The following is a 60,254-nucleotide window of genomic DNA, read 5'->3' on the forward strand; positions in this document are numbered from 1 at the left end:
TCAGAAAATTGGTACATTTGTATACAGAGTGTGTTTCGTTGCAAAAGTGACACGTCTCGCTCAGAGCACCATGATGAGCCTTTGTACTCGGTCTCTGATGTAATGGAGGCTTCGACTTGATTGCAATAGTTGTAGGCGGAGCTGCTGCTAAGGCTCTGGCCCGTTGTTCAAGAAATGTAACGAGATCCTCGAAAGTTGGTCTTTCGGTCCCCCTCAGGGAAAGTTCCCATTGTCGGCGAGATTCTGAATCCAGTTTTTCCTTTACAAGATGAAGTAGTATGGAGTCCCAATGTTGTACTGGTGAAGAAATCATGAAATGGAAGCCAATCGACGTAACCACCGCTGAATGATGGAAGTTCCAGCTTAGGTAAACGTACATCACTAGCTGGTCTGACTTGTCTCACTGGAATGTTTGCTGCTCTTTCATTTGATTCAGTGACGAGTAGGATTGTCAGATCTTCGAGTCGAGTGACTAGAGGGTTGTATTCATCTTCGTGATCCGCGAAGTCGTCGTCGTCGGGATCGATATTTGCAACTACGGCATCGTGAACCTCATCCAAGTCTTTCGATAGTTTTTCCACCTTGTCTACATACAGCTTCAAGGCGACGTCAGATAGATTCGTTGCTGTTTGACCCACCGCATTTTCAATCCTGGTGATCTGTCCCTTGATAGCTGCTCTTCTTCTCACCAGAACATCCATGATGACTTATGTTGATTCGTTTACGATCGGGATATGATCGATGGTTTAAACGGTTTCCAACGGAGAATCCACGCTAAATTTTCACTGTCTCTCACGGAAAGATAGCCGATTCGATGATTAGTTGAGGAACATAATCAAGTTGACGAATGTATCCGGCTCGACGGACCAAAAAATGTCGTGAACAGCGAAATAAAAGACGCGAACTTTTCCGACATAAAAACCGGTAAACCTTTTTCCTCTTATTTCAAAACAGAACTGGCCGTTAATTTATTTTTACACGCGCAAAAAATAACACCTTTTTTAACAGCAACCAAAAACTCACTTTCACGCGCGCGTGCGCTATATAAACATTTGAAAACGAATATAGGTACCTGTACTATACAAAATTACGATGTGTACAACCGAACACTTAGGGTATAGGAAGTTTCGCATCTCTATAACTGCCAGGATCTCTGGTAATAGTAAGCGTAGGGAGCTGACGGTAAGCTCGCGTGGCGTAAATAAGGCAATAAAAGTCGTTTGCGACTTGGGGCCTGTGGTGGTGCCTAAGGTATTAGTCTAGTTAATTATTAAAAAAAATAGATGCCCAAAAACTATTTCTTGTGCAATTTCAACCAAGTTGTTGTATTGTAAAAAAAATGGGAACTGACAATTGTAAAGGTAAGGGCGGCAAAATGTGAACAGCCTACTTTTGGGAAATGTGTAAATCCGCCACTGGGTACAAGTAGGCACGTGCCTACGTTGAAAATATTTGTGCCTACTTCGGGGGTCTCAAAATTTGGGAAAAAGGGCCTCCGATTTTTTAAGAAAATATAATTTTATAATGTTTGTTTTCTGAAATTCTGATATTTTTCATCGCTTCTCTCAAAAAGTTTGTATTCCAGAATTGTGGGCTTAAAATTCCAAAAAAAAAATCGCGGGTTTCTCGGAAACATTTGACTTTCAATAGACACCGGTTAAAACTTTAGATTGTAGCAGAGAGATGTTGGGGGAGAAAAGACTGCACTTAAGGTGCAGAAACCATTTGTCGTTGCGGCAAGAATTTTAACGAGCGAAATTGACTTCCTTGAATCCTCGGACTTCTATCGTAGTTTTTCACAAGTCTTTATTTCGATTTTTTCACGAGAGGGAAACATTTATCTATTTCAAGTGTCTCACTCAGTAGTTAGTGTAATTTTTCAAAAGCCTTTTTAAAGGCTATTAGTATTTACAGTGGCATAGACAAGGGGACGGTTTGCGTGTCACCCCCCCCCCCTTGTGTGTAACTTTGGTTTTACTAAAATTCCACCCCTTCTCGACCCCTTAGGTATTTTACATTGTTTAAGGATTTAGCCTAGCTGATTATTATTATTATTGGCTACGCCACTGAGTATTTACTATTTTCAGCCTTTTTCAAGGCTATTAGTAGATACTTTTTTAAACAGCCTTTTTCAAGGCTATTAGTAGATACTTTATTAAACAGCCTTTTTCAAGGCTATTAGTAGATACTTTTTTAAACAGCCTTTTTCAAGGCTATTAGTAGATACTTTTTTAAACAGCCTTTTTCAAGGCTATTAGTAGATACTTTTTTAAACAGCCTTTTTCAAGGCTATTAGTAGATACTTTTTTAAACACCCTTTTCCAAACTCAAAGCTATTAGCTGATTTTAAAAATTAATTTGGCTTTTTATCAAACACGAGTATGGGTATTTGAAGTGATTCCAATGAACACCAGAAAGTTAATATTGTGGGCTTGTTATATCTCTGGGGAGAGCTACTGAATTTTTTTAATTTATACTTAGGTTTCCGGACTGAAACAAAAGCCTAAGTTCTATTGCTAGATTTTTTTTCCTTAACTATTTTAATAGTTCCCGATCGCGTCTAAGTGATGATTTATCAAAATTTCTATCTTACAAGAAAAACACTGTTAATGACTATGAAAATTGATTTTATTGACTAGCAATTTTGACCATTAGGGTCTTTCCAAGAGAAAGGTTTATACAGTTCTGCCCTTCCTCGCTCTCTGGGGTTTCGAAGAAAACTCCGCGTCACAATGAAAAAGAGGGGGTCGATGGCCAATATCCGTTGCAGGTGTGCAAAACGATATTGCGGTGAAAATTTTGGTGACGCACTTGGAGTTTTCTGGGTTTTATCCAGAGAGCGTGGAAGGTTTTCAAATACAATAAAATAAAATAAAAATACAATAATACATATATACAAGGGTTTTTACAAATGTTGGGAGTATTATTAAGGGTTACAATTGTTTAGAATTATTAGTTTTAATGTTTCATATTTTAATTTTAAGGTTCAATTTATATTTAAGATTAAGTTTAAATTTGGTTTAATTAATGAGTGCGATTTTAATATTTAACAGGGCTAAAAGAGAGAAGATAGCTTAGTTCGTAATCAGAAAGGCCTGCGCAATGGAACGTTTTCTGCAATCGTCGGTCAAAATAAAGAACGTCAATTCCGAAGTTGATACCGAAATCATGAAAGTTCCAAATAGCGTTGAAGTTATACCAAACGTCAGTCTGGCTACGTAAATCGATGAAACTACTGGCGAGATTTCGGAAATACCCAAAAGCAACTTTGAGGCACAAAGCCTAGGCTCAACGCCGAGGGGTTGGACATTTGCCTCTTTTGTGTACGGGATTTTGGATTTTTTAAAAAACCGGGATTTTTTATTGGGGATTTGTCATACAAAGTCTATGGGACCGAGATTCTTGGATTTTGGATTTATTGATCTTTTTCCAAATTTTGTACGTGATTTGGTCAAATGTCCGAGCCTCACTCAAAGCCTCGTCTATAATTTAACTATTAGATCGTTGAACATTTTAGATATTAGTTTTGATAAAGATTGTTTGCACGTTCAACCTACGCTCACTTCCTTTCCCAAAATTTTGATTGGTGGTAAAAATCGAGGCTTTATTTCCGTTTGGTACGCCAAGTACTCAATGTTTGAGTACTCTGTAGCGAAAGATAAAGTTTATTGTTCTGTTGCAATCATTTTATCAGCTGTAGAAATGCAGCTTTTATTGATGGATGTATGGATTGGAAAAATATGGCAAAAAAATTCTAAGAACATTTTACAGTCCTACAAAAAGCACTTTTTTGAATCGAAATCTCACGCCACAATAGCGTCTCAGGTTAATGACTACCATAAACCGGACGTTATTCGAAATAGAGAGGTTAGCTACTCCCGTGGAAATTGTTTTATTACGCGCCCAACAAGATCTCGCGCTTCGGGGACGTAGGTCAGACGACAAAAATGAAAATAGAGGGAATTTCGTTGAAATTTTAGAACTATTGAAAAGGAAATGTCCTGATTTAAAGACCAAGTGCGAGAGTATGCCAAATATATGCATTTATTTAATTTATTTATTTATGAAAGACAATGGTACTATTCAAAACGAACTAATTAAAATTAGTGCTAGTTTAGCTAGGAAAACCATTGCTTTTACTCCGTTATTGCCGATGAAACTCGTGACAATGCAGGTGTAGAGAGAGATTTTTAGGGTACACAGATTGGCATAAGTTTGATTTAGCTATTATAAACCTTCTAATGCAAAGCGGTTTATTAATTGGAAATTGCATAGCACAAACGTACGATGGGACTAGAGTTAGAAAAGAAGCATTTTAATGCCTCAAAGCTGCGAGACAAGATGGCGGAGCAAAAAGAAGGGAAATCATTATCTTAGAAATAGGTTAAATTCTGTTGTTCTAGCATTAGAAAATTTGGTTGTGAAAGGTAAACTTGAGGAAGCAGCTGAATGCCGAGTATATATTTCGCAATTACAGAATTTTAACAACTTGATTTTGGTTGTTGTATTAGATGAAGTTTTAGGTGTTTCGAATTCACTGTCGGAATACTTACAAAGTTCGAAAGTTGTTTATACGGAAGTCGTTGCCATTTACTCAGCTACTGTTACTGTAACTCACAAGGAGACTACCCGAGGTGGTTATCACCGATTTTGTTGAAAGTCGGCGGTTAGGTAGACCTTATGGTAGTATGAAAATTGCCAAAGGGAAAAGTTGCAATGGGCTTTAGTTTTCCCATGGCAACCGAAAATGTTTTTGATCTCTCAAAACCAAAAAAAATCTCCGGTTAAAAAAGCATGGGATTTTCTCGGTTTCACAGGGTACTTACTTCCTTACTTAAAAATTAAATTTTCAAAACTTACCCAAAAAGATGAATTTGACCTATTTTGGGTAAAATTGATCAATTTTGGTTAAATTTCAAAAAAATTTGGGTAACCGAGAAAATCCCATTCTTTTTTAAATGGAGAGGTCAAAAACCTTTTCGGTTGCCAAATAGAACGAAACCGGTCTACCGTTGGAATTTCTGGCTATTTTATTTATTTTTAATTTAGTTTATTACTCGAAGATCTATTTGATCCGAGTTTCGCGTTTTTTTGCTCGAAGACCTATTGGTACGAGTTATTAGTAAGTTTTTTTTAATTTCTTCAAATTTGTTTAGGATTTAGCTATATTATCCCTTTTAATTATGGACTAATCTACTTTTTCGCGTATTTTATCATCCTTCTCACAGTCCATAGGTGGTTTCTACTAACTTAACTTATCGTATATACTATTCTCCACCACACTCCCCCCTTTTCGGCTTTCCGTTGCTATATGCAACGCGTTTTGAAATTTTTAATGTTTAGGCTTAGTTTCTCCTTTAGATTTGACAGTCGCCAGCCAGATTTCCCGCACGGTACTGATGAGTTCCAAATAGAACGAAACCGGTCTACCGTTGGAATTTCTGGCTATTTTATTTATTTTTAATTTAGTTTATTACTCGAAGATCTATTTGATCCGAGTTTCGCGTTTTTTTGCTCGAAGACCTATTGGTACGAGTTATTAGTAAGTTTTTTTTTTAATTTCTTCAAATTTGTTTAGGATTTAGCTATATTATCCCTTTTAATTATGGACTAATCTACTTTTTCGCGTATTTTATCATAGGAAAACTAAAGCCCATTGCAACTTTTCCCTTTGGTTTAAACAAAATCGGTGATAACCACCTCGGGTAGTCTCCTTGTCAGTGCTCGAAATGGACTTATTCACGAACCGGAACGTGTTTCCCTTCAAAGCTTCCGATTATTCTGAAAAACGGGTGCTAAGCAATAAAACATAATCTTTACAAACCGGAACGATATGAGGAAAAGCTTTAACGTTCCGATCCATTTCGAGCACTGCTGTAACTATACCTTAGAGGAAATTAGGAACTCTGAACGATTTGACTCAATTTGGGAAGAAGTTGGCGGAATCCGCTTTTATCCCGGTACCGGATCGCAACGGCGAACCTTTAGCTTTAAAGGTAATAGAACCTCCAACGCGTTCTTTATGGAAGACCCCATCAATTTCCTTTATTCTCTTCACAATCAGCGATTATCAGCGCCGCAGGTGTGAAAAGCCATGGGAGGCAGCGGACAATATTGGAACCTCGGAGGGCGACAGAAATACCAGAGGTTATATTCCCTTTAAGAAAACGAAAAATAATCCCCAACAAAAAGCTAAGACATAGTGTGATCACATGCACGACGGGAAGTAGAGAAACGGAAGCAAATACCCTAAATAATCAGTTATTATCCATCTTTTACCAATTCATCGATAAATTTCTATCGGTCATGAAGACTCGACTACTGGAAAACGGTAGGTTATTGAAGAATGTAATTGCTTCTGATATTCCCTTTAGCAAAAACGACGTCCTAGCCCATTGCCAAACAAACAGCCGGTTTAACTTTGACCTAGATTCCTTAAAGGGTCAAATTAAAGTAACTAGAAATTTGATTAAATCTAAAAATTTAAACAGCTCAATAGAGTGCTTTAATTATTTGATGACGATAGACAATTGAGTTCCGGACCTAGCCAAGTACTATAAAGTGGTTTTGCGCATTTCCGTGGCCAATACCATTTCAGAAATGAGAACTTTCAGTTTACTCAAAAGAATTGAAACTCGTCTACGATCAACAATGGGAGAATCTAGACTTTCTAGTTTGGCCACATTGTCCATTAAAGGGAATATAACCTGCAAAGCAATCTTTATGGAAGACCCCTTGAATTTTTCAAATTACCCTGTACAGTGGCGCCAAACATTTTTAAAGCCAAAGGCAAGAGCGGCCAGAGCTGCAAACGTTGGTGTTCCACACCAAATATCTGAGGTTATATTCCCTTTAACCGTGATATATCGAATTATTTGAAAGCTAACCCAATGTTAGTGGTTGATGAATTTGGAAAACAGCCAAATCGAAGAGTGTCCTTCTTGGTTTAGATTTAAAACTTCTAAGTTCTCTGGATGTTTAGGTCATTTATTTATTTTTAAAGTATAATTACTTTAAACGGTCGGTCGTAAGAACTCGCGAACTCTTATTTTAAATTAAAAATATATGGGGAGGGGGGCTCAAAATCCAATAGTGCCTACCCGGAAAAAATCAAAACTTGCTCTTTTGAGTACAATAAAAAACAAGTTGGCAAGCCAAAATATACCTCTCCTCGGAAGTATGGTCCCTAGTGGTATTAATTTCTCGACACGACCCCCAAAGATATCTCCGCAATTCAGAGTTATTTACGAAAAACGTATTCTCGGTTCAAACCCTGCCCGGTATAAAATTTTAATTTTAATTTAAATAATTGAGACGAAACAATCGAGTTTAATTTATTCAGAATATTATAAATTAAGTAGTTACAACAGCGAGTTAGATTCACTAAAACAATGCACAATTGAATTTAACCCTTTTTACAGTACATGTTTATCAGTTGAATATAATACTAAGCAAATTTTAATGAAAGAAACATCTACAGATGGTATTTGTATTTTTCTCGCTTACGAAATACTTGCCGCATCTTTAACGCTCATTTTATTTCAACTTCCAGTTGACGTTGTGACACATACCGCATGAAAAAGACCAATGCCGTCCAATTTCCAATATCATATAATGACTCGCACACCCAAGAAATCATTGACTGCGTTAGAAATCGTAGATATCCAAATATCCACACCAAATATATTTACAAGAAGCAAAAACCTTACCATCAACAAAGCACAGAGAGCCACTTGGCTAACCGCCAGCTCTTAAAGCAATTAACGTTAAATTATCTTCTTTGAATTAACACAACTATATATAGGTCGTTAAGAATACCCGTAAATAAATAACAAAAAAAACTAACAAAGTGGACCACCCACAGGGTCTACCCTTTAACCCTCTAATCTCGGCTGACTGCGCTAAAACAAGATTTAACCTTTAAAAAAAACCAGATTAGGCCTTCATAAATTCATTAATAAAAAAAGACTTTATTACCTATTATGCTTACGATGCCTGTCTTAATTTCAGTGAATCTAAGCAGCTATCGGTGGTTCTGTGGTAGAGCACTCGACTGCCAAGCCGAATGGTCTGGGTTCGAAACCTGGGTGGCGCATTTGTTTTTAATCAATAGAGAAACGCTAAATTAGAATTTCTTCGATGCAATAATTTCAATTTCAATTCTATTTCAATTAAACCAAAATTTCGTACTCTATTAAATACGCTTCCGATAAAGCTGAAGGTCTAATTTTCAATAAGGCGTAACAAGTGTCGGTGGTTCTGTGGTAGAACGTCCGACTGTCAATCAGGAGGTCTCGGGTTCAAATCCCGCCCGATGCGATCGCAAGTTGATACTAAGACGAATACCGTGTACAACTGGTGGAAACCCTGCCATTGGACGTTGAGAGGTAGCATTACACTCAGCACTCGGTCCGTCCCAAAGTCATTAAGAAGAAGTTGGAGAGAAAACGCCCATTTAAACACAACAGACTTAACATGCACAACCATCAGAACACAAACACAACAAATTCAACACTCACAACCTACGCATAAACATTACAAAAACGTAATACACCAAACCGTCACGACGGTGAGCGAAAAAACACCATCCAAACCAAACCGCAAATGATTCAGTTAACGCTCACCGTCACACGGTGGTTTTGCCAACCCTTTGAGAAACTGCGTACGCAGTGATTACACTTTGCACCGAAAATGCGAACGCGTTCGCAGGCCTGACAGACCCACAGTCCCACAGACCTACAGACCCACAGACAGACACGGTGGTTGTATAACCCCTCCTAGGGGACTTTGTCCCCTCGGAGAGGTAAAAACCTTAAATTTTGTAAAGGCCAATTTTTATTTCCAGAACAACTTCAATAAATTAAGTTATTGGTAGGTATGAAATACATTTTCAGAATGGTTATTTTCCGTTATCAGTTTCCTAGGCCTTCGAAAAACCAGCTGTCGGCCGGCGGGCAGCGACACTTATTTTTAGTGTTTTACATTGTTTTCCCACTCTGGTTGTATTTATCCGCGTAAAAACTCGCGAAAGGAGAGAGAGAAGAGGCGGGAAAATTCTTTAAAAGTGCCGTCTCTCAAAAATGTCAATGATGCCCAGTACCCCTATTTACTCCTGGTATTATTCAACAGAAAAAATGTCTTACACCGGGAAATTTCGTTCCTATATGTCTAAAAAGCTTACTTACAAAGTTAAAGGTGCTTATAATTTCGCAAATGACATTGCTACAAATCTGGAATTCAAACAACATTCTAATCGCCTTTTTCATATCAAAACCCCTCAGACATCTAAAAATATTATCAATACAATTTTAAGTGCAATTTTTGTGTGCAAAAGTAGCTATAACGAAATAGAGAGACATTATTTATAGGCTGTAGCAACGTCACTTGAGTAATGAAACGTTTTGTTCCTAATCACTTCAATGATTATTAGGACACCCTCGTATCATTAAATCCTGATTAGAGTAGATTAAAATAAAATCTGTAGCTTTGGCTGTACAAAGATTAAAAATGATTAAATCATGATTAAATTTTTAACTCAATGGGACTTACCATATTTTCAATAATTCTGATAGGACTTACCATCTATACTATAGAGACTTGGCACTCCGTAGCTTTGGCCATAGCCGCCATTGTGGTATCATTTTTCTCCCCACGATAACAACTATTGAAAAAAAACTGTGACGTAGTACTGCCAAGTCCCTATATTCCTAAGTGTCTTCTGTCTGTCTGTCTTGCGTCTGTTTCTCTATAGACGTCCGAGCCGTTCAACCTAGGACCTCCAAATTTCTCACAGCTATTCTTATGGCGCAAAGGCAGCGAGTCGCGCTATTTTCATCGCTTTCCAATTTGGGTTAAGTTAATTAATTAAATAATGTCAAAAAGTGAGTCGAAATCTATGCATTTTTGCCCCTGGAAAGGTTCCGTGAATAGTGCAACCTACATACACCTATACAACCAATATTTTTCTGCCTCAGTCAATTTCGCGTCATTGTCACTTGGAGAATGGAGACCGAAGGGGGGGGGGGGTGTTTATGACTCAGTATTCACGAGATTTTAATTCAAGCGCGTCTGTTTCTCTATAGACGTCCAAGCCGTTCAACCTAAGACCGCCAAATTTCTCACAGCTTTTCTTATGGCACTAACGCAGCGAGTCAGTCTTCACGGGATTTTAGTTCTAGCTGGGGCCCGGTCGAAACAGCCTTCACGTGATTTTAGTTCTAGCTGGGGCCCGGTCGAAACAGCCTTCACGGGATTTTAGTTCTAGCTGAGGCCCGGTCGAAACAGCCTTCACGTGATTTTAATTCTAGCTGGGGCCCGGCCGAAACAGTCTTCACGTGATTTTAATTCTAGCTGGGGCCCGGCTGAAACAGTCTTCACGGGATTTTAGTTCTAGCTGGGGTCCGGTCGAAACAGCCTTCACGGGATTTTAGTTCCAGCTGGGGCCCGGCCGAAACAGTCTTCACGTGATTTTAATTCTAGCTGGGGCCCGGCTGAAACAGTCTTCACGGGATTTTAATTCTAGCTGGGGCCCGGTTGAAACAGTCTTCACGGGATTTTAGTTCTAGCTGGGGCCCGGTCGAAACAGCCTTCACGGGATTTTAGTTCTAGCTGGGGCCCGGCCGAAACAGTCTTCACGTGATTTTAATTCTAGCTGGGGCCCGGCTGAAACAGTCTTCACGGGATTTTAGTTCTAGCTGGGGCCCGGCCGAAACAGTCTTCACGTGATTTTAATTCTAGCTGGGGCCCGGCTGAAACAGTCTTCACGTGATTTTAATTCTAGCTGGGGCCTGGCTGAAACAGTCTTCACGGGATTTTAGTTCTAGCTGGGGCCCGGCCGAAACAGTCTTCACGTGATTTTAATTCTAGCTGGGGCCCAGCTGAAACAGTCTTCACGGGATTTTAATTCTAGCTGGGGCCCGGCTGAAACAGTCTTCACGGGATTTTAGTTCTAGCTGGGGCCCGGTCGAAACAGCCTTCACGGGATTTTAGTTCTAGCTGGGGCCCGGCTGAAACAGTCTTCACGGGATTTTAGTTCTAGCTGGGGCCCGGCTGAAACAGTCTTCACGGGATTTTAGTTCTAGCTGGGGCCCGGTCGAAACAGCCTTCACGGGATTTTAGTTCTAGCTGGGGCCCGGCCGAAACAGTCTTCACGTGATTTTAATTCTAGCTGGGGCCCGGCTGAAACAGTTTTCACGGGATTTTAGTTCTAGCTGGGGCCCGGCTGAAACAGTCTTCACGGGATTTTAGTTCTAGCTGGGGCCCGGCCGAAACAGTCTTCACGTGATTTTAATTCTAGCTGGGGCCCGGCTGAAACAGTCTTCACGGGATTTTAATTCTAGCTGGGGCCCGGCTGAAACATACTTCACGGGATTTTAGTTCTAGCTGGGGCCCGGTCGAAACAGCCTTCACGGGATTTTAGTTCTAGCTGGGGCCCGGCCGAAACAGTCTTCACGTGATTTTAATTCTAGCTGGAGCCCGGCTGAAACAGTCTTCACGGGATTTTAGTTCTAGCTGGGGCCCGGCCGAAACAGTCTTCACGTGATTTTAATTCTAGCTGGGGCCCGGCCGAAACAGTCTTCACGTGATTTTAATTCTAGCTGGGGCCCGGTCGAAACAGCCTTCACGGGATTTTAGTTCTAGCTGGGGCCCGGTCGAAACAGCCTTCACGGGATTTTAGTTCTAGCTGGGGCCCGGCCGAAACAGTCTTCACGTGATTTTAATTCTAGCTGGGGCCCGGCTGAAACAGTCTTAACGGGATTTTAGTTCTAGCTGGGGCCCGGTCGAAACAGCCTTCACGGGATTTTAGTTCTAGCTGGGGCCCGGCCGAAACAGTCTTCACGTGATTTTAGTTCTAGCTGGGGCCCGGTCGAAACAGCCTTCACGTGATTTTAGTTCTAGCTGGGGCCCGGTCGAAACAGCCTTCACGGGATTTTAGTTCTAGCCGGGGCCCGGTCGAAACAGCCTTCACGTGATTTAAATTCTAGCTGGGGCCCGGCCGAAACAGTCTTCACGTGATTTTAATTCTAGCTGGGGCCCGGCTGAAACAGTCTTCACGGGATTTTAGTTCTAGCTGGGGCCCGGCCGAAACAGTCTTCACGTGATTTTAATTCTAGCTGGGGCCCGGCTGAAACAGTCTTCACGGGATTTTAGTTCTAGCTGGGGCCCGGTTGAAACAGCCTTCACGTGATTTTAGTTCTAGCTGGGGCCCGGTCGAAACAGCCTTCACGGGATTTTAGTTCTAGCTGAGGCCCGGTCGAAACAGCCTTCACGTGATTTTAATTCTAGCTGGGGCCCGGCCGAAACAGTCTTCACGTGATTTTAATTCTAGCTGGGGCCCGGCTGAAACAGTCTTCACGGGATTTTAGTTCTAGCTGGGGTCCGGTCGAAACAGCCTTCACGGGATTTTAGTTCCAGCTGGGGCCCGGCCGAAACAGTCTTCACGTGATTTTAATTCTAGCTGGGGCCCGGCTGAAACAGTCTTCACGGGATTTTAATTCTAGCTGGGGCCCGGTTGAAACAGTCTTCACGGGATTTTAGTTCTAGCTGGGGCCCGGTCGAAACAGCCTTCACGGGATTTTAGTTCTAGCTGGGGCCCGGCCGAAACAGTCTTCACGTGATTTTAATTCTAGCTGGGGCCCGGCTGAAACAGTCTTCACGGGATTTTAGTTCTAGCTGGGGCCCGGCCGAAACAGTCTTCACGTGATTTTAATTCTAGCTGGGGCCCGGCTGAAACAGTCTTCACGTGATTTTAATTCTAGCTGGGGCCTGGCTGAAACAGTCTTCACGGGATTTTAGTTCTAGCTGGGGCCCGGCCGAAACAGTCTTCACGTGATTTTAATTCTAGCTGGGGCCCAGCTGAAACAGTCTTCACGGGATTTTAATTCTAGCTGGGGCCCGGCTGAAACAGTCTTCACGGGATTTTAGTTCTAGCTGGGGCCCGGTCGAAACAGCCTTCACGGGATTTTAGTTCTAGCTGGGGCCCGGCTGAAACAGTCTTCACGGGATGTTAGTTCTAGCTGGGGCCCGGCTGAAACAGTCTTCACGGGATTTTAGTTCTAGCTGGGGCCCGGTCGAAACAGCCTTCACGGGATTTTAGTTCTAGCTGGGGCCCGGCCGAAACAGTCTTCACGTGATTTTAATTCTAGCTGGGGCCCGGCTGAAACAGTTTTCACGGGATTTTAGTTCTAGCTGGGGCCCGGCTGAAACAGTCTTCACGGGATTTTAGTTCTAGCTGGGGCCCGGCCGAAACAGTCTTCACGTGATTTTAATTCTAGCTGGGGCCCGGCTGAAACAGTCTTCACGGGATTTTAATTCTAGCTGGGGCCCGGCTGAAACATACTTCACGGGATTTTAGTTCTAGCTGGGGCCCGGTCGAAACAGCCTTCACGGGATTTTAGTTCTAGCTGGGGCCCGGCCGAAACAGTCTTCACGTGATTTTAATTCTAGCTGGAGCCCGGCTGAAACAGTCTTCACGGGATTTTAGTTCTAGCTGGGGCCCGGCCGAAACAGTCTTCACGTGATTTTAATTCTAGCTGGGGCCCGGCCGAAACAGTCTTCACGTGATTTTAATTCTAGCTGGGGCCCGGTCGAAACAGCCTTCACGGGATTTTAGTTCTAGCTGGGGCCCGGTCGAAACAGCCTTCACGGGATTTTAGTTCTAGCTGGGGCCCGGCCGAAACAGTCTTCACGTGATTTTAATTCTAGCTGGGGCCCGGCTGAAACAGTCTTAACGGGATTTTAGTTCTAGCTGGGGCCCGGTCGAAACAGCCTTCACGGGATTTTAGTTCTAGCTGGGGCCCGGCCGAAACAGTCTTCACGTGATTTTAGTTCTAGCTGGGGCCCGGTCGAAACAGCCTTCACGTGATTTTAGTTCTAGCTGGGGCCCGGTCGAAACAGCCTTCACGGGATTTTAGTTCTAGCCGGGGCCCGGTCGAAACAGCCTTCACGTGATTTAAATTCTAGCTGGGGCCCGGCCGAAACAGTCTTCACGTGATTTTAATTCTAGCTGGGGCCCGGCTGAAACAGTCTTCACGGGATTTTAGTTCTAGCTGGGGCCCGGCCGAAACAGTCTTCACGTGATTTTAATTCTAGCTGGGGCCCGGCTGAAACAGTCTTCACGGGATTTTAGTTCTAGCTGGGGCCCGGTCGAAACAGCCTTCACGGGATTTTAGTTCTAGCTGGGGCCCGGCCGAAACAGTCTTCACGTGATTTTAATTCTAGCTGGGGCCCGGCTGAAACAGTTTTCACGGGATTTTAGTTCTAGCTGGGGCCCGGCCGAAACAGTCTTCACGTGATTTTAATTCTAGCTGGGGCCCGGCCGAAACAGTCTTCACGTGATTTTAATTCTAGCTGGGGCCCGGCCGAAACAGTCTTCACGTGATTTTAATTCTAGCTGGGGCCCGGCTGAAACAGTTTTCACGGGATTTTAGTTCTAGCTGGGGCCCGGCTGAAACAGTCTTCACGGGATTTTAGTTCTAGCTGGGGCCCGGCCGAAACAGTCTTCACGTGATTTTAATTCTAGCTGGGGCCCGGCTGAAACAGTCTTCACGGGATTTTAGTTCTAGCTGGGGCCCGGTTGAACCAGTCTTCACGGGATTTTAGTTCTAGCTGGGGCCCGGCCGAAACAGTCTTCACGTGATTTTAATTCTAGCTGGGGCCCGGCTGAAACAGTCTTCACGGGATTTTAATTCTAGCTGGGGCCCGGCTGAAACAGTCTTCACGGGATTTTAGTTCTAGCTGGGGCCCGGCCGAAACAGTCTTCACGTGATTTTAATTCTAGCTGGGGCCCGGCTGAAACAGTCTTCACGTGATTTTAGTTCTAGCTGGGGCCCGGCTGAAACAGTTTTCACGGGATTTTAGTTCTAGCTGGGGCCCGGTCGAAACAGCCTTCACGGGATTTTAGTTTTAGCTGGGGCCCGGCCGAAACAGTCTTCACGTGATTTTAATTCTAGCTGGGGCCTGGCTGAAACAGTCTTCACGGGATTTTAGTTCTAGCTGGGGCCCGGCTGAAACAGTCTTCACGGGATTTTAGTTCTAGCTGGGGCCCGGCCGAAACAGTCTTCACGTGATTTTAATTCTAGCTGGGGCCCGGCTGAAACAGTCTTCACGGGATTTTAGTTCTAGCTGGGGCCGGCTGAAACAGCCTTCACGGGATTTTAGTTCTAGCTGGGGCCCGGCCGAAACAGTCTTCACGTGATTTTAATTCTAGCTGGGGCCCGGCTGAAACAGTCTTCACGGGATTTTAGTTCTAGCTGGGGCCCGGCTGAAACAGTCTTCACGGGATTTTAGTTCTAGCTGGGGCCCGGTCGAAACAGTCTTCACGGGATTTTTGTTCTAGCTGGGGCCCGGCTGAAGGACGGGCTACCCAGCTAGTTGATTAATATTCCCAACTCAATGTGACTTACCATTGATTAATATTCCCAACTCAATGGGACTTACCATATTTTCAATAATTCTGATAGGACTTACCATTGATTAATATTCCCAACTCAATGGGACTTACCATTGATTAAAGGGATCCCTCACTCACAACAGGGGAAGGCATAGGGGTCACAAAAAAACTGGTTTTGAAGCACACTGCAACTCTGGATTTTATGTTACCCCTATGCCTCCCCCTGTTGTGAGTGATGGATCCCTTTAATATTCCCAACTCAATGGGACTTACCATATTTTCAATAATTCTGATAGGACTTACCATTGATTAATATTCCCAACTCAATGGGACTTAATTACCATATTTTCAATAATTTTCGAACCCACTAACATTTTGCACTCATGTTCAGCTCAAAAACGTTATTATTTGCCTTTGTTCCCAACGGCAATTTTTCGTAGTTTTATCATGAAAAATCACTTATACTTTTTAAAATCTCACCAATCTCACAAAACAAGCCTTCATATTTATGGAAGTGAAATAATTTTGCCAAGAATTCAATAATTTTGGAGCTTGTATATCATAATTTATTTTATTCATAACCAATGTCATAATAACTAAGCTCCTCCCATCCTGGCGACTGAGGCTAGACACGGCCAACTTAGATCCACTGCTACTCGCACTAGAAGGCCCCCACATTTATTTTCCTCCCATTTTAACGATCGTATGCGGAAAAGCCGATTTACGCGGGAAAATTCCGCTTGGCGAGCTGAAAACCGGGACAACCCTTCTAATGTTATCTTTGCAATTTTTTTCAACGCTGAGATTTTAATATGATTTGAAGTAAGGCTTAAGCTTTATTTTAAGCCTATGTTTGTAATTTTCCGATCTTTGGTTCACGTACAATCTTCTTTTAAAATCGACCAAAATTTTAAAGCGAGGAATTGACTCCGTATCGAAAATAAAAATAAAATTTTCCCCGTAGGATAACATTAGAAGGGTTGTCCCGGCTTCAGCGCGTCAAGCGGAATTTTCCCGCGTAAATCGGCTTTTCCTCAATTCGCTACCTGAGAGCAAAAGTCAAGTAGGTCGAGATACGTAACTATTAAAAGAAATTCAAAATAAAAATCCTTGAGTGTTTTTAAATTAAGGTGACTCAGTACGAAATTTTCAATATTTATTTTCACTCTATTTTTATCAATTTTAATTACGAGATTATCATTGTTATTATGCTAGATTTCGAACTTAAAAGCTGGTTTTTCTCAAATAGGGGTTTTCAGACTTGCTTGACTCTTGCTCTAAGGTAGCGTCATACGGTCGTTAACATGGGAGGAAAATAAAGCTGGGGGGCCTTCTAGCAAGGTTAGTAGAAATGGCCTACTAGTGCGAGTAGCGGTGGATCTAAGTGAGCCGTGGGCTAGACTACCTAATGCAGTTCGATATGCATGGTTGAAATGAATGCATTCATGGTACTACCCGTTTTTCAAATTCACCGCTTAAGGTTTTGCGTCTGATTTTAAACCCATTAAATATTCTTAGGCGTTAGGTGGCGCCTTACACGTAGTACCCCAGGAATACAGAACAACTGCCGGTTGTCTGCTAGTTATCGCTCCCATTTATTATTGGCAAATCAAACTCCGCGTAAGGTGTCTATTTCTTTATTATGTCTATGAGTGAAACATGTGCGTAATCATTGTTTAGGCATGGATTAAACACTAAAGGATGTTCCACGAGCGAAAAAACGCAAAAATACTCTGTAACCTGGCCACCTAGCGGCGCTAGCCCGCACACCGAAATTGTTTTCTATCCAGGGGCAAACAAACATGCGTACAATGATACTTCGTTTATATACTTAATAAATATCTTTATTTTAGGATTTGAAGCTTTGCAGTTTCAACCTTTTCACTAAATATTTACTATTTGTAATTTTAAACGAAATTGAAGATTGATAAAAGAAGCGTGTTTTGATCCATGTGGTTATAACCTTCAACTAAAAGAGCAGACGAAAAGCACGAAATTACAAAAACCCGCGAAATTGTTTTAAAAAATACGAGATGGCGGTACAAAATCATATCCGGTGCCCCTGGGGGAGTTAGGCGCGGGGGGAGGAAACACGTTACGACCGAGCCAACGCGAACCCGGCATTGAAATCTTAGCTCGTGGAACATCCTTTAGTGTTTAATCCATGGTTTAGGTCTCGACTTGAGGAGATAAGATATTTTCTTTTTTAACTTGTAACTGTCAAAGTAATTATTAAAATGTTGAAAATCAATGTTGAAGTTACGAATCGACCCATGGCAGTTGAATACAACAATCTATCAAGACCTGATGGATCTGCAATTTATTCTCTTGGTATGAAATGTATTTCATTTCGATTTATGAAATTATGTAAAACAAAAAAATTATCTAGGTGATACTGTAATTCAAGCTGCTATATATGGTCCAATAGAAGTTAAAGCTAGCAAGGAACTCTTAAATCAAGCTTATTTGGATGTAGTATACAGAACCAAAATTGGCTTATCTGGATGTGCCGATCGTGTAAAAGAAAATTTTATTAAGAACACTTTGGAAGCTGTTGCTACACTTAACCAACACCCTAGAACTTCTGTGCTACTTGTTCTCCAAGAATTCCAAGATTCCGGATGTGTATCCTTTTACAAATTTTAAAGCTACATTATTAATAGGAATATAGCCACAAGTTAGTATCGGCGGAAGGCTATACTCCCTTTAAAAAAATTTACCCCTAACCTAAAAATTATCTAGCTTCTTGTTGCCTGTATTAACAGTGCAGTATTAGCTTTCATGGATTCTGGTCTTTCAATGAAAGGAACAATCGCTGCTGTTGCAGCTTCTATAAGACAAAATGGAGACATTGTAGTTAATCCTTCTTTGAAAGAAGAACAGGTACTAGCTTAATTAATTAAAAAGGAAATATTTTTAATGTCTTGTAAATTTTAGCAAGGGAAAGCTACGTTAACGTTTGCATTTGAAAGTGCAGAGAAGAAAATTATTTCAGTTTCAACTCAAGGTTCATTTACTTCATTGGAGTATCAACAATGTGAAAATGCATGTAGAGAAGCATCAATAGAGGTTTTTAACTTTTATAGAAATTCTATAGAGAAAATATTCTCTAAAGAATTGTTGGATGAATAAAGAACAATATCATAACAAATTAAATTTACTTAAATAACCAAAAATTCATAATGAAGATTTTGAAAGAAACTGATTGAGTCTTATGAGCCATGTTTTCCAAAATTTTAAACACATATTTCGGTCTAATAGGTGAACATGAGCTGGAGAACCATTTTCATAAGCTACTATTACAGCTGCACCATCCACCTTGAAAAAGATAATTCAAAGTTTAAAATAATTATTCTATAGCATAGGACAATACGAAATTAACATACTTTAAGATTAATACTTTTGTCAAAATTTAGAGCTCCAAGATAAGCTACCGTTTGAATAGGATTATCAAAGGTACTGTAGATTGATGATTTCAGTTTCTTTGAGGTTTTCCAGTCAATCACCAGTAATTTATTTCTGTTAACAGTTCAATTCTGTAATACATTATTAAAATACGAAGTGGTATATTTACCTGTAGACAGCTACACAGTCAACAACCCCTTTGTATTTTAAATAGGGGTGATATAATGAATGTTCTATTAGAGCAACCTCTTTTATTTTAGGGAACACTCTTTCTAAACTTTTCCAGTGTCCTTCATTTCCAGGTAAGATGGATAATTCCCCTTCATCTTTCCTCTGCATTAATTCAGCAATGTTTTTATGTAAATTCCTTCCAAGCCTGAAAAGATCTGTGAAAACATTCAGAAATTATTTTGAACAATATGTCAAAATCCATTAACGTACTAGCTTGGTATTGAGCAAATCCTTCTTCTCCCAATTTTTCAATCATTGAGTTTTTCCATTTCTCTAGCGCCATTCTCGATTCTTCTGACATTGTTTCATTCAGTACCCTCGTGACACTTGGGTAACTTTTAATGTCTTCAATAACAGTTTTATTAGTGACATTGTCAGATGGCATTCTGCTTCCATTGATTCTCCAGGGATTCATCATAGGAAAATCAGTTATGTCATCCCCTAGATTGTATACATCGCCCTCTTCTTCATTCAACACTCTTTCTTCATTTGCTTTAGTTATAGAATGACCTTTCTCTGTCATTCCATTTTTCGTTTCTGTAATATTAATAACTTCAGAACCAATTTTCATTGTGCCCATCCTTATTTCTTTTTTCTTTTGCGGTCCAGATTTTAGCAAAGGCCCAAAAAGAACTGTGTTTTCCCACCGTAACCTTAAGGCTCGTTTCTTCCTTTCTTCGGTACTGAGAACTTTTGCCGGTCTAATAACGTACTTTAATGGTTTAAAATCTATTTCATCGTGTGCCTTTGGTGATAGCCCTAAATATCGGCAATAAAATGTAAAAATTGGCATAGCGTTATGCTTAAGAGTTGGCTTGTTTCTAGAAACTATAAGGGATAAATCTCGCGCCATTGCAACTTGATTTATGACAAATTGAAGAGCAGATATTAGAGCAGAATATAATAAAGCAACGCCACCTAACTGTGAAAGTTGACGAAACAATTACTACCAACATTTAGCTTTTATACAAATTTTTACTTTTCGAAACAAAACAAAAAATAGTACACCTGGTATACACAAATTAAACATGGAGGATACAGATCAGATTAAAAATCTTCATGAGTCGAATCTAGTTGAAATATCAGGCCCCTTTCTTTCAAAGCGCGGCACCTAATTTTATCTTGTTCTTGCTTCGTTTCTTGTTCAATTCTTTGCGCTTCTAATATTTCATCCACTGATACTTGCTCCAAACCTGATGTATTTTCTTTTACCATATCAATTTCACCAAGTAAGACAACATTTTCTCCTCTCACAACAACGATTCCTCTTGTGATGTCTCCATACTTGTTACCAACGTGAATTCTTTCTATGGTTCTGTGTAAAACAAGATTTGCAAACTGATCAATACTTCTTAAATAACCAATGAGCGTTTTTCCATCCCGCAGAAGAACCATTAATTTCTTATCCAGTTCCTGTAGCAAACTTGCTGCTCCTGGTAAATAAGGAGTTTTCTTTTCTTCAATCTTTTGGTCACTCATTGAATTCACTTCGAACGTCATTATTTCAATAGAAAACCAATGTCTTTGATCGTTATTTAAGTTTGCTTTGGACTCTAAATCTCTCAGCTACTTTCAGTTTTACCACCTATCATGAGCAAAATGAAACGTCGAAGTCTTATCTGTCATTCAAAAGAAGCAGAAAGCAATGCAGACAGGACAGAAAATATGGTCAGGGTTATTCAACTTTTAGGAGGTTAGGCGCTTAAATTAATCATCCTCCCAGGAAATTGCCAAGAAGTAATATTTCCGAGAGCCAGGACCCGCAAGCTATTGTTTATATAGTGCTTGTGAAAATAATTGAAACTTTTCACCTGTAAACAGAAAGTCGTGTTTTTGCCAAGCCTTAATATGTCAAAAAAGCTACCTGGTTAAAACATAGAAATCTCATAGGTAACTAGAATGCTGCCGCCTACGACCGAGCTTGACGCCAGTTCGCCTTGAACCTTCAGCCAATGAGAGGCCGTAGAGTGGTTCCGCCAAGGAGGATAATAATCCTCCTTGGATCCGCTACTATAGCGGGAGATAGGTGACGTCATTCTCTCTGGTGACATTAAATTCTTGGCAGAACCACTCTTTGAGCTCTGATTGGCTGAGATCTGGCTATCGTCTGCCACGGCGTTTGGCTCATTTGCCAGTTACACGACAGCATTCTAGTTACCTATGAGATTTCTATGGGTTAAAAGGGAGCGCTTGTTGCTGCAGTAAAGGTGAAAAATTTCCTTTATTTTAACCAGCACTGGCTCTCGGAAATATTACATTTTGGCGATTTCATGGGAGGATGATTTATTGAAGCGTCTATTATTTTTGGTAATAAGAATAAGTCGAACTAATCCACAATTAAGCGTTTTCCATTTGACTATACTTTTGAGACCACCCCGTTCAAATTATCACGTTCCATTTGTGTCCAAAATTGAACATGCTCTGATCAATATTCGCATGTTCCATTTATTGCTCTCTAACTCTGTGAGATCGCTAGAAAGTTTTGATCTGCCAATATCAAAGGATCGAAGAAGCTCTCGTGGAAAGTTTTAAGCGTGTTTCAACGCGACTGGTCCCCTCAGAGCAATTTATCGTGGATTCCTTTCAACTCGAAACATGTTTAACTTCCTTTCGATTATATTGAGATCAATTCGCGACAGAAACGAGTCTAGGTGGCATAAAGGCGCTAGCTTCTCTGAGGTAGCGCCTAAGATCTAGCGTCTGCTGCAGATTAAAAAGTCATAAGAATGTTTTTCTTAAATAATCTTATAAAAATATAAACAAGTGATGCAAAAATTATATTAAAATGATAGTAGCATTATTTATAGTCAAATTTACGAATAACGATGAGGGAAAACAAATAGCATCTGCTTTAACCGTTACCTATCTAGGTTTCAATGGCGAACCAAAGGGACGTAGCCATAGTTTTCGGTCGTGAATTACGTCAGCGCCGGATTTGGAGGGAATCTGGAGTAGCGAAATGGAAAACAATATAAGTCAGATTTTCTTAACCCCCCCCCCCCCCCCCCACTTAAGTGGTAGAGGATCATTTGATCTCATGGGGGGGAAAAATTTCCGCGCGAATTAGCCTCACTTGCCTCTTCTGTAATAAACTTGAAACCAATGTTAGGGACACTCTGGTTTCTTTCCTAATGAAGCGCTCTTTCTTCTCGAATGACCAACACGGCTTCCTTCTAAAACGATCATATTTTACCAACTTACTCGCTATCCTGGCTTGACAACGGAGACCCTGTCGATCTCGTCTATATGGACTTACGGAAGGCATTCGACACCGTGCCGCATTCGCTGCTCATTCGTACACTGGAATTTCTGGAAATCCTGCATATGATCGTTAACTGGATTGCGAACTTTTTAAACGGTCGGTTCCAACGTTTCGTCCTTGGGGAAGTTGGGGGTGTCTGCTCCTCATGGACTGCGGTTACTAGCGGGGTGCCTCAGGGGTCTGTTCTTGGCCCTACCCTGTTTGTTATATTTATCAATGACCTGCCTCTTGTTATTCGAGAATCTCTCATAAGACTGTTTGCGGACGATAATAAGGTTGGGCATAAAATTACCTTACTCACAGACGGCCACGCTCTCCAGAGCGATATTGATGCCCTTGAATGCTGGGTGGCTTCCAACGGTATGAGTTTTAACGCTACTAAATCTATGGTGCTCCACTGTGGGGCGAAGAATCCACGATTTCCGTACCGCTTGGGTGGCAGAACTATTGAGGCCCATACCGTAGTTCGTGACTTAGGAGTCATGCTCTCTGGCTACTTGTTGGGGACGTCTCACAGCAAAGTGACCTCTGCTCGCGGTATGAAAGCACTGTACATTTTAAGAAGCTCGTTCTCTTACTTCAGTATTATATCGTTTAAGATTCTGTATCGTACATACATCCGTCCCCACCTCGACTACTGCTCCAGTATTTGGTCGCCCCATTTGGTGAAAGACATCGAAAACTTAGAACGTGTGCAGCGAAAGGCCACGAAACTTGTTTCGGGTTTACGTAGTCTGTCTTACCCAGATCGCCTCAACCTTCTGTATCTCGCGGATAGGCACCTTCGCACGGATCTTGTAGAGGCCTTCAAAATTATTTAGTCACTATGACGTGCCCGCCGCGCATTTCTTCGATGTTAAATGGAAGGGGATCCCACCATTATTAAGAAAAGGTGCCTCGGTACCGTTCGACGAACTTTCTTCACCCAAAGGGTGGTTAACGCTTGGAACAGTCTTCCAAAACTAATTCTTCTGTGTCTGCCTTTAAGGCCCGCGAATGGTAATTGCGTATGTAACATTACTGTGTTAAAAAAAAACAATAACTAGAAGAAAAAAAACCCTTTTTTATTTTTCCTTCTGTCTGTGGATTTCCTCTACCTGTATTCGCGGTGTCAGGGTACAATAAGTGTATAGCTTTCTCTTTCCTGACGAAATAAATAATTATTATTAGTACGGTCAAAAATAATTTGACAAATTTTTTATGTTATCTTATACTTAATAATAAATAATAATAATCAGCTAGGCGAATATAGAAGTTAGTAAATTTAAATGGGACTTATATTTCAGTGAAAAGGTTATTGCAATGTTGAAAAAATTAGCCAAACTTTTAAGGAAATAAATGATAATCATAGAATTTGTCACAGATCTTAAATAAAATTACCTTCAAAAAGTGTCAAGAGAAAATTTAATTCCCTGACTTTTCCCTGAATTTTTACAAATTCTTAAAATTTCCTGACGTGTGGCAACCCTGTTGCACTGGGCGCCATACGAAAGACTCCGTATTCTAACCTCCTAAGTTTAATAACCATGGTGCAGTTTTATGTGGCGGTCAACACCAGCGCCATCAATTGAGCTGGTAAGTCAAGATAATTACATCAAAATAACCAGTGTTTAAAATGGTAGACAGCGACATTAAAGCGAAAGAGTCAGAAGATTGTCTGTCCTGTAGATTAATTAGTGGGTCTGTTCTTATTACAGTAGCAGGGTATGTGTACTACCACAGCAAAGAAAATAAAACACCATCAGGAAAAGCCATAATAGGTTTATTTAGCTTTGGTAAGAAAATTTAAATTGTTTGATTGAAAAACCACTAAAGAAGATTTAATAGCTCTAGGAGCTGTTGGACTAGCTCGGATTATGAACTTTTTACCTAGGAAATAAATTCTTCTAACATATTACTTCAATCAGACTTTTTGGCAACAGGAAAAGGATTCATAAAAATTATATTAGTTGGAAAATTATCCATTAGCATGATTGGTCCATCATCTTCTAATTCTTTGATATAACCAAACCAGTAAATCACTAGTCCAGGACCATATCTGATAAGTGGAACAGTGCATTAAATGATATCAGTAAATTGCATGCTATTACAAGAAATAAAAATGTTCACCTATTACTGTAGCTGATGTATTGGTTTTTAAGATAAGCTGAATGGTTTTCTTTATCACCAAATGAAGCTTTGCTTTCAATCCAGTTTACTATTCTTGATTTAACCGAAATTGGCACATCCAATTTAATATCGGGAGTCTTGTCACATCCGATCATTTTCAAATGTACTTCATCTGATAAGATTTTGTTCCATTAAACTGTTTATTTTGAAATTAAAGTTATTCTTACCAACATAAGTTAAACCTAACGCTAATAATTCTTTCTTCAGTTTATCTTCATATTGTTGTCCTATAGCTCTAAAGATAATTAATCCAATATTAAAATAAAAATACTCTGATATGTCTGAATTTCAGTTTTATCATAGAAACTACAAGAGGAATAGAAAGAGTCGATGAAACGTGTTACAGGCTCGGTACGGGCAAAAGGTTCTCCCTTCATTTCCACTTGAATCTAATTGGCCATCATTTCCAAAGCTTTTTTTTATTGGACCAGAGATGAAGGGAGAACCTTTTGCCCGTGTCAACTTAGTAAAGCACGTACAAAGGCAGGACCTTCTATTCCTGTGGTAGTTTCTATGGTTTTATATTTCCACTACAGTTGAGGTTTACCTTCTAGTTGAATTTATAATTGGACCATAAACTTCATCGCTTGTAATACACTAAGAAAATTGAGATCAAAATGTAAAATTAACATTATGGAAAAATAAGTGCCAGAATAAAAAGCAGTTAACTAATTTTAAAACTCATTTTGTACTTTAAAATAGTGCAGGCAAATAAGTGGCAGTGCTTGAGATGGTAAAACAATTCATTGAAATTTTTATATTTTTTTACCATGAAAATTTCAGCTGCTAATCTTGGATTATCTATCGTAGTTGTGTCTTCCATCATAGCTGATATTATTTTTCCAGATTTTTTATAAGCTTGTTCTATTATTAGCTGAGCAAAGAGTGCTGGTGACATGTTAACTTCATCAGCTAAATTCAGCAACACACCAATAGATCCTTGCTCCACTCGGTTTAAGTACCTTAATATATTTATAATTAAAGTAGTTCATAAACAGAAATGCAGAGTAATATTAGCTTACATTCGGTAATATTTAGCAGCATTATTATGATGTCTATATGAAACGCCTTTAGTAATTCTCTTCCAAATAAAAAAATTATTTATTATTCTATCAGTCGTTATTACTATGAAATTTACCTGATATTCTTGTGAAAATATATTTGATAAAGTATCTTTTGGAATGCTAAAATAATAAATTTCTCAATAATTTTACATTTTCTATTAATATAATCATTCCTTACTTAGGGAATTGTCTTTGCATATTATCCATTTGATTTCTTTTTATTTTCAAACTTCGATATTTTTGAATAATTTTTGTATATTCATTTAACTCAAGCTTCATGTTGAAGTTTGACAATTAGGCTTAGGGCGTAAAATGCAGCGTTGCCAGGTCCTGAAAATAAAAATTATAGTATCAAGGACAGAAAAGTATCGATATCAGAAAAATATTTTTGGAAATAATTGGCGGTAAATTTGAATTTTGAGTAATATGGTCGTTAAACTTATGAGAAATCAGAAATTTTAATAAAGCCTAAAAAAAATCTTGAAAACAAAAAAACCTATTAAAAGCTGAAGTCTTAACCGGATTGCTGCTTAATTAAAAACAAATTCATTATCGTTCGAACAAACAGAATTATATATTATTATTATCGTACGGCTAAAAACATAAGTTCGAAATGGTAAGGCAAAAAATTAAAGACTCATACTGTCGTCTGCTTTCATCTCAAAACGCTAGTGACATTTTTGAAGTGTGAAAATGGTGATGGGCCAAGAGACAAACGCGATGTTTGTTCCACATGTGAAGAAATTTATTGACACATTATTAGTAAATGTTCAAAGAGTCGGGCTAACATCTGGATATATTGAGATTCAGCAACCAAAATCTGGGTAAATAATATTAAGTTTAAGACCAACTTTTGATGTAACATAATTAATGTGGTCTAATATAATATGCTTCATTGTGTACTGAAATTTTAAATAAAAATAATCGGTCTCTTCAGGGTCTTCCCTTTCCAGCGTACTGCCCTACAACATTTTTATCAACTAAGCAAAACTTTTAAAATAATTCAAAGTAATATATTTCCAGAGCTTTAAATGATGGGACTAAGTTCCAGATGGAAACCTTTTTCGATAGATTCAAGCTTTCAATTCCTTATGCCTGTTCCAGTTTAAAATGTATTCTAAGATTCAAATGCCAAAATGGGAAATTAAAGACTGTAATTGACATGATTTCATTATCTGTTATTAGGGGAATTTATATTTCAATCCAACAGTAAAGCGTTTCCACCTGACTTTATTTTTGAGGATTCTACATTTGATCCTGACATAAGAAAACTAAGGGTTACCCATTTAAATGACATTCATTTTGAGAGAGGAAAAACAAATTCAATAATTGTGAATTCCTACAGAGTCTTCAAGTTTGGGATGAGAAAAACGATAATGCCTTCAGTGATCTGGTAAGGGAACTTATAGATGAATATAAAAAAGAACAAATGTCTTTTCTTGCTGGACAAGGTCAAATTCAAATTGAAATAGAGGCATTATTACAAAATACTGAAATAAATAATGATGATATAGAAGTTCATGTGGATTCAAAGGTAAATTTATCATGATTTAGTGTTTGATAATATTCTAAAGAATTATTTTATACAGGGTAGAAGTAACGCTGTAAATGTCCTAATACAACTTCCGATAGATTTTTCCTGTATTCCAGAAGTGTATACAATGGTACAAAGTTAAATGTTCATCAATATTATATTAATTAAAGATAATTCATTTGAAAAGGATATTGATGAAAAATGTATTGTGGTCTTATTCATTCGATACACTGAAAATTCCAGAGTTATGTCTCATATTTTAGCATCTCCAGAGTTGGAAGGGGAACAGTAAAATTTTATTTTTCAACATAAAAACTATATGATATTTGAATCTTTTCTTGTTTCAGGTATTTCAGTTTACTTGGTATTAACAACTTGCAAATTCCTATCATAGTTAATGGGTACACTTTATCAGAATACGTTTTAACTGTGACAGAGTTCATAAAAGAAAAGGTATTTGAAGTTTTCGTAACCTTTTTTGTGTTATATATGTTAATTATTACACGTTTTAAACTTTTAATGTTATATTCAGATTTCTGCTGTTGCAAATAGTTACCAAAAACGATTGGATTTTGTTTCAGCTTTTGTGACTCTTTATAAAAAGTTAGTTATAAATGTGGCAGAGTTTTGTATTTATTATTTTTATTTTTTCAATTTGCAGAAATGTTTTGGAATATGATGGGGAAATGTTTTCATCAATTGCTTTGCTTGTGGATTCTAAAGATTTTTATTTCAATGTGTTAAGTAAGTTTTAATAAAGCCCGAATTAGTCAACTTGGTTTTTGATTATTTTTTCCATAGTTTCTTTGTCCCCATGTTTTCCTGAAGATCCGCCAGTAATAAAATGTAGTTCTAACTATCACATTACATCTGGATATTATGGAAAACCATTTAGTAAAGAGTACAAAAACTGCCCTTACAGTCCTCGTTGGCAGCCAACAGAAATGGCGGATAGATACTGGTTAGTAATTATGAAGAAATATATTTTAATATATTTACAAATCTTATATATTTTTTTCGTTCTTTAGGAAATTTATTTCTGAGAAAGCGGATGTATTTAAAAATGCATCACTAAATTTTTGATTTAGCATTATATTAAAGAGTTTAAGAGTTTAAAGAAGAATTTATTCTTTTGTGAATGAAACAAATTTGTATCTTGAAGGAAAGATTTCTTCTCACATGTAAGCTTACACCAAAAATTAATTTAAACTTGGGGATAATATTGAGACGTTTTTTAGCATTTATCCCAATTCCTCTCTTGCTTGAAGAGAGCTCCTTAAACTGAAAATGAATAAAAAAATTAACAGCCTGTTATTTCATTGATTCCCTAAAACTAAAAATGATCATGCTGACGTCGCTAGCTTTCTCTCTCAGTGTGGTATTAATAGCTTCGTCCGGCTATACCGACTTGGTCGCACGATTCCACCAATTACTTCTTGGCCTCGCCCCATCAAGGTGGTATTGGAGCTCCCTCACCACAAGGAGAAAGTTTTTTCCTTCGTCCGCCAGCAGCACATGGCTGACAACTCGTATCCCTTCGCTGCCCGCTCTGATTTTACCCCAAATCAGCGTCGACGTTTCATCAAGGCCAAAGACGAACTGAACGCGAAGATCAACGCCGGCGAGCAGGGCTGGACTATTCGTAACTTCAATGTTGTAAAGTGGAACCAACCCTCGCTTCCCTTGCGTCCGCTTTCCAGTCTTGCCAACGGTGCGGTCCCAAAGGCGTCATTTTCTCATCATCCACCGCACTCTCATGGAATTTCGTCGCCTCTTCGTGTTAGCTCCCAGAATTTCACGTTCCCTACTCTGCAGCCGGCACCTTTCCAACGTTTTCAGCCACCACCACTCCAGAACTCGCCAGGATCATTTCCTTACTACGGTGCCTCTTCATACAGTGCATGATGTTCCCCAACTCTCGTTGCTCCCGGAACTCCAGACAACTCAACTTTGAACTATCCCCTAGTTGCCTTTCGTCCTTCTCGACCCACCTACGTTAAATGTTTAACGGACCAACTGTCCACTTTATACCATCGGACCTCCGACGCTGTTTTAGGTTTGCCCCCTGATACTTCCCCTAGAGTCTCTAATGCTCTCTTTTGTAATGCTGGTGGTTTATCGGGTTATAAAATTGATGAACTGAACTCGCTGATCCTAAAATTTGGAATAACTCTTGTCGCTATTACCGAAACTTGGTGGAACAAAGACATTTCTCGCCCTGAACTAAACATACCAGGTTTCTCGCTGTTTCGCCACGATCGTGTTAAAGACCCTATTGGGGGTGTTCGTCACCCTCATGGAGGTGTTGCGCTGTTTATCCAAGAGTCTCAATTGGTTCGGCCTTTTAACTTTCATGATGTTGCTATTGACTGTTCAATGGGCACTGATCTCTATGGTGTCGAATCTGTTGCAGTCCAGGTCGTAACCTCCGATCTAACTATTGTTATTTGCGTTATATATCGTTCGAATAATGCTCATTATCACAACCACGCGTATGTTATTTCTTTAATCTCTGCTCTTTGTTCTCATTGTGACGCGAAGCGTTATAGTTTATTACTCTTAGGAGACTTTAATTATCCCTCTATAGACTGGCTTAATAATATTCCGCGTGTAGGTGCCTGTGCCCAAACGAAACTCTTTTTTGATTGTATAACTGATTCCTCCCTCTCCCAGTTTGTTAATTTCCCAACTAGATCTGGCGGTGCACTGTGTCGCGACAACACTCTTGATTTAATTTTTTCCTCTGACCCCGGTCTGGTTTCGAACACTTCTCTTTTTCCTCCTTTGGGTACTAGTGACCACGGTATTATTTTCTTCAATTTTGCCTTGCTTTGTATGGCTCCCATTTTTCGGCCTAAACCTAATTTTTACAAAGGGAACTATGACGCTTTTAATGACTTTCTTTCTACTGAGGGTACTAACGCGTCGCTTAAAAGTGAGGGGGCTATCCCGACGATCGGGAGATCTCGCTCAGCGCGCGGTGAGCGCTTAAAAGTGAGGGAACTAACCCGTCGATGGGGGAATCTCCCTCAGCGCGCCGTCAGCCATCAACGCCTGGAGCGAACTATTCGGCGCTCGCCCAGAGGCTGCTCAATTAGAGATAGAGAAAATAAACTCGTTTGCCTTGAGTACTCGCTCACTTGAGCAAGCCTTGTTTAAAACTCTATATGCTCATTTTTCCGAACGCTCGCAATTTTTTGCCCACCTCTGATTGATTGGTCTCTGACGCTTTCCCGTGATTCCCTCGCTGACTCTTGGGTTGCCTTTAGTTCCCTCTTAACTGCCGGTATTTCGTCCTTTATCCCATTTAGTAAGCCGAAGCAGCGTAATAATAACTCTAACCGCCGCTCTGCCTTAAGCAGAAAAGCTAAATCTATTGCCTGGTGTCGCCTAAATCAATCTAAAAAACGACACGCTTCCCAGTCAATTATCTCTGGATATGTTGCCTCTTATCGTAAGGCTCGCAACGGCCACACTAATCACTTGCGTAATTTGAGGAGAAAATCTGAGGCAGCTCTTTCCAGTCTCGTAAAGGTCAACCCTAAAGCTTTCTATTCTCACGTCAATCGATTTCGCGTTACTCGCCATAAAATAATTGAAATTAAAAAATCAGATGGCTCCTCTACGACTTCTTCCTTGGAGGCCGCCAATGTTTTTAATCAGTATTTTGCCTCTGCTATTCAACCTCTGCCCTATGTCCCGTCTCCTTCTTGCGCTGCCCCTCTCTCTACTTTTGACAAATTTACCTGTACGCCAGCTGATATTAGTCGTCTACTTGGCAAACTAAAAATTGACAAGTCTCCGGGCTCCGACGGTATTCATCCACTCTTATTACGCAATTGTGCCGCTTCCCTTGTTTTTCCCCTTTACCTTCTTATTTCATTCTCCTTCTCGAATTGTTCGTTGCCTCCTTCTTGGAAGGAGGCAAATGTCACTCCAATTCACAAAAAGGGTCCCCGCGATCTTCCATCTAACTTTCGTCCCATTTGCGTTTTAAACCAGGTTCCTAAATTGTCTGAAACCTTGGCTTTTGAACAGCTGCTTAGCTTCCTCTCTACCTCAAAATTTTTCAGTAATGCCCAGCATGGCTTTCTACCTAAACGATCCTGTCTCTCTAACCTCCTGTCTGCTTCTAATCGTTGGTCAAGTTGGCTTGATCAGGGCTTCACCGTCGACGTAATTCTTCTGGATTTTAGAAAGGCGTTCGACTCTCTCCCCCACTCCGCTATTCTTTCCGCCCTTCAAGACGCCGGTGTTTGTGGTGATGCGCTTGCTTGGCTCGCGGATTACCTTTCTTCTCGTAAACAGCGTGTTGTGATTCACGGTGAAGTCTCTGATTGGGCTGATGTCCATTGTGGTGTCCCCCAGGGTTCTGTCCTTGGTCCCCTTCTGTTTAACGTCTTAATTAACTCCCTCCCTGATGTTGTCCGTGATGCGTTCATTGAGCTCTTTGCGGATGACACTAAATTATTTCATTGTATAAAATCCTCTCCTGATTGTCTGTGTCTTCAATCTAACCTTAACGCTGTTGTTCTCTGGGCCGACTCTAAGGGGTTATCTTTTAACACCGACAAATGCTCCGTCTTACACTTAGGAAGGAATAACCCCAATCACACATATTTTATTAGGGATGCCCCAATTAACACCACTCTCTCTGAACGCGATTTAGGCATTATTATGGATCGTTCTCTGAAATTCTCGAGTCACACTAATAAAATTTCTAAGAAAATTCGCTCTATTACTGGTGTTGTCCGTTGCAATATTTTCTTCCGCTCTCCTAGGCTAATTCGTACCCTATATAATTCCCTAATTCTCCCCCACTTGGATTTCTGTTCCCCAATCTGGCGCCCTCGTCTCCAATCGGATATCCTTGCTCTCCAAAAAGCTCAAAATGCCTTCGCTAAGCTTCCCCACAAAATTTCGTCTCTCCCTGCCGCCTCTCGCTTGCAGTACCTTCGCATCGACCCGGTACATCTTCGACACCGTGTTAATGATCTCTGTTTGCTTCACGATTTTTTTTATAATAACTTAACTCTAAATTTTGACGATTTCTTCTCTCTTAGTTCCTCCCAAACTCGGGGTCACTCACTCAAACTCTCCAAGCCCCGAGTTCGTACCGCTCAGCGTCTAAATCATTTTTCCTGTAGTGTGATTAATGATTGGAATTCCCTTCCCCAAGAGATTGTTTCTATCCCTAATCGCCACACGTTTCGCCGCCATGTCTCTGCCTTTTTTCATTTTAAAGATACCTCTCGCGTTACTTGATTTTTAACCAATATTTCCAAATTTACTCATTTGTTTTCGTCTCTCCCTTTATTTAATTTTTGTTTTTTTTAATTTTTTTTGTTTTGCGTCTTTCTGTAGCGATGCTCAAACAAAAGCCCACCTGAGGCTTATTGAGCAATTATATAAATAAATAAATAAATAAATAAATAAATAGTCCTCATATCCTAGATTCCAAATCATTCCCTTGCGTGTAGTCAATAGCATCAACCCCCCTGCTGGAACTAAGGAAAACTTGTTTTTTATGGAGCATTTGCCCACGGACTTTGAATTCCAAACGGAGATCGCGTGACTCACCAAGCCCGCATGTTTTCCAATTTTAGTTTTGATTACTGCACTCTGGAGTAGAGAGAGGTCTTTCCTTTGTGTTGGTGACGCGGCTTTAGTAAGTTTAGATTACTTTTTTAGTTTTTACGTTTACAAATAAGTATAAGTTAAACTTAAGACTTTTAGTATTTATAACTCGACCAGAAAATGAATATATAAAATTTTTTTTAAAATGAATACCAACAAATAGTAAAAAAAATTGCTTCTAAGTTCTTATTACTTAAAATGGCTTTGACAAATTTAGGACTCAAATGACTATGTTGGAGCACGGCCAACTTAGATCCACTGCTACTCGAGTAGCAGTGGATCTAAGTTGGCCGTGGTTGGAGATTCAAAATTTTTAACTTTAACTGGGCTCGACCAGAAAATTAAGACTCGAACAGACTCGACCAGAAAATTAAGACTCAAACAGACTCGACCAGAAAATTAAGACTCAAACAGACTCGACCAGAAAATTAAGACTCAAACAGACTCGACCAGAAAATTAAGACTCGAACTAATTCTTAAGGACTCGAGGACTCGAACGAGTACTCGGGAATTGGACTCGAGACTCGTGAGTACAATCAGAGAGTGTAAAGATTAATCTTTATACTCTCTGGTACAATTCTAAAGGACTCGAGACTCGACTCGAAACCATAAAAAGAGGACTCGCACAGGCACTTCTAACCAATAATTTGTAAAAGTGTTATTTTGTTGGCTTGTAAATAGGAGAAGTCCAGGGCAGAGGGGCCACTGACTCTTTAAAAAGAAATGCTTAGACCCTCCAATCCATGCTCCAATTAAATCATTCACTGGGGATCAAGTGTCACCGAGGCCCTTAATTTATTAAAAAACGTTTAGAGAATATTGACATTTTTTATATTCCCTTCTTTATATAATTTTTATACCCCATTTCACTTCCCTAAGGATCAGTGACGCTCAGGAAAAATAAACATTAGGGGGGCAGGGCGAGGGGTCGGACATTCCCAAAAAAAGCGTACGGGAGATTTCGCGATTTCGTCAAAGATTTCGCGATTTCGTCGGAGGTTTCGCGATTTCGTCGGAGATTTCGCCGTTTCGTCGGAGATTTCGCGATTTCATCGGAGATTTTGCGATTTCTTCAGATTTCGCGATTTCATAAGATTTCGCTATTTCATCAGATTTCACGACTTCGTCAGAGATTTCGCGATTTCGTTAAAGATTTCACGATTTCGTCAAAGATTTCGCGATTTCGTCAAAGATTTTTCGGATTTCATAAGATTTTGCGATTTCGTCAGTGATTTTGAAATTTGGTCAGAGATTTTGCGATTTCATCAGATTTCGCGATTTCGTCAAAGATTTCGCGATTTCATAAGATTTCGCTATTTCAGATGATTTCACGACTTCGTCAGAGATTTCGCGATTTCGTAAAGATTTCACGATTTCGTCAAAGATTTCGCGATTTCGTCAAAGATTTTTCGGATTTCATAAGATTTTGCGATTTCGTCAGAGATTTTGAAATTTGGTCAGAGATTTTGCGATTTCGTCAGGGATTTCTTGAGATGTGTACGAGATTTTGTACAAATGTCCGACCCCTCGGGGCAGGGGATCCAATAACTCCCTACACTCGCTATTACACACTGTTAAAATAATAATACAATGAAAATTTGTCTTTTATTCAAACTTGTTGATAGAAATCAAACCAGTAGGAGGAGATCTTAAAAATTGTGAGCATTTTAATGTAAAACAAGTTGGTTAAGCACTGAATCCAGAATCACCGGCAACGAAGATAATATAGGTGAAAATTAATGGCTTACCATAGAAATCGGATAACAAGCTAGAACGATTTTTGAAATTTTGTCGCGTGGTCCGATTAGAACTTTTAAAAAACCCTGTCTTTAGCCAAAGATAATTTAAACCCTAGTGTTTACCCACTTCCCGCCGGAACTCAGAAAAAATTCGCTCCATGGTTCGCGCCTTACCGCAACCGAATTACCGATGGAGCCCGATTTTTCTGAGGTCACGTGCCGGAAGAGGGTAAACACTTCGTAACAAAACCGTCAATTGGAAAGCTCTGTCACGGCCGTCTCGAGATTCGCACTCATAGCGGCCCAGGCAAAGATTTCCTCTCCTATGTATTTTCGCGAATACCTTTTTTAAACACTAGGAGCGCTGTCCGAGCCCCCCCTTAAATGTAAAAAATCAGCGGGATATTTAATAGTTTTCTATGGCGGTAAATTCAACTAGTTAATCCTTTTTGCATTGTTTTTCAAAAACTTCTGGAAAGTTTGGGATGTAAAACTTATGATTCGATCTTTATCTAATAAGTTTTCATTTAAAACATTTATTTAATTAAAGTAATATGCTTATATTGAGTTTTATTAGTTCATTGCTAAGCCTAACCAAAGTTTTTCACAGGATTCAGGTTTTTAAGTTTTCAAACCAGTATTTGTATTTATTTTATCAGAATTTTAAATTAACAACTACAATATTATTTAAAAAATAGCTTTATTATTCTTTAAATTAAGTTCACATTTCTCAAACTTATTTTTAAAATATTGCCAATTTTTAAGATGCAAAATGCCCACCACAAAAATTTGTTGTGTTCCATTCTCTGAATCTAAAGGCCTTTTCACACGGGCCAACTTTTTGACCCAACTAGATGAGTCAACTTGTTGGTTCGTGTAAATAAAAGTTCGATGAGTTGATCCACCAAAAAAGTACGCGAGTAGAAAATGGATCACTGATCCATATTTGCTGACTCAGCATTTTGATTTGAAAAGTTGGATCGTGTTAAAAGGTCTTAAGAAGAATATCAATGTATCATTTCATCAGTTTCCAGTTGATGAAAATTTATGTAAATTATGGACTAAGAACATATCTAGAAAAGTTGAGTGTAAGGCGAGCAATAGATATATTTTCAACTCCTGTCATAGCGGCTTTGGAATACCTAATGAACTACCAAGGAAGTCATCCACAAGCGCACAGTTTAAAACAGCTGGTTCAACTATCACTTATATGGGGGGTCCTTCCGTATCACGGCTCAGCGTCGACAGCGCCACTTCACGGAAATTACGAGCACTATTATTTTATTATTATTTTTTTAAAAAATACCTACGTTTAAATTTTTTTCCGGAAAGCGTTCATTCATCGTTGCGGTTTTTTATGTTTGTAAATATTCAAATAAAAACAATTTGGGGGAGGGGGGGGGGAGGGGATGGAAGTGAGGAAAGTTATTCTGATTTTGTTTTTGGGGCTTTTTTTTTCGCGCTTTACCGATGTTGATATATTAAAAAAAAGTATAAACATTAAGCCCCAAAGGACGAAGTAAAGTTGGTAGGAACGGAAATTAACGTACCAGCCAACTAACCAGCGCGGGGGAGGGGGGAAAGGAGGAATTAATTCGATAGACACACGTTACGCGTATAGGAGGTACGCGTAAGAGGTCTGCGTAGGAGGTAATTGGCGTGGGAGTTGCGCCCGTAGGATGTTTTACGTGTTGGAGAAACGCGTAGGACGCTCCCAGGTCCTGGACAATCCGATATTTTTGTAAAGGCGATTTAAAACCCTCCAATTGAACCACCCCCCCCCCCCACCTCTCTGCCTCGCGATGACAAGAACCCTTTCCAAAAACGACAACTCTCGATCCCCCACCTCCTCCCCTCTCTAGAGAGATAGAGATATAGAGAGAGAAGGATTTTTTTAATCTATAAGAATTGTGATATTCACGTAAAATATGAAAAGGGGTTGTATATATATATATAAATATATATTACAGTGACGCGTATAATTGGTCGAATGGGATTTTTTTTTCAAGTACTTCCTCGACGTTGTATCAACCGACGTAATCGTTAAGAATAAACTGTACGTTTCTGGGATATACTCTCGTGAAAATAACGTTTTTCTGTCATTCTTATAGGGTTCGATAGTTTCGCGTTTCGAGGCATATTAACGGAAATCGTCCGTGCCAATTATAACCATATCTCGAATACGAAACTAAACCTTATACTCTGTTAAGTATCGTGCTTCTCGGCCTTATGACTAATATGAAATTGTGTTCTCGGTTTTCCGGGCGTTACTTCTCGGCCACTTTAATTTTTGCACGCGAATGGGGGGTGAGATGAAAATGTCGCGATTTTTTATTTGGTTGAAATGAGAAGCTGATATAACTCCCAAGTTTAATTGTGATATTGCTTGGTACACATATGATCTTGAATAAAGGCGTGCGTTTTATTACTTAAATTATAAGTTAGCTCTGAATTATCTCTTCTATTCGGGGAAGGGGGGGGGGGGGAATTACATGCGTAATTAGTGCCTATTCTTACTTACCTACACGCGCTCTTGCACCCGTATCGACCCCCTCCCCCCCCCCCGCCAACTACACTTATATATCTCGGGTTAATACGTAGAGAGAGAGAGAGAGAGACGTACCGGGGGGGGGGGGGAGAATAATCTTACCCCCCCCCTCCCCCTCCAATTTCGATATTTGAAAGGAAAAAATATTGAATTAGGATATATATGTATGCGAATCTATTTTAATAACACTCCGCTTAACTTAGTGTACTTACGCACAGAGCCTATTACCACACATAGAGCATAGAGAGCGCAGAGACGAATGAAAAGAAGAAGAAGAAAAAAAGCCAACAAATTAAGGAACGCGCGCGCGCTTTTTTTATATATATATATATAGATGGATCAGCGGCATTTTAATTTTAGAATGCTAATGAAAGTTCTTTCTCAAGGAAAAGAACGAGTAATACAATGGTTGCAAGAACGAGGAATTATCTTATCGGAACTCAATTGCGATATTTGTTCTCAACCAACGACTCTGTCCGTCGATTCGACGAAGGCGACGACCGATGCTGCTGGTGATAATGATCGTGGTCACGGTTGTGGTGGTGATGATGGTGATGATAATAATGACGTTCATGATGGAGGAGGAGGAAAGAGAGACGCGTTCTTCAGGTGTCAACGAAGTTCCAATAAGCAACGCCATTTTTTTAAACGCAGTCTGTTTTCCAATTCTTGGTTTTCCAATCACAAATTTGGAATTGACAAAACCCTAATAATCACCTACATGTTCGCGAACGGGCATACCAAATACGAAGACCTAATTTTGGAAACCTCCGACGAGAATACCCGGACATCGACGGAAACCGTCGCCGATTGGCTAAGCTATTGCCGAGAAGCGTGCGTGACGTGGCTAATCGAACATTTCGAACAACGCGGTAAAATAGGCGGCCCGGGTAAAATCGTGGAAATCGACGAAACGAAAATTGGCAAAATGAAATATCATCGAGGACGCAAAGTCGACGGTCATTGGATTTTAGGCATGATCGAACGCAATGAACCCGACGGCGTCGGCGGCGGCGGCGGCGTCGGCGTCAAAGGGCGATTGAAGCTTGAAATCCTCCCGGAGAATAAACGCGACGCCGCGACTTTAACGACTCTTATCGAAGAACACGTGGAAAAGGGAACCACCATCGTAACGGACCTTTGGAAGGGTTATTTGGGTCTTTCCCGAATCGGATATATCCACCAAACGGTGAACCATTCCGAAAATTTCGTCGATCCGACCACCGGCGCTAACACGCAAACGATCGAGTCCAACTGGCGAGCCTTGAAAAGAGGATTGACTCGAGGTGGAATTCCGGACCAAAAACTCGACCTCCATCTCGGTGAATTTCTTTGGCGACGCGAGACGCGTCGACGAAAAAAAAATCCTTTTCTCGGTTTTATCGAAACGATAGTAAAAGTTTACGATCCGAATTCTATAGAGAAGCGTAGTAATAATAATAATAATAATAATAATAATAATAATAATAATAATAATAATCATAATCATAATATTGAGTGGGAAGAGCGAGAGGATAATTGGGGCTCCGGGAAAGAAATTGAGCCAAGTACTAGTGCTGGTGGTAGTAGTAGTAGTAGTAGTAGTAGTAGTAGTAGTACGTCGTGGAGCGTAAACGTCATCAACAATAACAACGACGCGGAACTAGAAACTGAATTTGAAACGAATGTTCTTTACGAAAGCTTCAGAAACTATTCGAAAAGGCGTAGACGTAACTAATGCGAAAAATGTTTAAAATTTCCTCCCGGTTTAACCACCATCACCACCACCTATTTTTGTTAAAAGGTATATATTGGATAGGATTCAATTTTAATCTCAGCAGAGAGGGGTGGGGTGGGGCGGGGCGGGGGTGGTAGCGGTAGTTAGTCGTAGAAGAATGTTTCATTTTTTATTTGTTTGCGTGTGTGTATGTGTGTGTTTGGGTGTCGGTTCCAATTTTTTGTTTAGTTTTTTTTTTGGTAATTTTTTTATTTTCATTAATGTAAGTTTCCATTTTTCTCCAATATGCGGCGCTTATATCGATATAGTTTCCGTTTTTGCCCGATGCGTGGTGCTGTATACTCGGAGCCGCTTACCGGAAGAAATCCCAAATATAATAAACCAAGGTAGATTTCCCACTGAATGATACACAACTAAACAATAGATAGGAAAAAATTTTGAAAACTAGAATTTACAACTTGAGTACTTTTCGAGAAAGAGGCTTATACACAAGTTCTTTCATTTTCTGGAAACCAGATTTAAGGAGGTATGACTCGCAAGATATTGTAGACAATGAAGTTATTCTAATAGATTCATGTGTTTCCTTTTCAATATTTTCTTCTCGCAGTCGGTTTGAACTTTTTCTAGATATTGAGGAAAATCATTTTCTAGCCAAGCCAGTCTCTCGTCATTAACAGAGAAGAATGGACGCTTTTTCTGATTTCTGGACCTGTATCCAAGACTCATAGTGGCTACATTGTGAATGTCATACCACTTTTGAATAACATTCATATAAGGGGATTTCTTCCGGTAAGCGGCTCCGAGTATACAGCACCACGCATCGGGCAAAAACGGAAACTATATCGATATAAGCGCCGCATATTGGAGAAAAATGGAAACTTACATTAATGAAAATAAAAAAATTACCAAAAAAAAAACTAAACAAAAAATTGGAACCGACACCCAAACACACACATACACACACGCAAACAAATAAAAAATGAAACATTCTTCTACGACTAACTACCGCTACCACCCCCGCCCCGCCCCACCCCACCCCTCTCTGCTGAGATTAAAATTGAATCCTATCCAATATATACCTTTTAACAAAAATAGGTGGTGGTGATGGTGGTTAAACCGGGAGGAAATTTTAAACATTTTTCGCATTAGTTACGTCTACGCCTTTTCGAATAGTTTCTGAAGCTTTCGTAAAGAACATTCGTTTCAAATTCAGTTTCTAGTTCCGCGTCGTTGTTATTGTTGATGACGTTTACGCTCCACGACGTACTACTACTACTACTACTACTACTACTACTACTACCACCAGCACTAGTACTTGGCTCAATTTCTTTCCCGGAGCCCCAATTATCCTCTCGCTCTTCCCACTCAATATTATGATTATGATTATTATTATTATTATTATTATTATTATTATTATTATTATTATTATTACTACGCTTCTCTATAGAATTCGGATCGTAAACTTTTACTATCGTTTCGATAAAACCGAGAAAAGGATTTTTTTTTCGTCGACGCGTCTCGCGTCGCCAAAGAAATTCACCGAGATGGAGGTCGAGTTTTTGGTCCGGAATTCCACCTCGAGTCAATCCTCTTTTCAAGGCTCGCCAGTTGGACTCGATCGTTTGCGTGTTAGCGCCGGTGGTCGGATCGACGAAATTTTCGGAATGGTTCACCGTTTGGTGGATATATCCGATTCGGGAAAGACCCAAATAACCCTTCCAAAGGTCCGTTACGATGGTGGTTCCCTTTTCCACGTGTTCTTCGATAAGAGTCGTTAAAGTCGCGGCGTCGCGTTTATTCTCCGGGAGGATTTCAAGCTTCAATCGCCCTTTGACGCCGACGCCGCCGCCGCCGCCGACGCCGTCGGGTTCATTGCGTTCGATCATGCCTAAAATCCAATGACCGTCGACTTTGCGTCCTCGATGATATTTCATTTTGCCAATTTTCGTTTCGTCGATTTCCACGATTTTACCCGGGCCGCCTATTTTACCGCGTTGTTCGAAATGTTCGATTAGCCACGTCACGCACGCTTCTCGGCAATAGCTTAGCCAATCGGCGACGGTTTCCGTCGATGTCCGGGTATTCTCGTCGGAGGTTTCCAAAATTAGGTCTTCGTATTTGGTATGCCCGTTCGCGAACATGTAGGTGATTATTAGGGTTTTGTCAATTCCAAATTTGTGATTGGAAAACCAAGAATTGGAAAACAGACTGCGTTTAAAAAAATGGCGTTGCTTATTGGAACTTCGTTGACACCTGAAGAACGCGTCTCTCTTTCCTCCTCCTCCATCATGAACGTCATTATTATCATCACCATCATCACCACCACAACCGTGACCACGATCATTATCACCAGCAGCATCGGTCGTCGCCTTCGTCGAATCGACGGACAGAGTCGTTGGTTGAGAACAAATATCGCAATTGAGTTCCGATAAGATAATTCCTCGTTCTTGCAACCATTGTATTACTCGTTCTTTTCCTTGAGAAAGAACTTTCATTAGCATTCTAAAATTAAAATGCCGCTGATCCATCTATATATATATATATAAAAAAAGCGCGCGCGCGTTCCTTAATTTGTTGGCTTTTTTTCTTCTTCTTCTTTTCATTCGTCTCTGCGCTCTCTATGCTCTATGTGTGGTAATAGGCTCTGTGCGTGAGTACACTAAGTTAAGCGGAGTGTTATTAAAATAGATTCGCATACATATATATCCTAATTCAATATTTTTTCCTTTCAAATATCGAAATTGGAGGGGGAGGGGGGGGGGGTAAGATTATTCTCCCCCCCCCCCCCGGTACGTCTCTCTCTCTCTCTCTCTACGTATTAACCCGAGATATATAAGTGTAGTTGGCGGGGGGGGGGGGGGAGGGGGTCGATACGGGTGCAAGAGCGCGTGTAGGTAAGTAAGAATAGGCACTAATTACGCATGTAATTCCCCCCCCCCCCCTTCCCCGAATAGAAGAGATAATTCAGAGCTAACTTATAATTTAAGTAATAAAACGCACGCCTTTATTCAAGATCATATGTGTACCAAGCAATATCACAATTAAACTTGGGAGTTATATCAGCTTCTCATTTCAACCAAATAAAAAATCGCGACATTTTCATCTCACCCCCCATTCGCGTGCAAAAATTAAAGTGGCCGAGAAGTAACGCCCGGAAAACCGAGAACACAATTTCATATTAGTCATAAGGCCGAGAAGCACGATACTTAACAGAGTATAAGGTTTAGTTTCGTATTCGAGATATGGTTATAATTGGCACGGACGATTTCCGTTAATATGCCTCGAAACGCGAAACTATCGAACCCTATAAGAATGACAGAAAAACGTTATTTTCACGAGAGTATATCCCAGAAACGTACAGTTTATTCTTAACGATTACGTCGGTTGATACAACGTCGAGGAAGTACTTGAAAAAAAAATCCCATTCGACCAATTATACGCGTCACTGTAATATATATTTATATATATATATACAACCCCTTTTCATATTTTACGTGAATATCACAATTCTTATAGATTAAAAAAATCCTTCTCTCTCTATATCTCTATCTCTCTAGAGAGGGGAGGAGGTGGGGGATCGAGAGTTGTCGTTTTTGGAAAGGGTTCTTGTCATCGCGAGGCAGAGAGGTGGGGGGGGGGGTGGTTCAATTGGAGGGTTTTAAATCGCCTTTACAAAAATATCGGATTGTCCAGGACCTGGGAGCGTCCTACGCGTTTCTCCAACACGTAAAACATCCTACGGGCGCAACTCCCACGCCAATTACCTCCTACGCAGACCTCTTACGCGTACCTCCTATACGCGTAACGTGTGTCTATCGAATTAATTCCTCCTTTCCCCCCTCCCCCGCGCTGGTTAGTTGGCTGGTACGTTAATTTCCGTTCCTACCAACTTTACTTCGTCCTTTGGGGCTTAATGTTTATACTTTTTTTTAATATATCAACATCGGTAAAGCGCGAAAAAAAAAGCCCCAAAAACAAAATCAGAATAACTTTCCTCACTTCCATCCCCTCCCCCCCCCCCCTCCCCCAAATTGTTTTTATTTGAATATTTACAAATATAAAAAACCGCAACGATGAATGAACGCTTTCCGGAAAAAAATTTAAACGTAGATATTTTTAAAAAAAATAATAATAAAATAATAGTGCTCGTAATTTCCGTGAAGTGGCGCTGTCGACGCTGAGCCGTGATACGGAAGGACCCCCCCAAAGTTGTGTTACAAATTATATGACTATATGGCCACCACCCTCCCTCCCTCCCTCCCGCCCACTTCCCTCCCCTCACCTCCCCCTCCTGTTGTGATGCGATACAAATTATACGACCCACCACCCTCCCCTCCTTGTCTTATTGTTACTCTCTATAGCGTATCGTTTAACGAAACAAAAAATACATTGTGATATGAATTATTTGATTATATGTCCGCGCCTTTTTTTTGTGTTTTAGTTTCTTATATACTTTCTCTCTATAGCTTCTCGTTTAACGAAAAAATAATTTTACATTGTGATATAAATTATATGATTATATATGGCCGCGCCTTTCTTGGTTTAGTTTCTTATATACTTTCTCTCTATAGCTTCTCGTTTAACGAAAAAAAAAACAAATATTATATTGGGATATAAATTATATGATTATATGGCCACGCCTTTTTTTTAATTTTAGTTTCCAAATTACTTTCTAGCTTCTCGCTTAACGAAGGAATAATTTTTCATAAAAGACATGTCGTTTTCCATCCAAGATATTGCTAACGTTGCGTTTCCAGTGAAAGCGTTCAATTCTTTTCCAGATTTCTCAACGACGTTGATTTTGGCGCGATACGGAATACTATCCAAACGTTCTAACCAAGTTTTACGGTTGTACATTGAGCTATTCCACCTATCAATTGGCGAATCCTCTCGATTTTCCAATTCGCATCCAATAACGTCGTATAGGCAATCTTTGTAAGTTATAATATAATAAGTCTTACCGTCAATTGCAATATAACTAGTTGATAAGTCTTTTGGAAAATACAAAGAACCCGCATATACTTGATAAACTTTCGATTCGTCAAATTTCACTGACTTAACGTCGGCATTAGTCGACTCTTTCGGGAAACTACTAATGATCGATTTAATCGTTGATTTGTAGTTTACATCAAATTGATTGTAGATGCGTGCCTTTTCGTCCGCTCTATACACCGAAGCGATGCAATCATTTAAGTACTTCGAAATTAAAGCCTCAAACGGATGAATAGTTTGGAACCGATCTTTTTCCATGTAAAATTGCAACGCGGCGATATACGCGTGCTTGCTTATAACCATCGCGAGTTTGGAATATCCACGATCTTTTAAAATCTCGGACATTTCCAAAAGTGCTTGAACCGATTCGGTTTCGTATTTCTTCGTAAAGCCGGGCGAACTGATAATTACCGCCCTAGCATCTTTGATGGAACCTTTAGCTACGTTAATAACGCTCTCCATTGTGTCAACGGAACCGTTTAAAATGGAAAATAGAATATCTCGACGCAAGACTTCGTTGTACGAATGCATGGAAAACAGAGCGACCGCCGCTTTGGCCGTATTTGATGCGCAGTTAAGAATAACTTCGGGAATACAATCCAAGCGATTAACTCGCGGTGATTTTACGCTGTCACTGACATCGGAGATTGATGGTGTACCGTTTGAATCGTCTAATTTCCGTTTTCTGCTGTTGAGAAGTTGATTTTTATAGCTAGCGTTCAAAATCACACTGAAAGCGACAAAAGGCCCTTTCATTTTCTTTTCTTTATCCAACGACTCGACGACTTCAGTCAAATTTTCTGGCAAATCGTATTTTCCTTGGCTTAAGTTGTAAGTTTTAAGCGACCGATAATACTCCATACCCGAATCAAAGCGGCTCATTTTGATAAATTGTCGATTCAATCAACGACTTTAATAACTCAAACACGATATATTTATACTTCGGAACTATATATATATATATATATATATATATCGTAATATATAATAAAAGCGGATCGACGTCGATTTCTATAGAAGAATTCAGGGTTCTATATTACGGCGCAAAATACAACTGAAGCTCGAAATGGCGGTTATACGAAGACTAGGCTATATATATATATATATATATATATATATATATATTTTTATAAACCCACCGAGTAAAAAATAGTGAGAGCTATCGTGTTTATGTATACTTTCTCGTCCGATTTGTCCGGACAAATAAATATTTCGAATATTATGGATACTTATTCCATGATTAAACGTAGAGCTTTGGAAAACGGTAAAATATTTCGAACGTTACCAAGAGAAAAAATAAATCTCGACTTCTTACCCAAAAATCATTGCGGCTTTGAAAAGTCTATTGAGCGAAGAAAAAATATAATATGCGATATAGCCACCGACAGTCGCGGTGTAGTGTCTTTGGCCCTCTTTGATCGTGAAAATTCCTGTTTGAACGCTTACGCTAATAAATTACCCATGATGTGTATAAACGCGAATCGGCTTACTTTTACCCAAGAGGCGTTCGCTTTTAAAAATAGATTCGGAGATGATCCTTTAAGCGCGCTTCAGTTCTATATAGAAACCGACATAAGTCGGTTGGATTTAAAAAAGCCACCGAACCATCGATTTTCAGACTTGGTACATTTACTAAAACAAAGCGGATACGAAGATTATATCTTCACTTTAGCCAAATATTTAAACTTGAACGTCGACTTAATACGCGCCGCAAACTTACTATATCGATATATTATAAAACCAATTCCGTCGTCAACATCAGCTATAGGTACAATTACGGCGATTCAAGATGGATGTAAATGGTACGTAAAAACTACAGCCAACCCTTTAGTTCAAACAATTACGTAGTAATTTTTATTTTTATTTTTTTATTTACAATCGGGTGTTTTTTTTTAAAAAAAACGCTTTTAGAATTATCCACGTTAAATATGTTTTACTCTCCCGATGGTGAAAACGTTTTCATAGCCACAGCCACCTTAGATTTGCCAGGACCGATTCTGGCTCCAATTTGCCGATATCCGAAAGAGCGTCCTAGTAAGAAATACGTAACTGTACAATGCGCACACGAATTTGAACACGTAGAGTTTAAACAAATACGTCGAGGTGACGAAACGCCAGCGGTTATATCTCGCTGCAAAAAATGTGGAAATATCCAAATTAAAACTTAATAATATGTAGTTTAAAATAAAAATTCATTACTGTCAATAAGATATACGTTTTGATTCGTTTATATTCAATTAATCCGAGGGTATTGGGAATGTCACTGGGTTGATTTGATCTCCCTAAAAAAAAAGATAGATCGCCTTTTCCTCCACCCAAACATGGGTTCGATCCCTATTCCACCCTAAGCTTGTTGGAGTCATTTAAGAATATTAATAGTCAATATGTAGTATGTCGTTTCTTTTCATTCCCTTTCTCATTTTGACTTATTGTTGGGCCAGATATAGATAGAATAGATAATAGATTTGAATTTTGAAAGGGCTCTATTTTTAACGGAGCGAAAATATCCAACTCCCCCACAAGTTTCGAGTCCTCACAATCTGCAGAATCATTAAGAGTAAAACTCTATATACGATCCGTAAAATATTTAACAGGCATTAGATGGATGAATGAATGAATATTTATTAGCTCAATATAATGTACAAATCCCTTTTTAAAACAGGCGGGAATTCATTTCTAAATCCGCAAGCAGTTTAAAACAATGAAAAAAAACCATATAAATTTTTGTCGGATACACACGCGTTAAAAGCGCTAAAATCAGGATTGTCTCGAGGTTCGTCTTACGTGGTTTCGTTTTGGAAATTTTATTTTGGGACTGATTCGTTTGGCTGGTGGCATTGACGCCAAATATCCAATTGTTTGAGATGGTTTTCAATTATACAGAATGGTTTCGATTTACTTATACAACAAAAGGAGAATAATCACACATTTAGTGATAAACCAATTTACAAAAAAAAAGAGGCAATTATACATTTAAAACGAAATGCTTATATAAAAACAATGAATTAAATAAGATAGAATACCAAGTCAATGAAAATTATACCGCATGAAAGGGAAGGATCGGGGCAACTGATGGTTAGGAAGTCGGGATAAGTGGTGGCTTAACCTATGGCGGTTTGAGCGTAGCACTCGGCGAGCAACACGACAATGTTTAACACGGTGTCCCCGATGACCGCAACGGAAGCACAACCCGTGAAAACAGGTAGATGCGATGTTGTATCGCCGACCATGAACCGCTGAGCTCCTGAGAGACATACGGTTGACAACGGAACAGGGTACAGCCGAATCATTGGAGCGGAAACGAGCGTCCTCATCCAGTCTGGATTTCATCGACGTTGATGAGGAGGAATCCAGAAATCTAACCACAGGACGTCGAAGATGATGCAAATCGAACTCAGCTCGACCCTCCACGTCAGACAGAACCAGCACATCCGCATTGGCGACATTGCATACATGGGTAGATTTCTGAGTCTGAAATGACTGAGGTCCGAACAGGTAGAACTCGGCTCTTGAATCCAAGAGGAGAGGGGTTTTCAAACGGACTCTCGACATCCCCACAATAGACCTGTAGGAGTCATCACCGTAGCGAATTAACAATGACCTGGTAGCCCAAACTCCAGGAACACCGTATCTCGTGGCAAACGACTCCTCGTCCACGTTCTCCAGCTCATCTGGGTTTGCGGGTGGCAAGGCGTGCACCAGCTGGCTCGATAGAACCGGAAAAGGCAAGATACGCTTCACCACTCCCTGTGCCGGGATCTTCTCATCTCCGATGCATAATGAAAAAGTTTCCATCTACAAAAACAAAAGAGTCTAGAATTATCAAAAGTTTAATCGCGTCTCTTTGAATACCCCCCGCCCCCTTTTTTTTTTACGGTATACCAATTCTCTGGTCCAGCCCTCGTTTAAAGATTCCAAGAAAATATAAACGAGACCCCCCTCCCCTTGAAATTGTATTCTGAGGGGGGGGGGTAGTTTTCAGCCTCCAATTGAATCAAGCTTCTATGTCACTATCGGTCTCTATCTAACCGTTACCTCCCTGAATACTGTTCTCGCGCAAATTCCTCTACAATTCATGCATATTCATAAGAACCATCCCTTTAGCCGAAATAGATGGAATAAGTTTTTTTGGCAAAACAAAAACCAATTTTTTGGTGGGGAAGTACGGCGCAACCCAATTATAGTTATTTAAATTTTGGCCGCCGCCTACCGAGCGAGTTTTAAATTCAATATACGAAAGCTGTCTGCTCGTTCAAAATTATTTCGGCACAACGGCTGAAAGTTTAAAAGAAATTCAAGCGTCATCTACTACATTTCTTCACATATTTTAGTGAACGGATATTAAGGCAGATGGCGCTATATTTCCTAAGCTCGGAGCCTATATTTAAAAAAACGCGTTTCAAATAAAAAGTCATTTTTTTAAGTCGAGATAAACAATCACTAACGATTTTATTATCCGCAATTCTATCACTCTCTTTTCCAACTATAGAGACGATTTACAGACATCTAATCGAGGGGACAGCGCCTCAAACTCTACCATTTAAGCGCGACAACTAGGCATTTTTATAGGTCCGACGTCAGGATGTAACCGCTGACAGAACTGCAGCAGCGGCCAATCCTTACAGCGTCCAATGGATTACCGCCAAAGGAATTCATCTCTACTATATACAACAAAATCTATTGGAATTCTTCGATATACGCCAAAACATTTTTATAACTTGGATGAGCCAAGTTATTCGAACTTTGGCGCTTGAAAATAATAAAGCACCGCCTTTCCACTAGGTGACGTCACGTAGAGGAGGCGTCGTGGAGGGGTCCGCAGTTGGCGTAGCTACATTACCGCCCTGGCCCAGTAGGCTACTCTTCCTCCTCCTCCTTCTCCTCCTTCTCCTCCTCCTCCTCCTCCTTAAAGCTACCTGGTAACCCACGGGTCACCCCCGAGGTCGCCATATTGACGACAAGCGGCTTAGTGCTGCGGACGCCCGATCAACCCAGGTCATCGGGTCAAACAGAAATCCCAACTTCGAATCATCCACCCTATCCTATAGCCTCCAACAAGCAGCTGCTGGATTACATGTGACTATGCCCACACTCCGAGCCTCGGCGTCGACTTTACACCTATAGGAGAATAATAATTGAGAGGAGGAGAAACATATCGGTTTGCAGAATTTTGCTATAAAATGGGCAAGAATATGGGCTATACGACGCGTCTCTACATATGTATATGTATTTCGACTTCAGGTTTAAAAAAAAGAAATGGTTCTTAGTTAACCGTATGGTCGTAATCTTAACACCTTTGAAAAATGAGTTTAAGCGTTGGGGGGGGGGGGGGGGGGGCTACGTTGTCCAGTTATTAAAAATTGACCAAAGGGGTGAGGGGGGGGGGCGAAATAATACTATCGCCTGGATGAACTGGTGTTTCCCGATACTATATAGTGAATCTCATCCAATTCGCACCTAGTATACGCGATATATTCCGCCATTCTATATATTACGTAATAAAGAAAAGCCTAAATTACGATGCATAAACTTATAAATTCCGTTTTATGTATTCTCATTCTATCCGACTACGCGAAATCGAGTGACGGTTTTACCGAAATAATAGGGGTGAAAGGGGTTACTCCGAAATACAAGAACATCGTTCTCGAAGGCGGTGGAGCGAAAGGCGTCTCGTATATCGGCGCTTTTAAAGCTTTAAAAGACAACGGCTATTATATTAATAATCGGTATACCTTTGAAAATATTACCGGATCATCGGTCGGTTGCCTGTTTGGCTTTATAATGGCTTTAGATATTAAACCGAAACTTTTGGAAGATTTAATGCGCGAAACCGATATGTCGCGACAATTCTTCGAGAATGATATTCGTTATTTCATTAATATTCCTCAGTTTGGCTCCAGCAAAGCTAACCCGTGGACCTATATCAAATATTCTTATCAGATGCTTGATTATATAACTCGTCTGATGGACGCGTGGTCGGTAAATAATTCGCCCGGACTCGACGGGGGTTCGAAAATAATGGCGTGGTTGTATTCGAAAGTGGTGCCGCTAAGTACCTACAGACATGAAATCACAATCGAGACCACGATGAAAGAATTTCATAACGTAACCGGTCATAATTTAAATTGCTATTCCTCGCGTTTATTCGCGCCTCAAATATTAAGATACAACTATCTCGATACACCGCAACAACGACTTTTCGAAGCTATATATATATCGATTTCGTTACCCTTCGTGTTTAAACCGACGGAAGACCGATTAGGTTGCGCTGTAATTGACGGAGGACTTTATAATAATTTTCCAATAACGTACTACGATTTTGGCGGGATTGTATCCGAATCGACGGTAGGTCTGGCGTTAAACGGAGAAATTAAGGATGTTTCTAATAAAAAATGCAATATTAACGAGAAAAATAAATTGCAAAACAGCCCAACTCCGATAATAAAACATAAAAGAATGGCGAGCTTCGATTATATTTTGGGAGTCTTAAACGCGTTCGTCAATAATCGAGACGTATTAGTTTATTCTTCAGACCCTAGAAATAAGAATCGCGTTATATATCTCAATTCGCCACTAGCAACAATTGAATTTACAGCGTCCTCGGAAAAAATTCAATTAGCCATCGATACGGCTTACACCCAAACGGTACAATTTCTAAACCAAAAGGCGACTGACCAGCGACCAAATCCGGCTAAAACGGGAACCAACCATGAAAACGATATATTAAGTAAAGACGAATTGTAAAATAATAATGAAAATTTATTAAAACCAAAAAAAAAAGGAGCGGAACAAAAGTAAAAATTTCCGAAAGTCCAGAAATTGAAAATTCGCAAATTACCCCACCACCCCCCCCCCCTTTTTTCTTATTTTTTTATTTATTAATATAAATTCTAATATAAGAACGCCAGGCCATCATTGTTCGCAAAAATCAACATTGGTATAAAATATAGTAAAATATAGCGGCCCTATTAGGTTCGAATAATAGAACAAAATGAGCAAATCTCACGTAATTGAAATTCGATGTCAAGCGCTGAAACAGGCGGCTGGTCTAATAGATCATTACTATTTAATAATCGATAATCAAGAATACCATATGGGATATTACGAAAAAGGTACGATATTACCCAAAGGCACGACTAAAGGCTCTCATTTAGCGGCGATACGAACTCTTTGTAGCGCTTGCTACGAAAAAGTGGTTGAAAATTACAATTTGAAGGAGGATAAAAGACTGTTTTCGTTGTACCCGTTTTTGAATTGCGAAAGTTTATCTACCGGTATAAGCATTCAATCATTAGCGTTTATATCTCTTCCGTTTATCGTGATTTTAGTCGCTAACGGTCGAGTATTGTACGCGGTCTTACTATTAATTAGTACTCTTTTAATATTATTACTGTTTAGTAAATATATATTTAGCAGAACATCCTATCAGCATTGTCGTCATATTTCGAAAAACATCATGAATTCGGTTACCAGAGAGCCCGTGCCTAACAAATGCGACGTGTGTAAAAAAATTACGACTTGCACAAAAACGGATCGAGATGACGATGGACAGTGGTACGATTTGTGTTGCAAATGTAGTTCAATTCATCAGTATTACTGGAAAAGAAAGGCTCGCGTAGTAAAGTGCGAACATCAAGTTCAGTAATCCCGGTTCGACGTGCTGGGAATGACGCGTTTTCTCCAAGCGTCTCCGTCGAAAAGACTGCTATATTCTTTTTATATTTTTTTATTGTCTTGACATAATAAATTCTGCAGCTGTAATAAATACTGGATATGTATGAGTTTTCTTTTTCTATTTTGTTTGATTAATAAAATATTTGGATCCCAGCAGTTATTATTTATTTTTTTAATTGTCGTGGGCCAAAAATTTTCGAAAAACTTACTAACAAAATTTAAAAACATCGCATCTGAATTGTTGTCTGTTTTGCGTGAAACTTATTCCATCAATGAGACACTTTACGCTGTAACGTGTAAAGGAACTAATAATGGGAGAACGCAAGGTCGTCTTTATAAGACAACTTGAAATAAATCTCCCACGTCTTTCGGAATGGTTTAATTTGTATGTCACATCATCTCAATGAGTTACCTACGTTTAGAGCTGTTTTTTTTTCCAGCCAACTTATGGAAAACGTCAGGACCAAGGAGGGGGGGGGGGTAGAGGGAGGGCTTTAGTGAAACCATGTATCGGTAAGCCGTTTAAATTTGACAATGTCTTCATACCCCTTGTCGATTTTAAGAGCAATTTCTGGATCTACAAATTATTTGCAGGATGATATTAAAAAAAAAGATTTAGGGCGCGCCTTACGGTTCAGTTAGATAAGTATAGGATGCTTGTGAAGACTTATCGAAGTTATTATAGGTTCAGCGCTACCAGGTCCCTTGAACAATGCAAGATGACTGACCTTAGCGAATCGAATTCTACGGTTGTATATGGGCCCGTCAGTTTTTTTTTCTTGTAAAAATTGTGAAGTGCATTGTTCAAAATTATGGCCCCAACGTGGTTTCAAATAAAATCACTTGTATCGATGGAGCACGCAACTTTCGCTTCTTGCTTAAAAAAATACAGAGTTCTATAATCTGCCGATATTTGTAAAGCTGTAGTGCATTCGATAAATGTACAGTAGGTAAACAGTTACATCGCACACTACAAAAATGCTTTTTTTTTCCGGGCCTGAGGGCCGCAGATGTCGAGGTCCAAAAATTATTGCTTCCAGAATGAAAACCATCGAGATGAAAAGTTTACAAAATTCAAAGTTAATCTCAAAAAATGAAATTAAACCACATCCTGCAATCAATTCAAATGTCTGACGACCAGCTAGTTAACTAGGTCAAAAGTTCTCTATGTTCCCCATGTCATAAAACTAGCATTGCGAGCTTCTGCAAAAGTGTTCGGAAAATGCGCTTGTTGCAAAAATTAGAACGTAGTAGTAATTTTCTACATCTCACAAATTGCGCGTTTAAATATCTCCGCGCGCAATTCTGTACGAGTACATTCGTCATCTCACTAACGCACTGTTTGCTTTTTTTTTTAAAGATTCGATAGTTTCAACCTCCGAAACTCCTTTCGTTTAATTTAGTAAAGACAAACTCGCAATTAGACCCCGTTTTTTAGCTCGAGTATATGTTTAGATTCCCCCCCCCCCCCCCCGTGCCCCACTCTCCATAGGTTCCAACGGGGTGGGGGGGACGAAACTCGCTTCTGACTAAAAAGTGAGGAAAGATCCAAATCGCTTTTAGACCCCGTTTTTGACGCGAGTTAATGTTTGGATTTCATCCCCCCCCGCTCTCCATCGGGTTCCTACGGGGGAAGGGAACGAATCTCGTTTCTCACTAAAAAGTGAGGACGCTATCAGATCACTCGCGAACGCATTTAGGTTGAATATTTCCGCGCGGGGATTTCTTGACGAGACCTTTCGTCTTCTCACTATCGACGGATATATACATGTATATCATAATATATATATAATTTATATATATATATATATATATATATATATATATATATATATATATATTATGTATTGCTCCTTTCGTTTAATACTAGAAAAGTCGAACTTTCATTTTAGACCCCGTTTTTAGCTCGAGTGCGTGTTTGTATTTCATCCCCCCCGCTCTCTATAGGTTTCCTACGGGGGAAGGGAACGAATCTCGTTTCTCACTAAAAAGTGAGGACGCTATCAGATCACTCGCGAACGCATTTAGGTTGAATATTCCCGCGCGGGGATTTCTTGACGAGACCTTTCGTCTTCTCACTATCGACGGATATATACATGTATATCAAAAAATATATATAATTTATATATATATATATATATATATTATGTATTGCTCCTTTCGTTTAATACTAGAAAAGTCGAACTTTCATTTTAGACCCCATTTTTAGCTCGAGTGCGTGTTTGGATTTCATCCCCCCCGCTCTCTATAGGTTTCCTACGGGGGAAGGGAACGAATCTCGTTTCTCACTAAAAAGTGAGGACGCTATCAGATCACTCGCGAACGCATTTAGGTTGAATATTTCCGCGCGGGGATTTCTCGACGAGACCTTTCGTCTTCTCACTATCGACGGATATATACATGTATATCAAAATATATATATATATATATATATATATATATATATATTATGTATTGCTCCTTTTGTTTAATATTCGAAAAGTCGAACTTTCATTTTAGACCCCATTTTTAGCTCGAGTGCGTGTTTGGATTTCATCCCCCCACGCTCTCTATAGGTTTCCTACGGGGGAAGGGAACGAATCTCGTTTCTCACTAAAAAGTGAGGACGCTATCAGATCACTCGCGAACGCATTTAGGTTGAATATTCCCGCGCGGGGATTTCTTGACGAGACCTTTCGTCTTCTCACTATCGACGGATATATACATGTATATCAAAAAATATATATAATTTATATATATATATATATATATATATATATATATATATATATATATATATATATATATATATATATATATATATATATATATATATATATATATATATATATTATGTATTGCTCCTTTCGTTTAATACTAGAAAAGTCGAACTTTCATTTTAGACCCCATTTTTAGCTCGAGTGCGTGTTTGGATTTCATCCCCCCCCGCTCTCTATAGGTTTCCTACGGGGGAAGGGAACGAATCTCGTTTCTCACTAAAAAGTGAGGACGCTATCAGATCACTCGCGAACGCATTTAGGTTGAATATTTCCGCGCGGGGATTTCTCGACGAGACCTTTCGTCTTCTCACTATCGACGGATATATACATGTATATCAAAATATATATATATATATATATATATATATATATATATATATATTATGTATTGCTCCTTTTGTTTAATATTCGAAAAGTCGAACTTTCATTTTAGACCCCATTTTTAGCTCGAGTGCGTGTTTGGATTTCATCCCCCCCCGCTCTCTATAGGTTTCCTACGGGGGAAGGGAACGAATCTCGTTTCTCACTAAAAAGTGAGGACGCTATCAGATCACTCGCGAACGCATTTAGGTTGAATATTCCCGCGCGGGGATTTCTTGACGAGACCTTTCGTCTTCTCACTATCGACGGATATATACATGTATATCAAAATATATATATATATATATATATATATATATATATATATATTATGTATTGCTCCTTTTGTTTAATATTCGAAAAGTCGAACTTTCATTTTAGACCCCATTTTTAGCTCGAGTGCGTGTTTGGATTTCATCCCCCCACGCTCTCTATAGGTTTCCTACGGGGGAAGGGAACGAATCTCGTTTCTCACTAAAAAGTGAGGACGCTATCAGATCACTCGCGAACGCATTTAGGTTGAATATTCCCGCGCGGGGATTTCTTGACGAGACCTTTCGTCTTCTCACTATCGACGGATATATACATGTATATCAAAAAATATATATAATTTATATATATATATATATATATATATATATATATATATATATTATGTATTGCTCCTTTCGTTTAATACTAGAAAAGTCGAACTTTCATTTTAGACCCCATTTTTAGCTCGAGTGCGTGTTTGGATTTCATCCCCCCCGCTCTCTATAGGTTTCCTACGGGGGAAGGGAACGAATCTCGTTTCTCACTAAAAAGTGAGGACGCTATCAGATCACTCGCGAACGCATTTAGGTTGAATATTTCCGCGCGGGGATTTCTTGACGAGACCTTTCGTCTTCTCACTATCGACGGATATATACATGTATATCAAAATATATATATAATTTATATATATATATATATATATATATATATATTATGTATTGCTCCTTTTGTTTAATATTAGAAAAGTCAAACTTTCATTTTAGACCCCGTTTTTAGCTCGAGTGCGTGTTTGGATTTCATCCCCCCCCGCTCTCTATAGGTTTCCTACGGGGGAAGGGAACGAATCTCGTTTCTCACTAAAAAGTGAGGACGCTATCAGATCACTCGCGAACGCATTTAGGTTGAATATTTCCGCGCGGGGATTTCTTGACGAGACCTTTCGTCTTCTCACTATCGACGGATATATACATGTATATCAAAATATATATATATATATATATATATATATATATATATATATATATATATATATTATGTATTGCTCCTTTTGTTTAATATTAGAAAAGTCAAACTTTCATTTTAGACCCCGTTTTTAGCTCGAGTGCGTGTTTGGATTTCATCCCCCCACGCTCTCTATAGGTTTCCTACGGGGGAAGGGAACGAATCTCGTTTCTCACTAAAAAGTGAGGACGCTATCAGATCACTCGCGAACGCATTTAGGTTGAATATTCCCGCGCGGGGATTTCTTGACGAGACCTTTCGTCTTCTCACTATCGACGGATATATACATGTATATCAAAATATATATATAATTTATATATATATATATATATGTATTGCTCCTTTTGTTTAATATTAGAAAAATCGAACTTTCATTTTAGACCCCGTTTTTAGCTCGAGTGCGTGTTTGGATTTCATCCCCCCCCGCTCTCTATAGGTTTCCTACGGGGGAAGGGAACGAATCTCGTTTCTCACTAAAAAGTGAGGACGCTATCAGATCACTCGCGAACGCATTTAGGTTGAATATTCCCGCGCGGGGATTTCTTGACGAGACCTTTCGTCTTCTCACTATCGACGGATATATACATGTATATCAAAAAATATATATAATTTATATATATATATATATATATATATATATATATATATATATTATGTATTGCTCCTTTCGTTTAATACTAGAAAAGTCGAACTTTCATTTTAGACCCCATTTTTAGCTCGAGTGCGTGTTTGGATTTCATCCCCCCCGCTCTCTATAGGTTTCCTACGGGGGAAGGGAACGAATCTCGTTTCTCACTAAAAAGTGAGGACGCTATCAGATCACTCGCGAACGCATTTAGGTTGAATATTTCCGCGCGGGGATTTCTTGACGAGACCTTTCGTCTTCTCACTATCGACGGATATATACATGTATATCAAAATATATATATAATTTATATATATATATATATATATATATATTATGTATTGCTCCTTTTGTTTAATATTAGAAAAGTCAAACTTTCATTTTAGACCCCGTTTTTAGCTCGAGTGCGTGTTTGGATTTCATCCCCCCCCGCTCTCTATAGGTTTCCTACGGGGGAAGGGAACGAATCTCGTTTCTCACTAAAAAGTGAGGACGCTATCAGATCACTCGCGAACGCATTTAGGTTGAATATTTCCGCGCGGGGATTTCTTGACGAGACCTTTCGTCTTCTCACTATCGACGGATATATACATGTATATCAAAATATATATATATATATATATATATATATATATATATATATATATATATATATATTATGTATTGCTCCTTTTGTTTAATATTAGAAAAGTCAAACTTTCATTTTAGACCCCGTTTTTAGCTCGAGTGCGTGTTTGGATTTCATCCCCCCACGCTCTCTATAGGTTTCCTACGGGGGAAGGGAACGAATCTCGTTTCTCACTAAAAAGTGAGGACGCTATCAGATCACTCGCGAACGCATTTAGGTTGAATATTCCCGCGCGGGGATTTCTTGACGAGACCTTTCGTCTTCTCACTATCGACGGATATATACATGTATATCAAAATATATATATAATTTATATATATATATATATATATGTATTGCTCCTTTTGTTTAATATTAGAAAAATCGAACTTTCATTTTAGACCCCGTTTTTAGCTCGAGTGCGTGTTTGGATTTCATCCCCCCCCGCTCTCTATAGGTTTCCTACGGGGGAAGGGAACGAATCTCGTTTCTCACTAAAAAGTGAGGACGCTATCAGATCACTCGCGAACGCATTTAGGTTGAATATTCCCGCGCGGGGATTTCTTGACGAGACCTTTCGTCTTCTCACTATCGACGGATATATACATGTATATCAAAAAATATATATAATTTATATATATATATATATATATATATATATATATATATATATTATGTATTGCTCCTTTCGTTTAATACTAGAAAAGTCGAACTTTCATTTTAGACCCCATTTTTAGCTCGAGTGCGTGTTTGGATTTCATCCCCCCCGCTCTCTATAGGTTTCCTACGGGGGAAGGGAACGAATCTCGTTTCTCACTAAAAAGTGAGGACGCTATCAGATCACTCGCGAACGCATTTAGGTTGAATATTTCCGCGCGGGGATTTCTTGACGAGACCTTTCGTCTTCTCACTATCGACGGATATATACATGTATATCAAAATATATATATAATTTATATATATATATATATATATATATATTATGTATTGCTCCTTTTGTTTAATATTAGAAAAGTCAAACTTTCATTTTAGACCCCGTTTTTAGCTCGAGTGCGTGTTTGGATTTCATCCCCCCCCGCTCTCTATAGGTTTCCTACGGGGGAAGGGAACGAATCTCGTTTCTCACTAAAAAGTGAGAACGCTATCAGATCATTCGCGAACGCATTTATGTTGTATATTTCCGCGCGGGGATTTCTTGACGAGACCTTTCGTCTTCTCACTATCGACGGATATATACATGTATATCAAAATATATATATATATATATATATATATATATATATATATATATATATATATTATGTATTGCTCCTTTTGTTTAATATTAGAAAAGTCAAACTTTCATTTTAGACCCCGTTTTTAGCTCGAGTGCGTGTTTGGATTTCATCCCCCCACGCTCTCTATAGGTTTCCTACGGGGGAAGGGAACGAATCTCGTTTCTCACTAAAAAGTGAGGACGCTATCAGATCACTCGCGAACGCATTTAGGTTGAATATTCCCGCGCGGGGATTTCTTGACGAGACCTTTCGTCTTCTCACTATCGACGGATATATACATGTATATCAAAATATATATATAATTTATATATATATATATATATGTATTGCTCCTTTTGTTTAATATTAGAAAAATCGAACTTTCATTTTAGACCCCGTTTTTAGCTCGAGTGCGTGTTTGGATTTCATCCCCCCCCGCTCTCTATAGGTTTCCTACGGGGGAAGGGAACGAATCTCGTTTCTCACTAAAAAGTGAGGACGCTATCAGATCACTCGCGAACGCATTTAGGTTGAATATTCCCGCGCGGGGATTTCTTGACGAGACCTTTCGTCTTCTCACTATCGACGGATATATACATGTATATCAAAAAATATATATAATTTATATATATATATATATATATATATATATATATATATATATTATGTATTGCTCCTTTCGTTTAATACTAGAAAAGTCGAACTTTCATTTTAGACCCCATTTTTAGCTCGAGTGCGTGTTTGGATTTCATCCCCCCCGCTCTCTATAGGTTTCCTACGGGGGAAGGGAACGAATCTCGTTTCTCACTAAAAAGTGAGGACGCTATCAGATCACTCGCGAACGCATTTAGGTTGAATATTTCCGCGCGGGGATTTCTTGACGAGACCTTTCGTCTTCTCACTATCGACGGATATATACATGTATATCAAAATATATATATAATTTATATATATATATATATATATATATATTATGTATTGCTCCTTTTGTTTAATATTAGAAAAGTCAAACTTTCATTTTAGACCCCGTTTTTAGCTCGAGTGCGTGTTTGGATTTCATCCCCCCCCGCTCTCTATAGGTTTCCTACGGGGGAAGGGAACGAATCTCGTTTCTCACTAAAAAGTGAGGACGCTATCAGATCACTCGCGAACGCATTTAGGTTGAATATTTCCGCGCGGGGATTTCTTGACGAGACCTTTCGTCTTCTCACTATCGACGGATATATACATGTATATCAAAATATATATATATATATATATATATATATATATATATATATATATATATATATATATTATGTATTGCTCCTTTTGTTTAATATTAGAAAAGTCAAACTTTCATTTTAGACCCCGTTTTTAGCTCGAGTGCGTGTTTGGATTTCATCCCCCCACGCTCTCTATAGGTTTCCTACGGGGGAAGGGAACGAATCTCGTTTCTCACTAAAAAGTGAGGACGCTATCAGATCACTCGCGAACGCATTTAGGTTGAATATTCCCGCGCGGGGATTTCTTGACGAGACCTTTCGTCTTCTCACTATCGACGGATATATACATGTATATCAAAATATATATATAATTTATATATATATATATATATATGTATTGCTCCTTTTGTTTAATATTAGAAAAATCGAACTTTCATTTTAGACCCCGTTTTTAGCTCGAGTGCGTGTTTGGATTTCATCCCCCCCCGCTCTCTATAGGTTTCCTACGGGGGAAGGGAACGAATCTCGTTTCTCACTAAAAAGTGAGGACGCTATCAGATCACTCGCGAACGCATTTAGGTTGAATATTCCCGCGCGGGGATTTCTTGACGAGACCTTTCGTCTTCTCACTATCGACGGATATATACATGTATATCAAAAAATATATATAATTTATATATATATATATATATATATATATATATATATATATATTATGTATTGCTCCTTTCGTTTAATACTAGAAAAGTCGAACTTTCATTTTAGACCCCATTTTTAGCTCGAGTGCGTGTTTGGATTTCATCCCCCCCGCTCTCTATAGGTTTC

At 39.4% G+C, this 60,254-nt stretch overlaps 5 protein-coding genes and 1 long non-coding RNA gene across 6 annotated transcripts; 3 read left to right on the top strand and 3 right to left on the bottom strand.

The window, feature by feature from the left end:
- Positions 1-17,489: 17,489 nt before the first annotated feature.
- Positions 17,490-18,525, top strand: Rrp46 (exosome complex component Rrp46). The gene is made up of 4 exons (XM_090152948.1): positions 17,490-17,722; positions 17,781-18,016; positions 18,134-18,274; positions 18,329-18,525. The coding sequence occupies exons 1-4, from the start codon at positions 17,629-17,631 to the stop codon at positions 18,521-18,523; spliced, it is 666 nt and encodes a 221-aa protein (XP_090009074.1). The 5' UTR covers positions 17,490-17,628; the 3' UTR covers positions 18,524-18,525.
- Positions 18,526-18,536: 11 nt separating this feature from the next.
- Positions 18,537-19,977, bottom strand: LOC149935812 (mitochondrial genome maintenance exonuclease 1-like). The gene is made up of 4 exons (XM_090152946.1): positions 19,238-19,977; positions 18,966-19,182; positions 18,778-18,910; positions 18,537-18,709 (listed from the first exon to the last, which is right to left on the bottom strand). The coding sequence occupies exons 1-4, from the start codon at positions 19,878-19,880 to the stop codon at positions 18,569-18,571; spliced, it is 1,134 nt and encodes a 377-aa protein (XP_090009072.1). The 5' UTR covers positions 19,881-19,977; the 3' UTR covers positions 18,537-18,568.
- Positions 19,977-20,705, bottom strand: LSm1 (U6 snRNA-associated Sm-like protein LSm1). The gene has a single exon (XM_090152949.1). The coding sequence runs from the start codon at positions 20,525-20,527 to the stop codon at positions 20,075-20,077; it is 453 nt and encodes a 150-aa protein (XP_090009075.1). The 5' UTR covers positions 20,528-20,705; the 3' UTR covers positions 19,977-20,074.
- Positions 20,706-23,764: 3,059 nt separating this feature from the next.
- Positions 23,765-24,257, top strand: LOC149935814 (uncharacterized). Its single transcript, XR_016482356.1, has 3 exons — positions 23,765-23,864; positions 23,987-24,064; positions 24,117-24,257. It is a non-coding gene; the product is annotated as an uncharacterized LOC149935814 (long non-coding RNA).
- Positions 24,047-25,846, bottom strand: LOC149935815 (CDAN1-interacting nuclease 1). The gene is made up of 8 exons (XM_090181534.1): positions 25,701-25,846; positions 25,597-25,642; positions 25,481-25,539; positions 25,228-25,420; positions 25,006-25,055; positions 24,626-24,693; positions 24,399-24,570; positions 24,047-24,327 (listed from the first exon to the last, which is right to left on the bottom strand). Exons 1-8 carry the CDS (start codon positions 25,799-25,801, stop codon positions 24,189-24,191), a joined length of 828 nt encoding a protein of 275 aa, XP_090037660.1. The 5' UTR covers positions 25,802-25,846; the 3' UTR covers positions 24,047-24,188.
- A 323-nt stretch (positions 25,847-26,169) lies between these two features.
- LOC149935816 (BRISC and BRCA1-A complex member 2-like) lies at positions 26,170-28,164 on the top strand. The gene is made up of 11 exons (XM_090181667.1): positions 26,170-26,346; positions 26,546-26,634; positions 26,708-26,799; positions 26,868-27,056; positions 27,112-27,186; positions 27,244-27,344; positions 27,404-27,509; positions 27,589-27,659; positions 27,718-27,800; positions 27,858-28,017; positions 28,085-28,164. Exons 1-11 carry the CDS (start codon positions 26,216-26,218, stop codon positions 28,137-28,139), a joined length of 1,152 nt encoding a protein of 383 aa, XP_090037793.1. The 5' UTR covers positions 26,170-26,215; the 3' UTR covers positions 28,140-28,164.
- Positions 28,165-60,254: the final 32,090 nt, after the last annotated feature.

This window comes from Leiobunum rupestre, chromosome 7 (genome assembly GCF_980474605.1).
Source record: "Leiobunum rupestre chromosome 7, qqLeiRupe1.1.hap1, whole genome shotgun sequence".
Lineage (NCBI taxonomy): Eukaryota > Metazoa > Arthropoda > Arachnida > Opiliones > Sclerosomatidae > Leiobunum > Leiobunum rupestre.

Excerpts from the sequence above, each read along its gene's own strand:
- Rrp46 (XM_090152948.1), top strand. The coding sequence starts at position 17,629 with ATGTTGAAAATCAATGTTGAAGTTACGAATCGACCCATGGCAGTTGAA. Across the intron at positions 17,723-17,780 it reads ATCTGCAATTTATTCTCTTG|GTGATACTGTAATTCAAGCT; the intron begins GTATGAAATGTA and ends AAAATTATCTAG. Across the intron at positions 18,275-18,328 it reads CTTCTTTGAAAGAAGAACAG|CAAGGGAAAGCTACGTTAAC; the intron begins GTACTAGCTTAA and ends TGTAAATTTTAG.
- LOC149935812 (XM_090152946.1), bottom strand. The coding sequence starts at position 19,880 with ATGGCGCGAGATTTATCCCTTATAGTTTCTAGAAACAAGCCAACTCTT. Across the intron at positions 19,183-19,237 it reads ATTTGCTCAATACCAAGCTA|ATCTTTTCAGGCTTGGAAGG; the intron begins GTACGTTAATGG and ends ATGTTTTCACAG. Across the intron at positions 18,911-18,965 it reads GACTGTGTAGCTGTCTACAG|AAATAAATTACTGGTGATTG; the intron begins GTAAATATACCA and ends AACTGTTAACAG.
- LSm1 (XM_090152949.1), bottom strand. The coding sequence starts at position 20,527 with ATGACGTTCGAAGTGAATTCAATGAGTGACCAAAAGATTGAAGAAAAG.
- LOC149935815 (XM_090181534.1), bottom strand. The coding sequence starts at position 25,801 with ATGAAGCTTGAGTTAAATGAATATACAAAAATTATTCAAAAATATCGA. Across the intron at positions 25,540-25,596 it reads TATTTTCACAAGAATATCAG|AGAATTACTAAAGGCGTTTC; the intron begins GTAAATTTCATA and ends TTTATTTGGAAG. Across the intron at positions 25,421-25,480 it reads GCTGCTAAATATTACCGAAT|GTACTTAAACCGAGTGGAGC; the intron begins GTAAGCTAATAT and ends AAATATATTAAG.
- LOC149935816 (XM_090181667.1), top strand. The coding sequence starts at position 26,216 with ATGGTGATGGGCCAAGAGACAAACGCGATGTTTGTTCCACATGTGAAG. Across the intron at positions 26,635-26,707 it reads TGCCTGTTCCAGTTTAAAAT|GGGAATTTATATTTCAATCC; the intron begins GTATTCTAAGAT and ends ATCTGTTATTAG. Across the intron at positions 27,057-27,111 it reads AAGTTCATGTGGATTCAAAG|GGTAGAAGTAACGCTGTAAA; the intron begins GTAAATTTATCA and ends TATTTTATACAG.